This window comes from Delphinapterus leucas, chromosome 7 (genome assembly GCF_059928025.1).
Source record: "Delphinapterus leucas isolate spDelLeu-1000000601 "Yukka" chromosome 7, BTC_Dleu_Yukka2, whole genome shotgun sequence".
Taxonomy (NCBI): domain Eukaryota; kingdom Metazoa; phylum Chordata; class Mammalia; order Artiodactyla; family Monodontidae; genus Delphinapterus; species Delphinapterus leucas.
Window position 1 is genome coordinate 84,687,088 of NC_143135.1, and position 72,089 is coordinate 84,759,176.

The 72,089-nt window shown below is 40.1% G+C and overlaps 1 protein-coding gene across 3 annotated transcripts; it reads right to left on the reverse strand.

The window, feature by feature from the left end:
• Positions 1–10,418: 10,418 nt before the first annotated feature.
• Positions 10,419–58,228, reverse strand: SLC35F2 (solute carrier family 35 member F2). 3 transcript variants are annotated; one of them, XM_022566345.3, is made up of 8 exons: positions 58,042–58,228; positions 30,204–30,379; positions 27,901–28,028; positions 17,658–17,817; positions 16,635–16,791; positions 16,035–16,087; positions 14,840–14,994; positions 10,419–11,379 (listed from the first exon to the last, which is right to left on the reverse strand). In XM_022566345.3, exons 1-8 carry the CDS (start codon positions 58,149–58,151, stop codon positions 11,320–11,322), a joined length of 999 nt encoding a protein of 332 aa, XP_022422053.2. In that variant the 5' UTR covers positions 58,152–58,228; the 3' UTR covers positions 10,419–11,319. The 3 variants fall into 3 exon arrangements, with proteins under 3 accessions (XP_022422053.2, XP_022422052.1, XP_089771615.1); XM_022566344.2 differs by having other exon boundaries at positions 10,419–11,461; positions 58,042–58,227; XM_089915489.1 differs by lacking the exon at positions 58,042–58,228 and adding an exon at positions 42,811–51,441 and having other exon boundaries at positions 10,419–11,461.
• Positions 58,229–72,089: the final 13,861 nt, after the last annotated feature.

The following is a 72,089-nucleotide window of genomic DNA, read 5'->3' on the forward strand; positions in this document are numbered from 1 at the left end:
TCCCAAACTCATTCTACAAGGCCTCCATCACCATGATACGAAAACCAGACAAAGATGTCACAAAGAAAGAAAACTACGGGCCAATATCACTGATGAACATAGATGCAAAAATCCTCAACAAAATACTAGCAAGCAGAATCCAACAGCACATTAAAAGGATCATACACCATGATCAAGTGGGGTTTATCCCAGGAATGCAAGGATTCTTCAATATATAAGCAAATCAATCGATGTCATACACAATATTAACAAGTTGAAGGATAAAAACTATATGATAATCTCAATAGATGCAGAAAAAGCTTTTGACAAAATTCAACACCCATTTATGGTAAAAAACTCTCCAGAAAGTAGTCATAGAGGGAACCTACCTCAACATGATAAAGGCCATATATGACAAACCCACAGCCAACGTTGTTCTCAATGGTGAAAAACTGAAACCATTTCCTCTAAGATCAGGAACAAGACAAGGTTGCCCACTCTCACCACTATTATTCAACATAGTTTTGAAAGTTTAACCATGGCAATCAGAGAAGAAAAAGAAATAAAAGGAATCCAAATCAGAAAAGAAAAAGTAAAACTGTCACTGTTTGCATCCTAAAAATTTGGTAAAGTAGCAGGATGCAAAATTAGTGCACAGAAATCTCTCGCATACTTATACACTAATGATGAAAAATCTGAAAGAGAAATTAAGGAAACACTCCCATTTACCACTGCAACAAAAAGAATAAAATACATAGGAATAAACCTACCTAAGGAGACAAAAGACTTGTATGCAGAAAACTGTAAGGCACTGATGAAAGAAATTAAAGATGATACAAACAGGTGGAGAGATATACCATATTCTTGGATTGGAAGAATCAACATTGTGAAAATGACTCTACTACCCAAAGCAATTTACAGATTCAATGCAATCCCTATCAAACTACCCCTGGCATTTTTCACAGAACAAGAATAAAAAATCTCACAATTTGTATGGAAACACAAAAGACCCGAAATAGCCAAAGCAATCTTGAGAAAGAAAAACAGATCTGGAGGAATCAGGCTCCTGGACTTCAGACTATACTACAAAGCTACAGTAATCAAGACAGTATGGTACTGGCACAAAACCAGAAATATAGATCAATGGAACAGGATAGAAAGCCCAGAGATTAACCAACGCACATATGGTCACCTTATCTTTGATAAAGGAGGCACGAATATACAATGGAGAAAAGACAGCCTCTTCAATGAGTGTTGTTGGGAAAACTGGACAGCTACATGTAAAGGAATGAAATTAGAAAACTCCCTAACACCATACACAAAAATAAACTCAAAATGGATTAAAGACCTAAATGTAAGGCCAGACACTATAAAACTTTTAGAGGAAAACATAGGCAGAACACTCTGTGACATAAATCACAGCAAGATCCTTTTTGACCCACCTCCTAGAGAAATGAAAACAAAAAAAAAACAAATTGGACCTAATGAAATTTAAAAGCTTTTGCACAGCAAAGGAAACCATAAACAAGACGAAGAGACAGCCCTCAGAATGGGAGAAAATATATACAAATGAAGCAACTGACAAAGGATTAATCTCCAAAATTTACAAGCAGCTCATGCAGCTCAATAAAAAAAAACAAACAACCCAATCCAAAAATGGGCAGAAGACCTAAATAGACATTTCTCCAAAGAAGATATACAGATTGCCAACAAACACATGAAAGAATGCTCAACATCATTAATCATTAGAGAAATACAAATCAAAACTACAATGAGGTACCACCTCACACGAGTCAGAATGGCCATCATCAAAAAATCTACAAACAATAAATGCTGGAGAGGATGTGGAGAAAGGGGAACCCTCTTGCACTGTTGCTGGGAATGTAAATTGGTACAGCCACTATGGAGAACAGTATGGAGGTTCCTTAAAAAACTACAAATAGAACTACCATACGACACAGCAATCCCACTACTGGGCATATACCCTGAGAAAACCATTAATTCAAAAAGAGTCATGTACCACAATGTTCATTGCAGCTCTATTTACAATAGCCAGGACATGGAAGCAACCTAAGTGTCCATCACAGATTAATGGATAAAGAAGATGTGGCACATATATACAATGAAATATTACTCAGCCATAAAAGGAAACGAAATTGAGTTATTTACAGTGAGGTGGATGGACCTAGAGTCTGTCATACAGAGTGAAGTAAGTCAGAAAGAGAAAAACAAATACTGTATGCTAACACATATATATGCAATCTAAAACAAAAACAATCCTTTTGATGAACCTAGGGGCAGGACAGGAATAAAAACACAGCAGTAGACAATGGACTTGAGGACTTGGGGAGGGGGAAGGGAAAGCTGGGACGAAGTGAGAGAGTGGCATGGACTTATATATACTACTAAATGTAAAATATATAGCTAGGGGGAAGCAGCCACATAGCACAGGGAGATCAGCTCAGTGCTTTGTGACCACCTACAGGGTTGGGATAGGGATGGTGGGAGGGATACGCAAGAGGGAGGGGATATGGGGATGTATGTATATGTATAGCTGATTCACTTTGTTATAAAGCAGAAACTAACACACCATTGTAAAGCCATTATACTCCAGTAAAGATGTTAAAAAAAAAAAAAAGACTATTAGATAACCAGGTAATCAATACTCCCTGGCAAGATGTAGAATACTTCCATTATCCTAGAAAGTTCCTTCATGCCCCTTCCAATAACCCTTGTGCTGCCTTGAGGCAGCCACCATTCCAATTTCTATTCCCATAAATTAGCTTTTGAACTTCATATAAATGGAATCATATAATATGTACTCTTTTGTTACTGACTTCTTTCACTCATATAATATTTTGTATTCATGTTATTACATTTATCAGTAGTGTGTACTTTTTTATTTCTGAGTGGTAGTACATTTGCAAATATACCAATATTTATAAATCCTTTCTCCTTTTGATGGATCAATTGTTTCCAACATTTTGCTATTATGATTAAAGCTGTAGTAAGCATTCTTGTTAATGGAAGGCCACTGGACTGACAATCTCTGTTATCTCAAAGGGCCCCAGGTAGTAGTACCCCACATTTTAGTTAGCACAGTAGGGAAGTATGTAAGTAATGGGGGAGACCTGGTACATATGCCACTTGAACAGTTGTACCTGAGGTCAGATACTTACAAGAAAACTTCTTGAACTGGTCCTTAGCCTTCTTGAAGGTAGGGAAGTAACAGAAATACAGTAGGACATTCTGAATGGAGGAATGCAGTTGCTTGTGCTATACATTTGATAGGTGAATCATTTGCTGTGTTGGTAGGAGATATAGTAATGGAAGAATACTCCCTATACCTGGCGATATTTTCCATTCGCATGTCGGTCTGGAGATCATTGAATGTGGACTTGGAGGGCTTTCGACTCCTCCAAAACCAAAAAACAAACTGAGGGTCAATTGCTAAAATCATGGCATTTAGAGTAAATTATCAATGATAAGCAATTTGACAAAAGAAAAGTTGGTTGATGGAGTGCATGAAGTGCCACACTGCAAAGGATCTACCATCAGGACAATCTGGAACAGAAATGCAGGATAAGCACTCCAGCCCACCTGGTACAAAAGTTGAATGAAAGCACCCCTCGACCATTTGGAATTGCTGAAGCCCCTGTGTTTTCAGGTAATTCAGGGAATGGGGAGAGCCCCTAAAAAGAGAACTTCTTACTAATAGGATTATGAGCTCTAGAATAATTCATTAGTAAAATAAATGAGACGTAACTGTGCCCCCATTTTATGGAGCAGTTTATATTTGTGACATTAATAATGACAAGTTACTTTGCACTTCCTTTATTTTTGGATCTTCCTCCTTCACTGTCAACTGCAGAAACAGCTGGGTGTCTTAAGATAACAAAGAAGGTAGTGAGATTATGAAACTTGAAATAGCCAAAGTGTATGAAGAGAGTGACTGCAAGCCCAGGTAGGCAGAACCGGCCCCCTCAGAGGACAGTGGGCCCCAAACATTGCCAGAGGGGCAGTACCTCATGTGCTCAACACTTGATGTGCATTCTCTCACCTAATCTTCACATTTTCAGATGAGAAAACAGACACACACAAATGAAATCACTTGCCTGAGCCTCACTCAGCAATAGGAAGAGCCAGGATTGTACCCAGCTGTGCTCACAATCACTATGCCAGCTGCTTTGTGATCCCAAGGCTGATGGTTTCCTCCAGGAGAGCTCTCTGGTCCGGTTTGCCAATCTATTTGTGAACTCCAATTCACCCAGGAGTTTTTTGGTTTGGTTGCTTTTTGGTTAATGTTTTTTTTAAGCTGTAGATGAAGAACTCCATCTCTCTCAGGGTTTAATATAGCAGCACATTATTCTGGCTGGCATTTCTAATAGTTCCCTGGGTAGCAGGCCTGTGTCTGGGAAGCAGCCAAACACTGAAGCTCAGAACTTATTTTCAAATTCCTAAGGTCTAAAAACACTCTCTGGCAGGCTTGAATGCTACCAAATCAAGTACTGTCAAATGGTTGTTCTTGAGTGTCAGTGCTTAAAGCTCATAATTCTCCATGTACCTAAATAATAATTATTTAATTATATTAGGGGCAAGTCCTTCTTCCACTTCTTCTTTTTGTACTTAACACTTTGTCCAAGCTTCAGCTCAAGTCCATCTCCTCCTCCTAGTAGATGGAGTCCACAGTGTTCTCTCCCTTCTCGGAGCGCTCGTAGCCCTTCCTCTCTTGTCCCACTCAGTTGAAAACACATGAATTATTCCCAACTGCATTATCTATCACTGTTGAAACAGCAAAATTAGTAACGAGGGAAGAAAATTAAGAGGATAACTAAATGGAAAGGTATTGTTTTTAATTGTTATAAATTGGTCCCCAAATAGGCCTGTGGCCTTAGAATGTTCTTTAACCTTCTAAAAGGGACATTTCTCCACCTGCTATGTTAAAAGGTGAGGCAGATGATGAAGTGAAGGGGATAGAAACCATGATGTGCTTCAGTTCAACTTACTGAGCTTAATGGGAGGATAATCAACTGGAGAAATGTACATGTTAGAAGGTTAAAGAACATTCTAAGGCCACAGGCCTATTTGAGGGCCAAATTGAGTTGTCTGTCTTTGATGTCCCCAGTTACTTTTCTTGAACTCATCCTAGTACCAGGGACCTAGGACTCACACCTTCCCCAGTTTCTTCTCCCTGCCCCCTGCATCCCTGTTTGGGGGATCTATGTGAGTATCCTCCCATAATCTAGCCAGCCTTCCTCTAAAGGATTAGCATGTGGTCACTGAACTCCAGGCAATTTGAGAGTTCCCTGCTCTCTGCAAATAGATCTCCCAAACAGTGTCCTTTGGCCTAGCCTAGATTCCTTCTGCACTGCTCTCCACAAGGAGATGTGGACTTGAACCATGTTTCTACATAATGACCAAAGAGTTCTCAGGACTGTGCTTACCTGCCAAATTTAGCTCTCAACTAAGCCAAATCCCCCTGCTCTGGCATGTCTCACGCTTTAGTTATCAGATCAGATATTAAGGCTTGACCCTCCCCCTCCTATTGAATGCTCTAAATTGATGGGAGACCAAATAAATTTTGTATACCAACTGTATCCAAGTAGTCATATATACAGGCATATCTTGGAGATATTACGGATTTGATTCCAGTCCTCTGCAATAGAGCAAATATCACAATAAAGCAAATCACACAATTTTTTCTGGTTTCCCAGTGCGTATAAAAGTTACTTGTAGTCAGTTAAGTGTGCAATAGTATCGTGTCTAAGAAAACAATGTATATAGCTTAATTTTAAAATACTTTATTGCTAAAAAGTGCTAAGCATCATCAGAGGCTTCAGCAAGTCTTAATCTGTTTGCTGGTGGAGGGTCTTGCCTCAATGTTAATGGCTGCCAACTGATCAGGGTGGTGGTTGCTAAAGTTTGGGGCGGCCATGGCAATTTCTTGATATAAGGCAACAATGAAGTTTGCTGCATCACTTTACTCTTACTTTCATGAATGATTTCTCTGTAGCATGCAATGCTGTTTGATAGCATTTTACCCACAGTAGAACTTGTTTCAAAAAGACCCCTAATAAGAGAGTCAGCCTGTCCTTTGAAGCTTTGAAGCCAGGCAATGATTTCTCTTCTCTAGCTATTCAAAGTCCTAGATGGCATCTTCTTCCAGCAGAAGGCTCTTTCATCTACATTGAAAATCTGTTGTTTAGAGGAGCCACATTTATGAATTATCTTAGCTAATCTTTTGGATAACTTGCTGCAGCTTCTACATCAGCACTTACTGAGTCACCTTGCACTTTCATGTTATGGAGCTGGCTTCTTGTCTTAAACCTCGTGAACCAACCTCTGTCAACTGCAAACTTTTCTTCTGCAGCTTCCTAACCTGTATCAGCCTTCACAGAATTGAAGAGAGTTAGGGCCTTGCTCTGGATTGGTCTTTGGTTTAGGGGAATGTTGTGACTGGTTTGATCTTCTATCCAGGCCATCAAAATTTTCAGCATATCAGCAATAAGGCTGTTTCGCTTTTTTATCATTCATGTGTTCACTGGAGTAGAACATAATTTCCTTCAAGAACTTTTCCTCTGCAGTCACGACTTGGCTGTTTGGCTCAAGAAGCCTAGTTTTTTCAGCTTTCAACATGCCTTCCTCACTAAGCTTAATCATTTCTAGCTTTTGATTTAAAGTGAGAGACATGTGACTCTTCCTTTCACTTGAACACTTAGAGGCCACTGTAGGGTTATTAATAGACCAAATTTCAATATTATTGTGTCTCAGGTAATAGTGAGGCTGAGGGAGAGAGACAGAAGAATGGCTGGTTGGTGGAATAGTCAGAATACTCACAACATTTATCAATTAAATTCACTATCTTATATGGGCACAGTTCATGGCGCCTGAAACAATTACAACAGTAATACCAAAGATCACTGATCACAGATCACCATGACAAATATATAATAACAAAAAATTTTAAATATTGTGAGAATTACCAAAATGTGACACAGAAACATGAAGTAAGCAATTGCTGTTGGAAAAAATGGTGCTAATATACTTGCTCAATGCAGGGTTGCCACAAACCTTCAATTTGTAAAAAACCGTGATATCAGCAAAACACAATAAAGCAAAGTACAATAAAATGGGGTATGCCTGTACACTTAATCCAACAGCTGGACCAGGAAACTGAAGTTCTATAGAAATGCCTCTGGATGTGTGTCAGGGGTGAGGGCAGATTCCCTGAAACTGCTGCAATCAATCTTATCAACAACTGCAATTTCTGGAAAAATAAGATGTCGGGGGGAGTGGTCTACGTAGGAGTTGGTGATGGTGGTGATGGTGGTGTGTGTGTCTGTGTGTGTCCCATCATGTAAAGGTACCTGCACTGGACTTTTTATGAAGACCAAGGTGGATAAGGTCCCACATGGGACCACAAGACCAAAGTCAGAATATGAATCTGAAAGAATGTGAAACACTCAGGGAAAAGTGGAAAAGCACTGTCACCAACCAGAAAGAAGGCAACATCTGAGGTCAAGGAAAGTGGGACTCCAAGCTCCGGCTACTAGCACTGCAAGTCCTCTACATCTCACCTGGTACAGGTACAGTCCTCTACACCTGGTACAGGTACAGTCCTCTACATCTCAGTCTGGCCTCCCCACTGGGCAGGCTGTGAAGAATAGCTCATTGAGTGATGATTATATGGCACCATCTGAATGCTTGTTATGGTAAGTTGGAGCCAATAATTGTTCAAATGGCCCATGTTTTTTACTCATATCATTTATCTCCCCTTTCCAGTTTTCTTCTCCAGAAGTGTCTGCACTTTAAGATTGCTAAAGAGGGCAATATTTAAACCAGGAACAAAGTGTATGAAGAAAGCATTGGGGGAAGAAACTTTGGGACATTAAATCCTACAATTTTGCTATCCTAAAGAGGCTTTACTCCTCTCGATATTCCACATATACATAGACAGACTTCTCAAAACACTATAAAAATACTATTGAAGAACTGCATGTTCAGCATTACCTAATTTCCTCATAAATCTCTTGCCTTTTAATAAGCTAAGTGGCTATTCACTGAATTTCCCTGATTTATTGGTATCTTTTGAGGGCTGAGGATATATCCAGATACTAAGTGATTAAATGTGGATGAAAATGGTACATCACCATAATAACGACAGAAAAGAGAATCGTGACTAGGCATACAGAAGACCTCACAGAGATGCATGTCTACAGCTTCTTAAAAGGGCAGGCTCCAGAGCCGCAGAGAAAACTGCACCATCAAGCTAGTTTTTACAGGAAAATCTTCCCAGTTCCACTCACTGGAGGTGCATTCCACAGGGACTACAGCCCCCTCAGAACTCAATTTCATGAAGCAGTGGGAACTTCAGGCTGCCAACTAAACTGAAGGGAATCCTGGATCCTGTATTCACTTTAGCCACCAAACTATGTGACCTGCAAAGGATATTTCAACTTTTCTGACACCTGCATTCTTCAACTGTTAATCAAAGGCAATCGCTGCTGAGGACAGTCATCATAATACCCTCTTTTAAAACAAAACACTTTGATTTAACAGAACGTTATGGAGGCACTACAAAATGAAAGATTATGTCACAGGTCTTTTTTATAATTGTTAAAGCGCCACCTGCTGGAAATACTGATCTTACATACCAATTCTCTGTGAGACATTGGTATCAGAAAGGTGAGAAATGTTAACTACTCATCCACAAAAGAGAACATAGATTCAAAACGCAAATAACGAAAATGGCGCCAGCAAAGCCCTCTCTTCTTACAGTGTTACCACAGTCCAATTGCACAAGTTATTACCCCTATACAACACTAGGGAATGACCTAGCAACTCTATTATATTATTCAGCAGGATATTTTTTTTAATGGCACGAATATCTACAAAAAATATAGAAAAATCGATATTGCTCTAATAGGCTGAGAAAGAATTTATAGGAGGTTTTCAACTTAAGAACGTGTTGTGTTTCAAAAGCTTGTGTGTCGGGCTTCCCTGGTGGTCACTGTTTAAGGATCCACCTGCCAATGCAGGGGGCACGGGTTCGAGCCCTGGTCTGGGAACCCACATTCCACGGAGCAACTAAGCCTGTGCGCCACAACTACTGAGCCTGCGCTCTAGAGCCCGCGAGCCACAACTACTGAGCCCGTGCATCACAACTACTGAAGCCCACGCACCTAGAGCCCATGCTCCTCAACAAGAGAAGCCACCGCAGTGAGAAGCCTGCGCACCGCAACGAAGAGTGGCCCCCGCTCGCTGCAACTAGAGGAAAGCCCGCGCGCAGCAACAAAGACCCAATGCAGCCATAAATAAATAAATAAATAAATAAATAAGAAGCTCGTGTGTAAGCCAGATTTTTGAAGACACATCTTCCATGAAAGTGGTATTATGCAGGCTGGTTAAACTGACAGTCTTCACAACTTCCTTAAACCTTGCAAAGCCTTGCAGTACTATTATTCAGTTGCTGAATGTCATTCATAGAATTGCTTCTTTGGAACACTATTCTGAGTTTTAATTTGGGATGCCCAGATTGGAACTCCTCTGCCCTTTTCCAAAGGGAGCAAGCAAGGGGAAACACCAGGATTAAGGGTGATGGGTAGAAAGAGAGTAGGGTAGGATAACTTACTCCCTACAGACATGTATCTGCATAAAAGGCCTTACTTTAGCTCAATCTCCCCTTAAATGTTCCGAACTGAGACCAAAGACAAAGTTCATTTAATAATCACTCAAGAAGTAAGATGACCAAAGGACTAGAAAAATGATAAAAGGCTGTTGACCTGGAAGAGCTCAACCCGTGGTGAGGAGAGGCAGGTAAACAGCAACACCTCAATTCAATAAGTGCTACGAGGAAGATGTGAACAAGCAAGGGCCCTGGGAACCTAGAGGAGGTGGGGGACCCAGCCCAGATGGCCTAAAAAAGGCTTCATAGTAGAGATGACATTTGAGCTTAGCCTCGACAGACATGTGGGATATTGTCACCTGAGATTCTCTACTTCACCACTATCCCTATATATACCGGTTTATTATTAAGCAAGATATTTTAAGAAATAATCAGTGTATTAATCAAACTGGAAGTCTTCCCCAAAAGGCCAAACATTTTAACATAATCTTTTTCCACTCACTGACAGTTGTTAATGGTAAGGAGTGAAAACCAAATATCAGTTTTAATTGGCTGCAGGAAATGAAAGGTTATTTCACTCAAAAAGGTTTTTTTAAAAACCCATTAAACATTTTTAAATGTTTATTCCAGCAAATGATCTGGGAGCTTACTCTGATTTCCCCTCCATTCTGGCAGAGCCCCAAATAGATAGGTTTGCTTCGCCTTAAGAAGACATGATTCTGAAAAGTTGGATATGAGGAAAGCTTGAATATATTAAGTCATTTAAAATCCACAAGGGGAATTAGGTAATCAAAAAAACCACACAGTAAATATATTTCCATGAAATCAAAATCTTTTAATAATATGAACACTTACCCTCAATTTCTTTATTATATTTTTACCTAAAAAAGTTTACATACAGAGTTTTTGTAAAGTGGCATACTAGTAGTTGATATCATAATGATGCTACATATTAACACTCTGTATTGAAGAAGTATCATAAAAATCTCATGGCACATTATTTGCTAAGAAGTAGCATAATAACAATTGGGAGAAGGTTCCTAGGTTTACTGTACTCTACGGCTTCTATGGTACTCACAGTTGTATCTCAGGATTTCTCAAGTACTGCCCACCCATGTTCCCAACATGTGCAATCAGTCATCAGACCTCATCTAGTGGCCTAAAGGCCACGAGGCTTGTACAAGGACAATAACTGCCTCAGCAGGACAAAACTCAGATGCCTCCAAATGAGGAAACCTACTCCAAAACCAGCCTGGGCTGCCCCTCCTCCTGACTACCTAGCCCATCCTGGACAGCCTGCTTTCAGGCTGTGTCCTGAGGCTGGCTCACACCCAGGTATCTATCCAATCCTGCTTTCCTATTTGTACCTCTAAGACCCCAGTGTGGGCCCCACTCCTTGTCTCCCTGACACTAATAGGTATTGGCCCTCAAACACACAGAAACACAATTCTGACCTTGGCTTCTGCCCTATTTTGGAATTTCTACTTTTGATACATTATTTTGTATTCCTTTGTAAAATCTAACCACTGGATCCAATCCAATGCTACAGAGTATTCACTCTGAGTCTGATAATTTTCCAAGTATTCCAAGGCAGTAGGCTCTGCTTTATCCAGGTGACAGCTTCCAGCTTCCCAGGAAACCCCAGGTGTACGTGTGTGTCTTCTTCTCCAGCTACAAGACTGCAGAGTGGGCCTCCTGGAGGTTCTCCTCAAGCTTCAGGCCCAGGTTGTCGATTCCAATGCTGGTAACTGGTGGCATGCTGCTTTCAAACGGCTCTGCAGTGCGTGTTGGAGTGGAGCAGTACAGAATGAACCCCACCATGATGACGGTGAAAGAGAGGACGTAGAGTCCTGAAAACTAGGAGGAAATAATAGGCTATGGACAGTGCTCCCTCACATACACATCTTTGCTGCTGCCTTTTGTCAACAGAGCTTTGAGGGTTACCTTCTCATAATTTTTTTTTCTGAAAGTTGCCCAAGGAGATGCTAATGACCAAAACCGTTCCGTGTGTGTGTACTGGTGAATGTGTGAGCTCTGCCCATATCACCCACCACGTCAGCCAACTGGATTCTTGGATCTTTAGGAAATGGACTTTTGCCTTTCTCTGTGATAACCCAGCTGCATCCCACCTCACAACTAGTCCCACTTACTTAGTGGAGAGACTAAAAATTTAGCATGGTACCATGAGAGACCCAGATTCAGACCCTAGGCACAGCTTACAACACTGGTGTGAAACAATAAGAAAACAGAATGGTTTGGAAAAGGAGAAGAGAAAGAAGATGAGAGAGAAGAAAAAGTAAGACACACTCCCAGGCTTCCCTGGTGGTGCAGTGGTTGGGAATCTGCCTGCCAAGGCAGGGGACATGGGTTCGAGCCCTGGTCCGGGAGGATCCCACATGCCACAGAGCAACTACACCCGTGTGCCACAACTACTGAGCCTGCACTGTAGAGCCCATGAGCCACAACTACTGAGCTCGCATACTACAACTACTGAAGCCCATGCTCCTAGAGCCTGTGCTTCGCAACAAGAGAAGCCACTGCAATGAGAAGCCCACACACCACAATGAAGAGTAGCCCCCACTGGCTGCAACTAGAGAACAGCCTGCACGCAGCAACGAAGACCCAATGCAGCCAAAAATAAATGAATAAAATAAATTAATTTTTTTTAAAAAAAGACATACTCCCAAAGGTAGAAGGAAAAAATGAAATGGGTTTTGAAATGAGTATTAAGTAGATTACAGTCATCTCCAGGTGTGGGCTTCTATGGGTCACCATTGGCTTCAACATGTTAATGTTTCATAGGTGCTCAATTAGTTCTTAACCTTAAACCGTTAGAACTTTTTAAGGAATGGAATACCCACAATCCTCCCCAAAGCTGGAAGGCCTCCACTGGATTCAGTGATGATGCAAAGCCAGTGATAATGTCAACCGGAGCAGCAGCCAAACTAATTTCCTCCACAGGTTTCATTCTTGGATCCAATCTCAGCACAGCACCCAGCACATAGCTGGTATTGAATAAATTTTTTTGGGGGGGAAAAATGATTCAGAAAAGATTAAAGGGAGTTAAAGCTATTGAGAGTACCCTAAACTTTTAAAGTCAGTATCATGAAGGTCAATCATGCTCTCCAATAGAATGTTCACTGTTACCTGTGGGAAAACCTAAGTAACTTATTCAAAACATGTCCTGTTTGGTTTGGTGGTTTTAAATGTTTATGAGAAAAAAGTATCTTGTTCCTCTTAAGAAGGCACATGATTAAATGGAGGCACCTTTATTAGAAGAGAGAGACTCTGAGGGAGTGAGATAATAAGTCTCCTGAATCAGAGGCTGTTTTTAAAATTTTACCCTTTGTGTCTGGATCTATACAGGAAATTTCTTGTGGCTACTCTGTTCAGTGAGTATTTACTCAAGATCAATCCAGAGGAGGCAGAGTCTGACACCAATGAATACAGAAATTGTTTAATGTCTTTTTCAACTGTGTTTTAAAATATCAGAGCCGAAGTTATTTTAGATACTATAATTTTTTTAAATTAGTGACATACTGAACTTATGATTCTGTCTTTAAAAATTTCTTCTAAGATCCTAGATACCGTCTTTATGCTCTGAATGATTTCCCACCTCTGTAATTTACTCTGAAGATCACAGCAGACCTCCTCTTTGCTCTACAAGTCTTGAAACAGCCTTTGACCAAAAAGAATAAAATCTGATATGAGTTATGAGTGAGCTGCTAGACATGCAGGGACAAAGAAACATAAAGCAAAAGAACTGCAAGGAACTTATAGTTTGCATGTTCCACTTTTGAGAATAATAGTGTAAGTCATGTGGCCAAAAAAAATGACAACACAAGAAGGCTTTTTCTCATTAAAGTTAATACAGTTAAAAAGCAAATATGTACATTAAGGGAGCTTATAATAGGTAGCGACAAGTGTACTTTCACTTTGAAGCTTTTATTTCTTTAACCTTACTTCCTCCTTGGACATTATTTTACTAATGAGGGAAAAGTAGAAGTTAAACTACTAAAGCTACCTCAATATGTTTAGTTAAAAAAAAAAAAAGCACAGGTAAGCGGGGCCAAATGTTATACTGCAGAGCTCTCAAGCTTTCTCTGGGTATGGGTAGCCATCAACTGGCCTTGAACTGCAGAATAAAAACACCATGGTCCCCTAGTGGTGGCCATGTGAAATGCAAGAACAGCACCACAGAACAGCTAACTCACTTTTTTTTTTTTTTAACTCACTTTTAAGGCCCACTTTGTACCCCTTAATGATTGCTATCATAGAAAAAAAAAATCTAGGGCTGTCAGGATCACTTCCCTGATTCACTGTGACATTTGTTACTTTTTAATGATGCCACCAAAAAGCTATAAATACTTCTTCAGTCTTAGTTCAGGAATACCTTAACCAGCAAGTTTGTGAAGATAACAGCTGGTTCCTGTGACATGTAAAAGCAAAAATGGGTTATGCCTCTTAAGCAGAAATTTCTGAGAACACACTGAACTAGGCATTGTGAGTTCCTGGCCAATTCCTGGGAACAGTGTAAATCAGTGCCAAGCAATTTCCACCCAGATACAAAATTTTACACGGATAAAGAAATATAGTTGCTATCCCCAGCTAAAACCAAAATTATCAAGCAACAGCCGACATTCTAACTATTTGTTCAAATGACTGTAATAGCAGCCAAGTCAACAAGCTTTATACTATAGAAAGATGGATTTCTTTCTTTTTTTAAAAAATAATTTATTTTTGGCTGTTTTGGGTTTTCGTTGCTGCACGCGGGCTTTCTCTAGCTGCAGCAAGCCGGGGTTACTCTTCGTTGTGGCGTGCAGGCTTCTCATTGCAGTGGCTTCTCTTGTTGCAGAGCACAGGCTCTACGTGCACGGGCTTCAGTAGTTGTGGCTCACGGGCTCAGTAGTTGTGGCACACAGGCTTAGTTGCTCCACGGCATATGAGATCTTCCTGGACCAGGGCTCAAACCCGTGTCCCCCGCATTGGCAGGCGGATTCTTAACCACTGCGCCACCAGGGAAGTCCCAGAAAGATGGATTTCTAAGGCAGTAGTTCTCAAAGCAAGACTCTTATAATAACACTAACATGCTATTTGCCTGGAGTGAGAGTGTCCAAAGAAATTCTTGCCAAGAAGGTGAGAAGGTTTCATTTTGGGATCTAAAATCTTAAAGAAACCCATTACTTCTTTTAAACCAAAAAAGTGTTCTGATTTGAACAAGATCTATTTGCTCACCTTATAGCCAAACAGAAAGAGTCCAAAGAAAAGACTGTAGAGGTCAGCTGTCAGGATGCCCAGGTTGACAGAAGTGGCACTAGTGACTTTAATCACCAGTGGCATGAAGCTGTACAGGCAAAACATACAGAGGGCAAATGCTACAAACAGCAGGGCTGTGAAAAAAATGGAATATCTAATGTTATAGGAAGAAACCAAAAGTTAAAGGTGCTGTGCTTTTAAAGCTTGACTGATATATAAAATTCCCTGATCCTTTAACATACTATCCACAAAGCCACTTGTTAACAGCAAGTATTGCAAATGAGACATACAAAGCTCTCAGGAAAAAAATAACAACAAGATATGATGAAGAACTTAAAAAATTCAACAGAGTGTTAGATGATCGAGGCCATAGAATCTTGCTTATGGTGTAAGTCAACAGCTCTTATCACCCCATGTTATCCACCTGCCCAGAGCAGAGAGATGCCAATGATAAAAGGCATCATGGTTGGACATGATTTGTGTGGTTGAATCAAAATAAAGTATTTTTAGGGTATCAAAGATAGTCGTTAGGCCCATTATCTTTTGTTCATCTCATAAGAGCTGGTCATGTGGGTCAGCAACTACTTATAGCAGTTACCTCTGCTTCACAACCACTTCTCCAACCTCACTCAACACACACACACACACACACAGGCAATCTAAGTTATTTACTTGAATGAAATCATCCAAGCATGGTAAATGAATTTCAATGACACTTCATGTAGTAATTAATTTCTTTCCACGCATCATTAAATAAGGTTCAGATCTTTCCTATCAGATGAGAGTAGCAATGGAACATGGTGGTGATTACACACCATCAGATTATTCAGGTTAATACTTCACAAATTACATCAAGCAGACAACCTTCACAAGAAGTCTGAGGACTCGAGATACAGATCTAGTTGAAAGTTAGTGTGGCCAAAGGTCAGTCTTGTTCAGAATTCCTAGTAAAGAAAGGCTATTCCTGAAGGTAAAGATTAAGGATTAACTTTTATGGGGGGGTTTGTTTACAAGTTCTCAGAGAAAACTCAATGTAAACCACTATAGTTCTCTGTGTACTAAATTACTCTGTGATTTTATATAAAAATGTTTAATAGTATTACTAAAATGAAGTATTTATTTCTTGATGTGTGTCAGGGGAAAGACTAACAAGAATTATTATGTATGTACATACCAATTTTCCAGTCCCAGTGAATGCTGGCAATATCCTTATATTCCACAATCAATCTGTGATTAAAACAAGAGGTCACAGAGAGATCTTTATACTAATTTTTACTATTTTATAAGCAATTAAATTGCTTCAAGCTTTAAGTACTTCACCAAGGTGATTAATTATGTTGACTTTTGAATTTTTCTTAGAGTATAAAAATAACTATCTTTAGTTAAAATGACAAAGAATAAAACCCAGAGGAGTCCATAAACACATGTTTGACACCCTTAGAAGCACTCTACAGTAGTCAACTACAGGAGGAAAACATGACACTATGTGTTCCCATTTGAACAGGAAGTTAATATTTTCTAGGAATAATTGAAAAAGAGTCTTCACTGGTAATATAAAGTCTACCACATTATAAGCAGGAATCAAGCATCACACATGTAAAAGAAAATGAGGCATAATTCTTGATGTTTCAAAAATCTTCTAATAGATATTTAGCAAGTTACTGATTTCAAATTTGAATTTGGGCCAAATAAACAATGAATATTAGTAGCTGGAAAGTAATCATCTATGACATATTTGCTTATATTGTTTTTAAGGATAAATTTAGAATCTTACAGCTGTATGCCACTGATAATTGTTCCAAACAAGCCCACCATTCCTAAAAACTCCTGTCTGCTCAGCTTCTTCACGATGTATTCTTCACACACATTAGAAACAGCATAGAGGGAAGCCCCAAGGAGGACCAAGATGTCACCAATCAGTACATCACTACCTATAAGGAGATAAGCCACAAAAAGGAATACATTTGTCACTAGGGAAAACTCTCCAGCTTGCTTCCAGGAGATTATCTGGCTCATATTTATTTAAGTAAGATTTTACAGAAGAAGAAACCCTGATTTTTAGAAGTTTAAAGACTCTTGCTCGTCTCACTTTCTGGCACAATTCTGCTTTCATTTTTCTTATTTTGGATCCTCAGGAAACTAACAGATTGGAAGATGGTGGTGTATACCATAATGTAAGGCCTCAGAAAATGATTCTATGACATGAGAAATTAATGGAAATTATTGATGGGAATTCATTGAAAACTATAGGGAAGGAAGCTAGGTAAGCAAGGTAATTTTCTCAATCAAAGGAGACATTGAAGTCACTTGTATATTGAGTGAAATCACAGACCTTATTTAGATTTTACAGTATCAACTATCTGAACCTTGACATAAAGAATATCAAAATGTTCTCATCCACAGAGTAACTGAAAAAAGAGGTCATTCAGTGAACACAAAGTCTCCTTTTTGATGAAAACAAAACCCAAGAATCTACAGTAGGATTTCCAGTAACTAATCCAAATGTATGGGCCAAAAAAAGATTATTGCAAATATATAAAGAAACTTCTCTCTCATGACACAAAACAAACTATTTAGTGTGACAAAACATAGCAAGGGCTCAGGGCAGGTAGAAACATAAAGACTGCTTTGTGGAAATGGTTATAGTACCAGAAGCAAGTAAATCTAAAAGTAAAATTTTAAAGATAGTTAATCAGGACACGTTCTCTGCCTTTTACTTTATCTTTGCACAATAAAAGTGAGGACATAAGCAAAACTTTTTCTGTGACTAAACCAGAAACAAGTAACACAGTCTCACCTGAATTGTCTTCCCTCCCTGCTAATATGTCTGCACCAACCATAGTTCCTACGCCCAACAGACAGACAGCCACAGCGATGAAGTGGATCACTCTGTATCTTGCATAAAGAATAAACCACGAGAGAGCCATCAACACAGGAATCCCAAAGCAATCCAAAAGCTGCATGGAAGGAGAAACAGATGGCTTAAAACATCTCTCATTAGCTACAAGATGATTAAGTAATAACAGGAGTCAGTGTTTATTGAGCATTTATTATTGCCAGCCCTGTACTAAATACCTTACCTGGATTAACTCATTTAATCCTCACAACAATTCTATGAGATTATAACTGCAATCTCCGTTTTACACAGGAGGAAAACAAAGGCACAGAAAGGTTAAATGAGTTGCCCAAATTCACATAGTTAAAAGTGGTGGAGGACTTCCCTGGTGGCACAGTGGTTAAGAATCCACCTGCCAATGCAGGGGACACGGGTTTGAGCCCTGGTCCGGGAAGATCCCAATGCCATGGAGCAACTAAGCCTGTCCACCACAACTACTGAGCCCACGTGCCTAGAGCCCGTGCTCTGCAACAAGAGAAGCAACCGCAATGAGAAGCACATGCACTGCAACGAAGAGTAGCCCCCACTCACTGCAACTAGAGAAAGCCCGCGTGTAGCAACAAAGACCCAACACAGCCATAAATAAATAAAAGTGTTGGAGCCAGTTGATGAACCCAGGAATTCTGCCCAACAGCCTATGCAGTTTACCTCTACACTCCCACCTGTGTTTATCTTTAAGTCCAGTAGACATGTGCCCATTCACTCAGTCAACAAATATTTAAGTATGTGATATGTGGGAGACACTGTGAGAGGAGCTGGAATATAGAGGAGAACAAGAGAGACACAAAGAGGAGTATACAGAAGGCTAGACAGACACAGAAGAATCACACAACCAATATATAAATGCAATTGGGCTAAGAGCTACAAAAAAGTACAGGTTATTATGAGAGAGCAAACAGACACCATCTCCTTGACAAAGTGTCCAACCCCACCATATAAGACAGATGCTTGCTCACAGCAAATACTCTTGCTCATCTTCATCATATACTCCTCCATCACCTGTTGGTCCTGCATCCAGAAAATACTTGCTACACCCCTGATATTGCCAGTCTGAAAGGCAGGGGGATTAAGAGTGCCAAAATTATAGTAAATCCAAAATCTTTGTAAGATAAAAGAAAAAGAGATTCCATTCACTGGATTCTTAAAGTCACAAATTTGGTAAAGTGCATTCAAGGATAAAATATATTCCTTTTACTAAAAATGTTCCTGATGATGTTTTTTGATTGCTCATCCTGTTCTTTTTTTAAACGTGTCCCTGAGTTGCTCTGTATCTGTTTAGTCTTGGAGAAGGCAGGCCCCTAAATCTCCAACAGCCCGTTTGATCCTGTCCACAGTTGTTTACTGATTGCCTTTCACTGCAATGTTAAGTATAGGAATGGGCACCTTGCCTTGTGTTATTTATTCCAGCTGCAGAACTCCAATCTGTCTCTCTCTCTCTTTTTTTTTTTTTAGAACTCCAATCTCTTAAGTGCTTTATTGAGCCTGCCTGAATAACAAACCATTAAACGATGCAAATGATAATAGCTTGTCCTTGAAGACACCAACAGAATCCAGCCATAATGAAGTAACAAAGTCTAAACTACATTCTTTAAACAAGAAAAGTGGAAAAAGTCACTCTAAAAACTATTACAGGAGACTCCCTATCCTCAAATTGTGTCTTAAAGTCAAACTTAAACCTGCTCTATTTTAAACAATTTTTGGTGGGCAATGAGTAGCCATATAAGGGAGGCACCTACATTTGGTAAGAGCTCCCAAGACCTCAGGCCCCAGACCTACCATTGACCAGCTGTGTGATCTCTAGCTAGTCACCCTTTGAGTCAAAATCTGAAATCAAGAGGTCAGACCAAATGATCTCACAGGTACCTTCCCACTCTAAAATTCCATGACTTCTAATCTGATATCTATCACATTCAGTCATTTATCTACATTGGATCTTTTCAAAATGTGTTCTTGGTGACAGATGTCTTCTGTTTGATGCCTGTAGCTCTAAGAGCCTCCCTATTTAATTTAATCGTTAAAAATTATTGTACAGTCACAGTAAGCAAGGAACTAAGTAAGAACCTGGAATGAGGAGAAGGCATGGATATAAACATGAATTAGACTTTATTAGAGATACAGTGGAGTATAGAGGAGAAAGTGAAATTGAATTAGGCCTTAGAGAAGGGGCTTTAAAAAGGATTCATTCTAGAAAGAATAGAGCAACATAAGAGAGAGAAGCCGCCTGTGGGTACGGAATGTGTAGATGTGGCAGTGAAGTGAGAAGAGACATGAGTAGAAACCTAGGCCAGCAATGTCAATGGCCACATCAAGAACTACTACATTACTATTCACAATTACAGAATCTTTGAAGGAATCCTTAAGAAGGAGTTTCAAAGACCATCCAATCTAAACTTCCACCTTTTCAAGGGGAATTCCCTGGTGGTCCAGTGGTTAGGACTCCAAGCTTCCACTGCAGGGGACACAGGTTCGATCCCTGGTCAGGGAACTAAGAGCCCACATGTCACGCATGGTGATCAAGCAATCAATCAGTAAATAACTTCCACCCTTTCAGATTAACCAGGCCAGAGACTTACTCAAGGAGAGAATCCGCTTGAAGAATTCCAATGAGAGGCACTTTCTACTGCTGGAAGCACCTCTAGTTGTTAGATGTGCTTTTTATAATAGGGCTTGCTAGGACCATAAGTACATAACTTTTGACAACCAAATGCTTAGGTTTTTCTAAGAGGCTAAGATGAAAGAAATTGTTTGAGATTAGTTTAAGGCATGACCTTTAGTCACAATAACCCAGCTGTGTTTTGTTTAGCTGTGTTTAGACCTTGTACCAATTCATAACTTCTAATTGTCATTAGTCAGAGATCAAAGTTTCTACAAATTGTAATCAAGTAATTAAACGGTGTGTGAGATTATGAGGATAGATGTGACTAGAAAAATGCCATTTTCTATATACTTATACTCATTATTCATTGCTAAAAGTACACTTAATACTATTTGTGATGAACTGCATCTTCTAGGTAACTCCTGGTTTTAATTTTTGTGAAATTCTGGGTTTTTCACGTGCCTCCTATTATGTCTGTCTTAACAAATATTTCCTATCTTGGCTTTTTAACCCATGCCAGTCGAAACCCAAGAGATTTGCTGAGGAAAATGCTTAGCACAATATTAAAAGGCATTCTGGAAATTTGAGAAGATGGCGGAAGAGTTAAGACGCAGAGATCACCTTCCTCCCCACAGATACATCAGAAATACATCTACATGTGGAACTGCTCCTATAGAACACCGACTGAAGGCTGGCAGAAGACCTCAGACCTCCCAAAAGGCAAGAAACTCCCCACGTACCTGGGTAGGGCAAAAGAAAAAAGTAAAAACAGAGACAAAAGAATAGGGACGGGACCTGCACCAGAGGGAGGGAGCTGTGATGGAGGAAAGGTTTCCACGCACTAGAAGCCCCTTCGCGGGTGGAGACTGCGGGTGGCGGAGGGGGAAGCTTCAGAGCCACGGAGGAGAGCGAAGCAACAGGGCTGCAGAGGGCAAAGCGCAGAGACTACCACACAGAGGATCGGTGCCGACCAGCACTCACCAGCCCGAGAGGCTTGTCTGCTCACCCGCCGGGGCAGGCGTGGGCTGGGAGCTGAGGCTCGGGCTTCGGTTGGATCGCAGGGAGAGGACTGGGGTTGTCGGCGTGAACACAGCCTGAAGGGGACTACTGCGCCACAGCTAGCCAGGAGGGAGTCCGGGAAAAAGTCTGGAGCTGCCGAAGAGGCAAGAGACTTTTTCTTGCCTCTTTGTTTCCTGGTGCGCAAGGAGAGGGGATTAAGAGGGCTGCTTAAAGGAGCTCCAGAGATGGGCGCGAGCCGCGTCTATCAGCGCGGACCCCAGAGACGGGCATAAGAAGCTAAGGCTGCTGCTGCCGCAACCAAGAAGCCTGTGTGCGAGCACAGGTCACTATCCATACCTCCCTTCCGGGGAGCCTGTGCAGCCCGCCACTGCCAGGGTCCCGTGATCCAGGGACAACTTCCCCGGGAGAACACACGGCGCGCCTCAGACTGGTGCAACGTTATGTTGGCCTGTGCTGCCGCAGGCTCGCCCCACAGCTGTACCCCTCCCTCTGCCCGGCCTGAGTGAGCCAGAGCCCCCGAATCAGCTGCTCCTTTAACCCCGTCCTGTCTAAGTGAAAAAACAGATGCCCTGAGGCGACCTACACGTAGAGGAGGGGCCAAATCCAAAGCTGAACCCCGGGAGCTGTGCAAACAAAGAAGAGAAAGGGAAATTTCACCCAGCAGCCTCAGAAGCAGCGGATTAAAGCTCCACAATCAACTTGATGAACCCTGCATCTGTGGAATACCTGAATAGACAACGAATCATCCCAAATTGAGGCGGTGGACTTTGGGAGCAAGATATATTATTTTTTCCCCTTTTCCTCTTTTTGTGAGTGTGTATGTGTATGCTTCTGTGTGAGATTTTGTCTGTATAGCTTTGCTTTCACCATTTGTCCTAGGGTTCTGTCCGTCCGTTTTTGTTTTTTTTCTTTTCTTTTTTTTTTTTTACTTAAAAAATTTTTTTCTTAATAATTTTTTATTTTAGTAACTTTATTTTATCTTACTTTCTTTTATCCTCTTTCTTTCTTTCTTTCTATTTTTTATCCCTTTTATTCTGAGCTGTGTGGAGGACAGGCTTTTAGTGCTCCAGCCAGGCATCAGGGCTGTGCCTCTGAGGTGGGAGAGCCAACTTCAGGACACTGGTCCACAAGAAGTCTCCCAGCTCCACGTAATATCAAACAGCGAAAATCTCCCAGAGATCTCCATCTCAACACCAACACCCAGCTTCACTCAACGACCAGCAAGCTACAGTGCTGGACACCCTATGCCAAACAACTAGCAAGATAGGAACACAACCCCACCCATAAGCAGAGAGGCTGCCTAAAATCATAATAAGGCCATAGACACCCCAAAATACACCACCAGACGTGGCCCTGCCCACCAGAAAGACAAGATCCAACCTCATCCACCAGAACACAGGCACTGGTCCCCTCCACCAGGAAACCTACACAACCCACTGAACCAACCATAGCCACTGGGGACAGACACCAAAAACAACAGGAACTACGAACCTGCAGCCTGCAAAAAGGAGACCCCAAACACAGTAAGATAAGCAAAATGAAAAGACAGAAAAACACACAGCAGATGAAGGAGCAAGGTAAAAACCCACCAGACCTAACAAATGAAGAGGAAATAGGCAGTCCACCTGAAAAACAATTCAGAATAATGATAGTAAAGATGATCCTAAAATCTTGGAAATAGACTAGAGAAAATGCAAGAAACATTTAACAAGGGCCTAGAAGAACTAAAGAGGAAACAAGCAATGATGAACAACACAATAAATGAAATTAAAAATACTCTAGAAGGGATCAATAGCAGAATAACTGAGGCAGAACGGATAAGTGAACTGGAAGATAAAATAGTGGAAATAACTACTGCAGAGCAGAATAAAGAAAAAAGAATGAAAAGAACTGCGGACAGTCTCAGAGACCTCTGGGACAACATTAAATGAACCAACATTCGAATTATAGGGGTCCCAAAAGAAGAAGAGTAAAAGAAACGGACTGAGAAAATATTTGAAGAGATTATAGTTGAAATTTTCCCTAATATGGGAAAGGAAATAATCAAGTCCAGGAAGCACAGAGAGTCCCATACAGGGTAAATCCAAGGAAGAACACGCCAAGACACATATTAATCAAACTATCAAAAATTAAATACAAAGAAAACATATTAAAAGCAGCAAGAGAAAAACAACAAATAACACACAAGGGAATCCCCATAAGGTTAACAGCTGATATTTCAGCAGAAACTCTGCGAGCCAGAAGGGAGTGGCAGGACATATTTAAAGTGATAAAGGAGAAAAAGCTAAAACCAAGATTACTCTACCCAGCAAGGATCTCATTCAGATTTGATGGAGAAATTAAAACCTGTACAGACAAGCAAAAGCTGAGAGAGTTCAGCACCACCAAACCAGCTTTACAACAAATGCTAAAGGAACTTCTATAGGCAAGAAACACAAGAGAACGAAAAGACCTACAATAACCAACCCAAAAGAATTAAGAAAATGGGAATAGGAACATACATATTGGTAATTACCTTAAATGTAAATGGATTAAATGCTCCCACCAAAAGACACAGACTGGCTGAATGGATACAAAAACAAGACCCGTATATATGCTGTCTACAAGAGACCCACTTCAGACCTAGGGGCACATACAGACTGAAAGTGAGAGGATGGAAAAAGATATTCCATGAAAAAGTGGAAACCAAAAGAAAGCTGGAGTAGCAATTCTCATATCAGACAAAATAGACTTTAAAATAGGGACTATTAGAAGAGACAAAGAAGGACACTACATAATGATCAAGGGATCAATCCAAGAAGAAGATATAACAATTGTAAATATTTATGCACCCAACATAGGAGCACCGCAATACATAAGGCAAATACTAGGAGCCATAAAAAGGGAAATCGACAGTAACAGAATCATAGTAGGGGACTTTAACACCCCACTTTCACCAATGGACAGATCATCAAAAATGAAAATAAATACGGAAACACAAGCTATAGATGATACATTAAACAAGTGGACTTAGTTAATATTTATAGGACATTCCATCCAAAAACAACAGAATACACCTTTTTCTCAAGTGCTCATGGAACATTCTCCAGGATAGATCATATCTTGGGTCACAAATCTTGCCTTGGTAAATTTAGGAAAATCGAAATCGTATCAAGTATCTTTTCCAACCACAACGCTATGAGACTAGATATCAATTACAGGAAAAGATCTGTAAAAAATACAAACACATGGAGGCTAAACAATACATTACTTAATAACAAAGTGATCACTGAAGAAATCAAAGAAGAAATCGAAAAATACCTAGAAACAAATGACAATGAAAACACGACCCAAAACCCATGGGATGCAGCAAAAGCAGTTCTAAGAGGGAAGTTTATAGCAATACAATCCTACCTTAAGAAACAGGAAACATCTCAAATAAACAACCTAACCTTGCACCTAAAGCAATTAGAGAAAGAAGAACAAAAAAACCCCAAAGTTAGAAGAAGGAAAGAGATAAAGATCAGATCAGAAATAAATGAAAAAGAAATGAAGGAAACAATAGCAAAGATCAATAAAACTAAAAGCTGGTTCTTTGAGAAGATAAACAAAATAGATAAACCACTAGCCAGACTCATCAAGAAAAAAAGGGAGAAGACTCAAATCAATAGAATTAGAAATGAAAAAGGAGAAGTAACAAATGACACTGCAGAAATACAAAGGATCATGAGAGATTACTACAAGCAACTCTATGCCAATAAAATGGACAACCTGGAAGAAATGGACAAATTCATAGAAATGCACAACCTGCCGAGACTGAACCAGGAAGAAATAGAAAATATGAACAGACCAATCACAAGCACTGAAATTGAAACTGTGATTAAAAATCTTCCAACAAACAAAAGCCCAGGACCAGATGGCTTCACAGGCAAATTCTATCAAACATTTAGAGAAGAGCTAACACCTATCCTTCTCAAACTCTTCCAAAATATAGCAGAGGGAGGAACACTCCCAAACTCATTCTACGAGGCCACCATCACCCAGATACCAAAACCAGACAAAGATGTCACAAAGAAAGAAAACTACAGCCCAATATCACTGATGAACATAGATGCAAAAATCCTCAACAAAATACTAGCAAACAGAATCCAACAGCACATTAAAAGGATCCTACACCATGATCAAGTGGGGTTTATTCCAGGAATGCAAGGATTCTTCAATATACGCAAATCAATCAACATGATACACCATATTAACAAATTGAAGGAGAAAAACCATATCATCTCAATAGATGCAGAGAAAGCTTTCGACAAAATTCAACACCCATTTATGATAAAAACCCTGCAGAAAGTAGGCATAGAAGGAACTTTCCTCAACATACTAAAGGCCATATATGACAAACCCACAGCCAACATCGTCCTCAATGGTGAAAAACTGAAAGCATTTCCACTAAGATCAGGAACAAGACAAGGTTGCCCACTCTCACCACTCTTATTCAACATAGTTTTGGAAGTTTTAGCCACAGCAATCAGAGAAGAAAAAGAAATAAAAGGAATCCAAATCGGAAAAGAAGAAGTGAAGCTGTCACTGTTTGCAGATGACAGGATACTATACACAGAGAATCCTAAAGATGCTACCTGAAAACTACTAGAGCTAATCAATGAATTTGGTAAAGTAGCAGGATACAAAATTAATGCACAGAAATCTCTGGCATTCTTATACACTAATGATGAAAAATCTGAATGTGAAATTAAGAAAACACTCCCATTTACCATTGCAACAAAAAGAATAACATATCTAGGAATAAACCTACCTAAGGAGACAAAAGAGCTGTACGCAGAAAATTATAAGACACTGATGAAAGAAATTAAAGATGATACAAATAGATGGAGAGATATACCATGTTCTTGGATTGGAAGAATCAACATTGTGAAAATGACTCTACTACCCAAAGCAATCTACAGATTCAATGCAATCCCTATCAAACTACCATTGGCATTTTTCATAGAACTAGAACAAAAAATTTCACAATTTGTATGGAAATACAAAAGACCCGAAATAGCCAAAGCAATCTTGAGAACGAAAAACAGAGCTGGAGGAATCAGGCTCCTGGACTTCAGACTATACTACAAAGCTACAGTAATCAAGACAGTATGGTACTGGCACAAAACCAGAAATATAGATCAATGGAACAGGATAGAAAGCCCAGAGATTAACCAACGCACATATGGTCACCTTATCTTTGATAAAGGAGGCAAGAATATACAATGGAGAAAAGACAGCCTCTTCAGTAAGTGGTGCTGGGAAAACTGGACAGCTAAATTTTTCCATGTTCCTAAAATTTGAAGATAAGATCATATCTGTTTTATATTAAAAAGTGATGTATCAGGAATTCCTTGGTAGTCCAGTGGTTAAGACTCTGTGCTTACACTGCTGAGGGTGCAGGTTCAATCTCTCCCTGGTCGGGGAACTAAGATACCGCAAGTCATGCTGTGCAGCCAAAACAAAAAAAAAGTGATGCATCGAAAGTCTTAAATTCAGGAGCTTCCCTGGTGGCGCAGTGGTGGAGAGTTCGCCTGCCAATGCAGGGGACATGGGTTCGTGCCCCGGTCTGGGAGGATCCCACATGCCGCAGAGCGGCTGGACCCGTGAGCCATGGCCGCTGAGCCTGCGCGTCCGGAGCCTGTGCTCCGCAGGGGGAGAGGCCACAGCAATGAGAGGCCCGCGTACCGCAAAAACCTGGTATTGGAATCTATCTTACTTTCATCTCATTTATAAGATATTTTGTTGTTAGCAATGGGGAGTCAGTGTTATGATACATCACACAGTTTGCCAACATTAAGACAACTCTTTTCTTTTTTTTTGGCTGCATGACACGGCTTGTGGGATCTCGGTTCTTCAACCAGGGATGGAACCAGGCTACAGCAGCGAAAGCCCATAATCCTAACCACTAGGCCACCAGTAAACTCCCTAACATTAAGACAACTTAAACAATCTTCCTCAACTCCACCAGGTTGAAAAGTACTGCTATGTAGAAACATTTTTCTTTCAATCCAGTGAGAATAAACCTAGAAAAAGAATAGAGATATAAGTTTTACTTTTGGCTACCATCTCTAACCAAGATGTCTAATAGGTTCCTTTTAATTGTTCCTTTGTCTTGAATATCCACTTTACTTGCAAACCTCCAACTTTTCTGTAGCACAATGGTATATCCACTTTATATGCCATGTTTAAGCAACACATAAAACAGAACTCTTGCCAACATCACAGCATCCATTGCCAACTAAATATTTATGTTTATTTTCATAGAAACTGTTCTATTCTGCTATAGCATTAGCAGTTTGGGAACTGATTAACTTGTACATGTTTTCAGTAATTCCAGGAAGCCTTACTCATTAGCATATATGCTCCACTGGAAAACAGATAGCATCCACCCGTGTTTAGGTTTTCTTCAAGTGAACAGGTTCTTAATAAAATTAGGTGAGCACATATGAGCTCAGATTCTTCTCTTAAAGCTATAAAACCCAAACTGGTAAGAGGACTCCTTACCTGGACACTGGTTAGAGTTGTGTACTGGTATGCTCTGACAATCAGGTAATTAGCTTCTACATCTGCTAGTCCAAGCAGGATGTACTTCCACCATTTCTTTTTCAAGATGTTTAAAAGGTTATCACTACCTGGTTGAAAGAAATCTAGATTAGTACATGTACTTAAAATGATTCCTTGCATGTTAATTTAGAGATAAAGAGTCAAAGCAAGGGTTTACTATGTATTTTGAATGTGGACCCTCCTAATTTCCATTACTCATAACCCAAACTCCTGCAACAGCTCAGCAGTCAGATTTTTTTCTAGTATGAGGCCCAAGCTAAGGTGTCATCATAGACCAAGTGTTCAATGAAAACACCAAAGAGAAAGGAAGTAAGAAAAAAGTGGTTAAATTCCCTTTCCTACTGCAACAGAAATATAACATCCAGATCCCTAGGAAATGAAATGTTTTCTTATGAATTCATTGGTTATTTAACCTCTGTTCATGAGCTTCTTCAAAGAAAACTCTGCATGTGGTCATTCTTTTGGAAAAGATGTGCTTTCAAGAGAAAATTAAGCCAGTAGTAAGTATGGAAAAAAGATTTAGTGGCCCCACTGAAGAAACACCTTTTATCCCCTAAATTCTATTTATTCAAGTTAACTGTGATTCATTTCTTTGTAGAATCTAGCATCAAAAGGATATAGAGTTGGCATATATACAAGAAGGCTTTATGGGTAAGATAACCTGCAAGAAAATAAAGGTAGTGAGAATCGTAGCCAAATAATTATCATGAAATCCCAATCAGCAGGAACATCCTGAAAACACAGTTTGTCTTCCCCAAGATGAGAAGGCATGGAAGGTACCTAATAACCATCCCTTAGAAGGACTACACTGATATACTTATGAATCACACTGACTTCCTAAAGGCCAATGCTTACATAGAGGAGAAAAGTCTGGGGCTATTAACCATGTACCAGTTCTATTTCCAACTCCTAAAGTTCTCACCAAATTTGAAGCTTTCCCCTTAAGATATCTCTTTACCCCTTCCCACAACTGGTTTCCATTTTCTTTCAAAATAAGTTATTTATCCTGACACATAGAAATACCATTGATGTATTAAGGTTCATATTAAAAGACGATTAGCAAATAGCACATTGGTGATTTTATTATTTGCCTTAAATGTGATGAAAATGGGAGTATTGCACCCTACCTATCAGTCTGGGTTACCCATTGTCTTTACACTCTTGAATTCAATCTTATTTAATTTATTTTATAATACCATGTTCTTCTTTTGTGGGAAGGATGGCTCTTATCATGACAAGAAGCCCCTAATACAGCATGGTGGTGAGTGCATGGGCTCTGGGGCAGGCTGCCTAGGTTGAAATCTGCCTCCACCTGCATGATTTACAGCAAGTTATCTAAGTACTACATGCCTCAGATTACTCATCTATAAAGTGGAGATAATAATAATACTCACTTGATTTGTTAGGAGGCTTCAATGAGTTAAGCAATTAAAATGATACCTGGCGCAATAATGTTAGCCTAGTTTTTCCCATTTATAAATAGTTAGCTAGAGATGATAATTCTACAATGATTCTAAAACAACTTAACCAGCCAGTGATAAGATGTTAATTCCTTGCCAATTCCTTGTTTTGTTTCTCTCACAACATAGACTTGATCTATCAATACATGCAATTGGTGGTCCATTTAGCATTCTCCACTTAGCTGGAAATACATATTTTGGACAGTGAGTTTCTTGACTTTTTAAGTGTTTCTAATACTGTCTTTTAAATTTATCAACCATGGGGGGAAAGATAGAAGACCTAATTTGTAATGGCATTTACACTTTTTTTTTTTTTTTTTTTTTTTTTTGCGGTACGCAGACCTCTCGCTGTTGTGGCCTCTCCCGTTGCGGAGCACAGGCTCCGGACGCGCAGGCTCAGCGGCCATGGCTCACGGGCCCAGCCGCTCCGCGTTATGTGGGATCGTCCCAGACCGGGGCACGAACCTGTGTCCCCTGCATCGGCAGGTGGACTCTCAACCACTGCGCCACCAGGGAAGCCCTACACTTTTTTTTTTTTAGACAACTCCTACGTTACAGTTTGGTGCTACTTATTTTAATCAACAATTTCAGAGAATTATACACAAATCTCTAGTCACCAATTTCATAGAATTCAAAGGTGTCATACTTTTCTAATAACTTTAATAAAAACAGCAGTAGTTTCCTGTTCTTGATTTTGCCCCATATTTTATTTTTTGAATGTCAAGAGCCAAAAATTTTTATGAAGATAATTTGTTGAAAAGGTAATTCCAACATTTGACATACCTGATTGAAATGCCAGCATCACTGTATAAATTAGAAACAGCAAGCAATAGTTGATAAAGCTCTGAAGCATGGGGGTATTCACTTTGTATCTTTCTGCCAAATACTGGCTGGTGATGGCTGTCCCACATATACACAAGGACAACATCTGACCCAGGGCAATTGTTTTCAAAATATTCCTAGAAAATAAAGGAGGAAATCAGAGGAACTGGCAAGTAAGTTATATCTTTCACACACACACACACACACACACACACACACACACACACATACACACTTTAGGGCTAAACCAAAAGGAAAATGCTAATAATTCCAGGTGGTTCTTTATTTCATTTTATCGCTTACTTCATATGCACAAAAATTAAAGCGTTGGATTTTGAGAGACTACAGTTTTATTCTCTTTTACATTTCTAATTTTCCCCTCATTACCACAAAAATACATATTCCCCCAGTTCACTGATGATCTATTTAGAGATCATTTTGATTACTTAGCTATGTCATATTTTATTTGAATTATGTGTGTGTGTTTTTTTTTGCAGTACGCGGGCCTCTCACTGTTGTGGCCTCTCCCGTTGCGAAACACAGGCTCCGGACGCGCAGGCTCAGCGGCCATGGCTCACGGGCCTAGCCGCTCCGCGGCATGTGGGATCTTCCCGGACCGGGGCACGAACCCGTGTCCCCTGCATCGGCAGGCGAACTCTCAACCACTGCGCCACCAGGGAAGCCCTGTGTGTATGATTTTTTAAAGCTCAACTTTAACTCTAGTTTTAAAGTCTTCCTATTCATTGTTTAACATTTTCTCATCCTCTCATTCTCCCAGAGACTTGGTTCCTTCAACTAGAAGCAGAGGCTTTCAATGTTACCTACATGTTAGAATCATGGAGCTTTTAAAAATGCTAATATCCCGGGCTGCACCTGAGACCAATCATATCGTCGCCTCGGGGGGTGGGTCCAGACCTCGGTGGAGTTCAAAGGTCCCCAAGTAATTCCAAATGCAGCCAAGATTGTGAATCACTGTTCCAGAGGCTGGCACTTTGGATCCAGAGAAGAATAAGATCTAGACCCTACCCTTTGGCATTTTAAAAGAGAAGTACCTTAACAGCCAACTACGAAACTGCAGAAAGCAAACTACACAACAACAGTCTTGTAACAGTGGTGTGATTAAGGGGCTGAGAGAGCACACAGGTACTATTGGTTAATTCTGAGTGAGGGAGTTAGCAGGCAGGGAGAAAACTGAGAAAAGTTTTATGGAAGAGGTGATTTTTCAGTTAGGTTTGGAAGTATGTATATAAGAGATTTCTAGAGGAAGAAGTAGGGAGAAGGGAACCCAGGAAGAAGTAACTGCAGGACCAAATGTAGAGGCACAAACATGCAATGGTGGGTTCAGGAAATATCGAGTGGCCTATGCCTAAGGCATAAGGTCAACAGCAAAGAGTGGAGGGCAAGAAGCCTGGAAAAGTAAGTAGAGGCCAGACTGTAAAAAGGTAACTCTGGGGCTTCCCTGGTGGCGCAGTGGTTGGGAGTCTGCCTGCCGATGCAGGGGACATGGGTTCATGCCCTGGTCCGGGAGGATCCCACATAACGCGGAGCGGCTAGGCCCGTGAGCCATGGCCACTGAGCCTGCACATCCGGAGCCTGTGCTCCACAACGGGAGAGGCCACAAAAGTGAGAAGCCCGTGTACCGCAAAAAAAAAGTAACTCTGGTTACTATGAGAAGGACTACTGAAGGTTAGAAGGTTAATATAATGATCCATGACTGAACTAAAGCCACATAAATGTGAATGTTAAGTAGAGAATGATGTGAAAGACTCACAGAGCCTAGTGATCCATTAAATCTCAGGAGGAGGTATTGAAAATGATCTCTGGGTTTCTGGACTAGATGACTGGATAGATATAAGGCAGCTGCCCGCAGCTGACCAAGACACAGAATACAGGATGAGAAGCAGGTTTGGGCAAGGGGAGAGTACTGAGCTTAATTTGAGAACAGTAGAAATTGAGGTGGCTGGAAGGTCTGAGAGAAAAACATTAAGAGGTTTGTGACAGGCAGACTCTAAGATGGCCACCAGTGAATCTCTGTTTCTGGGTAGTTTTACTCTGTGTAATCTCTTCCACTTTAACATGGGTTGGATCTTTTACTTGATTCTAACCATTAGAATACAAGAAAATTAATGGGATACCATACTATACAACACAGGGAATATAGCCAATACTTTATAATAACTATAAATAGAGTATAACCTTTAAAAATTGTGAATCACTATATTGTACACCTGTAACTTATATAATATTGTACATCAACTATACTTCAATTAAAAAAAAAAAAAACAGGATACCACTTCCATGGATACACTACCTGAGGTTATAACTTCCATCTTGCTACCCAACTCTATTGATTCTCTTCCTTGCTGGCTCTGATCAAACAAGCTGCTATATATAGACAGGCCCACACGGAAAGGAACTAAGGGTGGCCTCTGGTCAACAACCAGCAAGGAACTGAGACCCTGAGTCCAACAGTCTCCAAGGAAATAAATCTTGCCAAAATCAACATGAGCTTGGAAGCAGATTCCCTCCCCAGTCATGACTTCAGATGAGACTCTAGCCCTGGCCAACACCATGACTGCAGCCTTATGAGAGACCCTGAAGCAGAGGACAGAGCTAAGCCATGCCCAGATGCCTAATCCATAAAAACTATGATAACAGATGTGTATTGTTTTAAGCCACTAAATTTGAGGTAATTTGTTACACAGTAGCAACAGATAACAAATACAAGGTTGAAACTCTGGACTTCAGAAAGACCATATCTGTTTTACTCTCCACTACATATCCAGTGCTGGCACTTGGTTGTCACTTAATAAATAAATATTTGTCAAGTGAATGTAAATGGATAAAGAAATTACCACATATGCCCAAATATATGGTTACCTCAAATATAAGACACTTCCCCACTTATCCAATGAAGTTCAATAGTCAGAGAAAGACAAGAAATTATGAGTGCCATGATACAGAAACTAAGAGTAGAAAAACATTTCAAGAAGGATGAGATCATCAATACTACAGTGTCAAAAACTGCAGAGAGAAAAGATGTCATCATGGCTAAAGAGACACAGTTGGACTGGCAAGCTGGATGCTGCTAGATGGCTTGGAAAGAAAGCATTTTGTTAGTGGTAATGACTAAAGTCAGATTCTAGTGGGCTGAGTGAGTAGAATATGAGCAAATTAATGCACCAAACATAAATAGCTCTTTTTTTCTTTTTAATGATGAAAAGGAGAATAGCGATGGGGAAAGAGTTTGAAGTATTCTGCTTATTAGCAGCAGTGTTGAGGACAGGGTTTTTGCTTGTTTGTTTGTTTGTTTGTTTAATTATTATCTTGTTAAAGAAGCAGGGAAACTTAAACAAGTTTGGGAGATGAGCAGAAGGCAATATGGGTGAAAACTTGAAAGAAACTTAAAAGAAATTAAAAGAGATGATGAAGACATATAGTTCCTGGAAGGTTCAGGGACCAGGATTGAGAATACTGCAACTTTTATTTAAATGTTCTCTACATAAATACTTCCTTCCAGAGTTGCTCTAAGCAAAATAGAAAATACCCAAATTGCAGAAGACAGAGAATATCTGTTCTAAGAGTTTACAATGTATTTTTTCTTTGGAATATTTGCTTCAGTAATTTGCAACTAATCTCAAACAACCCTAACACAGGCAACAAGAAAAAGGGGAAATTTGCTGGGTAAGTCAACCCTAAATATATACTTATAGAGCATCTACCATGTGCCAGGCCATGAAGATACAAAACTGGATAGGCACTCTCTGTGCCTCAGAGGCTCAGAGACCATTGGGGATAAGTAGGCATATAAACTAGTAATTAGGGAACAGACAGACAAGTATAAAAATGGGCTACTTACAAGAACCTCAGAAGTTCACTAGACAGGCACAGTAAGGAAAGGTATCTCAAGCACAAGGAATAGCAGGTACAAAGGCACAGAGTTCTAAAACAATATGGCACATTCAGGGATTTCAAGTGGGTTGGTGTAGCTATAACCCAGAGTGTAAGAGAAAAACAAGAGCAGCAGGTGATGGAAAAGTCAACAGAATCGAGATCAAGAAGAGATCTAAAATAGGTTCTAAAGTTGGTATCTTATTTTGCTGGTGGTAAGCTCACTGAAATCTTCTGAATAGGAGAGAGTAAAGAGATTAGCAAGGTAGGAATTGAGCATTCCTGGGTCCCTAAATATGTCATAGCACATTATGTCATAACACAGAACACCAAAACTTAACCCTTAATTCCTGCCATGGAAGCCAATTAAAGAGGAAAATTGACAGAGACAGATCTACCTAATATAATACCCAGTTTTCTGGATCAGACACCTGTGTAGATAACAATGTAATTAATCAAGATCCCAAAGACAAAAGGAAAAGGTACATTTGGAAAAGAGATTAACTCCATTTTGGACATGCTGGATTTTGTTTAATTATGAGACAGTCAAGAAGAAATGTCCAGTAGACAGTTTGGAGCTGGGAAAAAGGACTGGATTGGAGAAATAAATTTGGGAATCATGATCATAAAAGTGGTAATCGAAGTTGGGATATAAATGAGGTCACTAAAACATATACCTAAAAATTGAAAAGAAAAGAGGGTAAAAAAGAAACTTCCTGGGGGACTTCCCTGGTGGCTCAGTGGTTAAGAATCCTCCTGCCAATGCAGGGGACATTGGTTCAAGTCCTGGTCCGGGAAGATCCCACATGCTGTGGAGCAACTACTGAGCCCGTGTGCCACAACTACTGAAGCCCATGTGCCTAGAGCCCGTGCTCCACAACAAGAGAAGCCACCGCAATGAGAAGCCCCACCGCAATGATGAGTAGCCCCCGCTCACCACAACTAGAGAAAACCCACATGCAGCAACAAAGACCCAATGCAGCCAATAAATTTAAAAATAAACATATAAAATTATTTTAAAAAATCAATCTGGGAAACAGCAACATTTAAGGGGCAGAGGAGGAAGAGGAATTAGAGATGGGGATGAAGGGGCATGGCCAGAGAGACGCAGGGAGAAAACAAGGAAAACCACTCTGGAAGCAAGAGTAAGTGGCATTTCAAGGGGAAGCGCTCTACAGTTTGAACTGCAGCAAATTCCTCCTAACTGCTCTTCCTGCTCTACTCTCTCTCTCCACAAATATTGGCAAAATCAACATATCCCCCTTGTGTTCTCCCCAATCTCTTAGCCCTCCTGAGATAAGTACTTTCTAGAACTTGGTATTTAACATTCAATGCATTTCCATATATTTTCATATTTACAGAAGTATCCTTATGCAATGTATACAATTGTTTTGTCTGTTTTAAATTTTTATATAAACTGCATCATACTAAATGTATACTTTTGCAACTTGCTTTTTTGATAAACATTGTTCAAGAGAGTCCTCTATATTGATGTTAGTTCTAGTTCATTCCTTTCCACTACTGTATAGTACTCCACTATGTGATTATATCACACTTTATTTATCCATTCCCTTATTGATTATTAGGTTGTATTCCAATTTATTTTTGCACTTATAAACAATGCCTCTACAAACATTCATATGTATGTCCCCTGACATACATATCTAAGACTTTTTCTGGGTTTTAGCAAACTATGTGCTAACATATAATCTCCTCCACACTCAGGATGGCCTGATGGGTACCATCTAGACATCTGCTGGAAGCAGTGAACTCAGAGTACTCTACAAATATAATGAGTTTCTATTTGTGTCATGAGTTTCTATTTGTGTCATGAGTTTCTATTTGTGTCATGAAGTTTCTATTTGTGTCATGAAGTTTAAAGAAATCATTTGCTCTGGAGATATATTTAAGAGTAGAATCATTGGTTTTAGGGCATGTCTTCAACTTTACTTGTTTTGCTAAAATGCTCTTCAAAGGGTTATATCACTCCAGTTTACTCTGTTACTTTCAAAAGGAAGGAAATGAAGCAACTTCACCCTTCAACAGGCAGAAATTATATCAGGAAATGGCCAGACCCAAAGACATTTTATTAGGCAACTGAAGGAAATTTTCACCCAGGTGAGCAAGAGGTTAAGGACTTGCTCCCACAGAGTAGTATTCTTTTTTTAAAAATTTATTTATATATTTATTTATTTTTGGCTGCGTTGGGTCTTCATTGCAGTGCGCGAGCTTCTCATTGCAGTGGCTTCTCTTGTTGTGGAGCATGGACTCTAGGCGTGCAGGCTTCAGTAGTTGTGGCTTGCAGACTCTAGAGCACAGGCTCAGTAGTTGTGGCGCACGGGCTTAGTTGCCCCGCGGCATGTGGGATCTTCCCCAACCAGGGCTCCAGCCTGTGTTCCCTGCACTGGTAGGCGGATTCTTAACCAATGCACCACCAGAGAAGCCCCAGAGCAGTGTTCTTTCTAGGGATGTTCTACCTGTCACAGGCTGATGAGGCAAACTGGATCTGTGGGTTGCTACCTCTTTCTCTTATGCTCATTTCTTCCTGAAGGAGGCATAGTTTGCATCAATTCTGGATGTTATGGTGCCCTATCCTAGGCATAAGAAATTCACCACTGGGTCCTGTATAGTGTACTGGGAACCTACAGAAGTATAGGCCAAAGCCAAAGAGTGAAAAAGTGCATTCATTTTGTGTCATTGTCCCCAACCACATACTTCCCTCTGGAATCATGTGGGGAAGGGTACCTGGCCAAGGAAATGGTTCCAATTTTCTGGTATTTCATTGTTTAATGACCTCATTTCTTTAAACTTCTCCTCCTCTCTTCCATGGAACAAAGTCTCAGAATTGCTAGATTTTGTTGCTAATGCCCACTTTTTTAAGTTGAGGAAACTGTGGCCCAGAAGAGGGGTGTGTCTTCCCTAAGATCATCTCAGGAGCAGAGTCTGTGCACAAATTGTCTGACCACTGAACATCTGCTGTGCCTGCTACAGAACACGGTCTTAGGATAGTAAGTGAGGTCATCTCTCACGGCTGATATCTTCTTACCTCCTGTACCTCTTTGTCCTCACTCACCTTTCCCCACATTCATCTCTTTACCCTCCTTCACTTCTCCACGATTTTATAACAGAGCTTATATTAGGAAACACCTTCTTCAAAGGATCCCTGCACCTCACCTTGCAGTCAGGAAACAAAGGGTCTAGCCTAATTTCCCTGCTACCAGTATTAACACTGTTTCTCCGTATGTCAGGAGGGCATTGGATGTCCAAAGTACAGGACACTAAAAAGCTAATCAAGGGGCTGATAACTTTATCAAATTCAGAACATTCTTTGCAGACCATAATGGGCTCAAAAGCAATAATAAATGTGAAATATGTGAGAATAAGAAATGTGGAAGCACTAAGCCCTGTTCACAAATTGACAAAATTCCTCTAATAAGCTCACATTTACATTAAAAAATAGCACAATTAAGCAAGTTGTCCTCCAACTATAAAGTATAACCATCTTCTAAAAAAAAAAGTCATAAATTGAGTATGGAGATTTAAAGTTACAGGAATGCACTTCTCTTGGCTCCAAATCATAATGACCTCATCTATAATGGAAGAGGAAGAGAGCAAGAATGAGAGCAAGTGAGAAAGACAGAAAGAAAGAGAAACTGAAGGGGGAAGAGGCTGAACAAGGGCGAAAGAAGAGAAAACAACTCAGACTTGTAGAGATACCATAGGCCTCAAAACAATTTTTGTTACTTATGGCTTCCTATTTAAGCATTTGGATTTCACAAGGTCCTAATGCATATGAATTCTGAATTAAACAAAGGGACTCTCTCTACACCTTAATAAAACCTGTTACTCTCTAAGGGAAGCTGACAGAAGCAACATGCATCTAACCATGGGACATATCCTGCCACTGTTTTTCAAACGGAACCTCCACTGAAGTGAACTTCAATGGCAGGATATGATCCAACTCCAAGACATATTTTCCAAGGCAGCTTCATGCTGTGGGAGCCGGGACACCAGAAAGCAGGGCAAACAAGTCATGGATCATCAGTGGTAGGGGTGGGAAAACACGTAGAAAATAAACTAAATAACATCACTTCTGACCACATTACTATCTGGATATATTGTATGAATTTAAGGAATAAAAGAAGAAAAGACTTTATGGCATTTTATTTCCCCCCTTCTTTCTTCCAGAAAAGCTAAAGTAGGTATTTTAACATCCCTTACATTTCAAAACACATACTCATGCACATGCTTTCCAATGAAACTATAACTTCTTTTATTCATTTAATCAGTCAGTAAACTCTTCAGTCATGTACTTACTAAAGTTTCTTGGGTGCCTAATATGTGCTAATAAGCACAGGGAATTTAGAAGGCCCATGTATTTCATGGTCCCAGGCCCACTTCTCTCCAGAACAGGTGAGCAGGCTCTTGCTGTGTGCCCTGAAAAAATACCATATCCCTCTATCCTAGCACCTACCATGCTGCTTGTGGTTCTTCTTCCTCCAGGACTCTAAGCTCCAGGAGGACAGGGACATTATATTCTCCATGAGTAACACAGTGCCTGGCACAGAATAAGTGCTTCAAGGATATTTGCCATTGTTGAACATGCTAAGGAGCTTTCTGTCTAGTCGAGGAAACAGACCTCACAACACAGAACCACAATAAAATGGGAAAGTGTCAAAACAGAGTTGTATGCGTGGCCAGGGTAAGGAAGAGTCAAGACTGCCTGGAAAACGTTCACAAAGAATGAGACACTTGATCACAGACCAGAAAGGTGAACAATTTCCAGGAAGATTCAGGAATGAAGGATTTTTGCCTAATTCAAACACTAGCTTTACATAAAATATACACAAGACACAATGACAGGACTGATTCATTTATTCAGCTCTTCTTCATTTGGAACGTCAGGTTAGATTGATAGTCCTTTACCTGGGGGTACATTTAAAAATCATTGGGAGCTTTAAAACAACACCAAAACTAAGACATCAGCCCAAACGAGTTGAATCACATTCTTAGGAGGTGGCATCCAAATATCAGTCTACTTTAAAAGTCCCCTAGATGCATCTAATACACAATGAAGATGACAAACCACTGAATTATTTGAAGGAAAAAAAAAGTGTCAAATGACTGATACAATGCATCGTTTGAATGCAAATCACACATTTTTGTTCACTTTATGTCTCAAATCCGTGCTGCTAGGTTGCACATTATCATCTAAAGGCAAGATTTAGTATCAAAGCTAAAAGACATCTATGGAGCCGTCTCCTTGGGGAGATTTTTAAATCTATCATACCGCCATCTGTAAATACCCGGGATAGAATAATAACTTGAGCACTTCTATACAAATCCTATTACAGGGGCTTCCCTGGTGGCGCAGTGGTTGAGAATCTGCCTGCTAATGCAGGGGACACGGGTTCAAGCCCTGGTCTGGGAGAATCCCACATGCCGCGGAGCAACTAGGCCCGTGAGCCACAACTACTGAGCCTGCGCGTCTGGAGCCTGTGCTACTCAACAAGAGAGGCCGCGATAGTGAGAGGCCGGCGCACCGCGATGAAGAGTGGCCCCTGCTTGCCACAACTGGAGATAGCCCTCGCACAGAAACGAAGACCCAACACAGCAAAAATAAATAAATTAATAAACTCCTACCCCCAACATAAAAAAAAATAAAATCCTATTACAAATCTGGAAAGAATAAATCATCACATTTAGCACATAGATTATCCAGTGTCTATTAGTAGAGTATTTTAAATTAGACTGGAAGGAAGCTAAAATATGATAGTTTTTCTTTATATAGTGAGTAGCAGCCTAGATGACCTGTTATATTCTTTCCTTATCTACATTTCTATGATTCAAAAATTTAGCCATTAGTGTATCATCTAATGCTAATAAGCATAAGTAGCTAGCAGTTTTGAAGAACACACATTCTGATGTAATAAAGGCATATTCAAAACTCAAAGTGGCCAAGCAAGCCAAATTTCAAAGAATAGAAAGGGCAGTAGTATATATTATTACCTCAAAAGGAAGGCAAGTAAGGAAAGGTAATTTTCTTTTTCCCCCATTGGATTATGCCTTACTCATTGTAGATGCTCAGTAAATATATACAGACTATTCACTGCAGCACTATTTATAATAGTAAAAATCTAAAGAAAAAAACCTGTATGTCTAAAAATATTGTTGCAGGAAAGAAAGTGAGCACAAGAGGATGGTCATGTCCCTGGTCTCAGGCGAGTCCCTGGGATGGCTGCCAAGTGTGGGTTCTTAGCTTCACACAGGAAAGAATACAAGAGTGAGCCATAGTAAAGTGACAGAAGGTTTATTCAGGGAGATACACCCTCCATAGACAGAGTGTGGGCCACCTCAGAAGATGACAGGCACTAGGGTATGCAGTTGTCAGTTTTTATAGGGGTGGATAATTTCATAGGCTAATGAGTGGGAGGATTATTCCAACTATTTTGGGGAAGAGGTGGGGATTTCCATGAGTTGGGCCACTGCCCACTTTTTTACCTTTTATGGTCGGCCTCGGAACTGTCATGGCGCCTGTGGGTGTGTCATTTAGCTTGCTGATGTATTGCAATGAACATATACTGAGGTTCAAGGTCTAGTGGAAGTCAATCACCCACCATCTTGGACCCAGTTCGTTCTAAACGGTTTACGTCGTGTCCTCAATGGCTGTCATTCTTTTAAAGGTTGTGCCCTGCCGCCTTCCTGTCTCAGGGGACTAGCTTAATAAACACAAAGGAATACCGTGCGGCTATAAAAAGCAAAATAAATATCTCTATACACTCTATAAAATGACGGCCAGGATATACTAAAAAAAGAACCAAATGAGGAGGAAAATGGGTATGGAATGCAAACATTTACCTATATTTGTTAGTATTTTTAAATGAAAACAGGTAACTTTTTACTGTTACCTATAGGTCAGGAGAGAGAAAAAGTAAGAGGTACATTATGTCTGAATATGCCTTGTTTTATAGATTTGTCTTAGGAGCCATGTGTTTTACATAATTATAAAACAAAAATTAAATTTTTTAAGAAGCTACATATAAAATTAAAAACAAAATTTTAAATGAACTTAAGGATGTCTTAAGTTGGTGGCAAAACCAAATAGAAAGGAATTATTTCAAGCGACTTTAAAACACACTAATTTGACAGTACATTCCTAATAGAATATACCATAGAAACAATAAGAACTGTAAAATATCTTAAACTTTTTAGAGGTAGTGTTGATATTATTTTGAGACTGTGTGCGTACTGTGGAATAAAGCAAACAAGAAATGATATTAATGTATTGATTTTGGGTACAGGAAAAAGGAGATGAAGATGTAAGACTGAAGAGGTTATATTAAAAACCCTACGGTTCTGAACTTTATTAAAAGTTAGAATTAACTCAAAGGGCAATCCCTCCCTTCCTATACAAATTATACCTCAGGGTAATGAGTTAATGACAGGGAGTTTGTAGAAATACTTATATAATAAATAAAAATGGAATGACAGAAACAGAATATCATTTTACAACCCCTAATAAAATAATAATCTAGGCAATAAAACTTGATAGCTCCTAATATAATAACAACAACAACAACAATAAAGACAAGTAAACGTTATGCATCTCCTGAAGATAATACACAATATCTATGAAATAGTCTTGCCAAAAATGTAGGACCACAGGGTTTTTAACAGGGGTCCACTGATCAGGTCCATGAAAATATTCTGGGAAATATATGAACTTGGATGGGAAAAAAATACATCACAATACATTCCCTTCGATTGTGAACGTGGGTAACAAACTGTAGAAGTATTAGCAGTACCTATGACTTTGCTGCCAAAGAATTCACAGATATTTTCATATCATATGACAACTATTGCTGAAATTTCAAAATATCATCACTACTCCAAAATTATGGTAAAGACCCATTGTGAGATCTTGTTATTTAATGTGTTTTTTTTAAAGAAAAGAAGCACATATATTAACATCATAATATGTTTTTAATAGTTTAATACCTAAACAGATGTAATGTGTTTCCACTATACTCCTATATATTTTATTTTCTGCATTTAAAAACAGTATTCTGAGAAGGAAATACTGTACACTCACCAGAAAGATACAATCAGCAAAACTGAGAGTGTGGAAAACTCTCCATGACAAATGAACTGTTTCTTCAAAAATAAACTGCAAGAAAAAAAGAGCCAAGAAAAGAAAAAGACAACAACAACAAAAAAGCCAAGAGGAAGAGGAAACGTATAGAAGAAAAAGATGTAGATATAACAACCCGTTGAAATGCATGGGCCTTATGTGCATCTTGGTTTAAAAACACTATTTTTAAAATTAAGCTATAATTGGGGAAATCTGAACATGGACAAGATATATGATAGTAAGGAACTATTGTTAATTTTTAGGTGGAATAATGGTACTATGACTACGTTTCTTAAGCCCTTATCTTGCAGAGATCAATACTGAAATATTTATGAATGATATTATATGATGCTTGAGATCTACTTTAGTATAATCCAGAAGGGGTGAAGTGGAGCAGTGCAAATGAAATGAGTTGATAATTATTGGGTGATGAGTACATCACAGCAGGTAATAGTCTCTATTTTTATTTAAACGTTTCCATATTTTTTAAGCCTAACAGAACCCCCACATTTACCCATGATAAACCCAAACATCACATTTACTTACTTTCAGTTACCAACTAAGCATGGTAACACTCATTTTCTCTTGCTTATCAGAAGTTTTAGTGTCTGATTAGTTAAAAGAGAGAGAAGGAAAAATAAATTCATTATTACTTAACAAATGCAATTTACAGGAGTTTCAATATACATTAATTCCTGGCAGAGAAGTAATGAAAAGGGGTTTATAATGGAGGAAAACCCTAAAGATTGCTGATCTAATAAAATGTCTCACATTATACTCTACTTAGTATGTGTTTGGCTCCCCAGGTAGGTTGTAGGCTACTAAAAGGCAGAAACAATGTCCTATTCATCTTTGTTTATCCAGTATGTGAATCAATATGGGCAGGCTGAACTGCTATAAAGGTAAAAAATGCCAGGAGAGAGGGGCTTCCCTGGTGGTGCAGTGGTTGAGAGTCCGTCTGCCGAAGCAGGGGACACGGGTTCGTGCCCCGGTCCGCGAGCGTCCCACATGCCGCGGAGCCGCTGAGCCTGTACGCCCCAGAGCCTGTGCTCCGCAACGGGAGAGGCCCACGTACCGCAAAAAAAAAAAAAAAAAAAAATCCTTTCTTTCTATGAAAACCTGTAAAGTGAAGGGACCAGAAGAGAACATAACATTAGAAGACTTCTTTGACTCCTCATTTTGAATCCTTGTGCTAATGTGGATTCACAGCTCACCTTTGCTTCTCCCCCAACCTCCTTATTACCTGCGATTCTCAGCTGACAATTCAAGGTTTCCAAACTGCTGACTTAAAGCTCCCTGGACTCGCCAATGGGGCATCCGTCATCATCAAATATTATTTATTTATTACATTCACACAAATGGACCCCATCAGAATACCTAACTTTATGTTTTTTATAGTGCCTCACAATTTACAAAAACTTCTCTCTACCCTCTTTGATTTTTGATCCATTTGACAGTGCTGTGGAGTTACAGACGAAGAAACCAAGACTGAGAGAGGTGAAATGGGTCACCTAACCGATGTTGTTCAAAAGTGGCAGAATTAGGTACAAAATACAAAACCCCAACACTAAGTAGAGTGCTTCTGCTAGCCCACCATGTTCCCTCCTACATGATTCTGTTAAAATAACTTCAAAGTAGAGGATTAATCTCTTCTTTTTTTCCTATAACCAAATGTTTGATGACAATGGATGAGGCTGCAAAAATACAGGTTGGTGCCATCTCTCTATATAAATGCCTGACTTCTTATGTGATCATTGAATATGTCTTCAATATTATATTTCCCCATATTTTTATAATAGATAAAATATTCCATAATAACTGCAGACTGGGTTTGCATAGAATTAAATCAGTTATCATAGAATTATGATTATTTTACTTGGAATTTTGTATATAAATATATCCTAACACACACCAAGCAATTTAATAAATACTATGCACACTACTGAAGTATATAACCTTCTGCAATACCTGGCAACTTTCATCATCACAGTATCATCCCACAGCCAATAAAAGAGAAGGCTACCAATATTAGGCCCTCTAGAAAATCAGAGTTAAGCAGAAACACACACACACACTCATCCTCACACAAATAGAGAAGTGTGGAGAGAGAAAAGCATTTGAGGTATTTGAAGGTAACTGCACCTGTGGAGTAGAAAGCTGCAGCTTGTTCAAGGGAGATGATCTCAGGGATGATCAAATCAAGTTAATAACTGTGTCTTTTTTCAGAAGAGGGGTAGCCTTTGCAGTAGTACACCACTCCTACCTAGAAACTGCTTAGTGGAAATAGTCCACAAGGCAGGCAATTGCAATAACCCATGGTGACCTTTATTACCATCTTCTTAATGGTATCCTTTTCAATTCAGCAAATATTTTTTTAGTTCCTGACAGTATGTCAGGCTCTGGGAATATAGAAAAATAATAGATAGAGAGCCTGCCTTCATGAAATTCACAACACAGCAGTGAAGAAAAACAGTAAAGAAACAATTGGGATGGGACCTAACCTAATTTGAGATTTCATGCAAGGCTTTCCTCATGAAGTGATATTTCATCTGACACAAAGAATGAAGTCAAGTTGCTCAGGTTAACAGAAAGGGAATAGGAACTGCTGTTCTGTTACCGGAAAACTGGGTTCACTTCTAAGTGGGTGTTGAGCTAAAAAACACTGCCAAGCCAAAGAGTGGGAGAAGGAAGGATTTATTACTTGCACCAAGTAAGAACAACAGGTATCTTTCCCAAAGCAGTGTCTCCCCAACAGCAAAATTGGGGAAGTCTGAAGCTGAGGGTATATGCATATTCATGAAGGGGCTTGAGCAGAGAAGAATTCAGCATAGAATTGGGACAAAGGTTGACAGAGTCCAAGCTTTAGTTGACCGAAATCTCGTGGGTCAGAAAAGCTCAACATCATCATTCCTTAGGTTCCAGCTGCACTGGGCAGGGGGTGGGGTTGGGGGGCTCAATTCTGTAAAACAGCCCAAGAATGTGCTTCAGGCTATCTTTACCATTGAAACAGAACTGAGAGCCTTTATAACTGATTTATTCTTTGCTACTGTTACTTCTCTTGCCTAAGAACTCGTTTGTTTTTTTGTTCCCTTAAGATCACTAATTACTGAGACCTGTTCAAGGGCATTGTGTTCAGGCTTAGATCACAAAATGGCTTAGGTCTTTCTCTAATGTCAAGAAAGCCATGCCTGGTTCTCTTTCTCCCTACCCTATCCGCTTATAGGGTCTCAGCAGAGAGAATGGTATTGTGAATTCTCCAGCATGCCTGGAGCCTAGAGATGCAGCTCATCCAAAGAAATTAGCAGCTATCAAATCTCTTTCAAACCTGTGGTACAACCTGAAAAGAGTACCAATTTTTGGTTGGTTATTTCAAACACTGACCATGTGCAGAAGGTGTGGGTTAGATGAGCTGAGAAAAGGTTTAAAAAAGGTTTCCTTGACATTTTATGAATTATTGCTTACATTTTTACCAGCATCCAGGTGGTATTTGTGCTCTAAAGCTGTTTTTTTTTTTATTGGAACTAATTTTAGACTCTATCACCAAATGTAGTAGACAGAATGATGTCTCCCCAAAACTGTCCATGTCCTAGTACCCTGGAACCTGTGAATAGTTCACCTTACATAGTGTGATATTATGATATAAGAAATACATATTTTAGTCTTGTTTTCTGGCCAGATCTTAAAACCCTTGTAATTTTCTAAATGATAAGAGTGAAAAGAGCACCTTTTTTTGTTTGTTTGTTTGTCCCCAATTCCTGAAATAGCTGCAGAGTGATAAAGGTGAAAGAATCATCTTTTGTTATTCATAACAGGCCCTCTTCAACCACACCAGAGTTTATGTTAATAATATGACTTTAAGAAAGCCCCTAAGGATGGAGGACTGGCTGCCAAGGGAACCAGCCAGTGATTAGAGGGCTGGAACTTTCAGCTCCACCCCCAGGGAGGGGAGAGGGGCTGGAGGCTGAGTTAATCACTAATGACCAATGAGTTAATCACTCGTGCCTACATAACGAAGCATTCATAAAAACTCTAACCAAGGTTTTCAGAGATCTTCCAGGTCGGTGAACACACTGAGGTGCTGGGAGGGTGATGTACCTGGAGAGGGCATGGAAGCTCCATGCCCCCTCCTCCATAGCTTGCCCTATGCATTTCTTCTATCTTACTGTTCCTGAGTTGTATCTTTTTATAATAAACTGGTAATCTTCTTGAGTCCTGTGAACCACTCTAGCAAATTATCAAACCCGAGAAGGAGGTTATGGGAACCTCTGATTTATAGCTGGTTGATCAGAAGTACAAGGTGACAACCTGGGACTTGTGAGTGGTGTCTGAAATGGGAGGTTGGGGGACGGGGGCAATCTTTTGGGACTGAGTCCTTAACCTGCGTCATCTGCACTAGCTCCAAATAGTGTCATAACTAAATTGTAGGACACCCAATTTGTGTCTGGAGAGTTGAAGAATCGGTTGATGTGAGAAAACCACACACCCCCACCCTGACATTTGTTGTCAGAAGTTTTTTTCCTTTTACATGGCAAAAGGGACTTTGCAGATGTGATTATGGTTAAGTACATTGAGTCCTTAAAAGGAAGAATCTTTCCCATCTGTGGTTGAGGAAGGTATGACTACAGAAGAAAAGAGAAATGCAAAGTGGCTCGCTTTGAAGATGGGGAAGGGGCCAAAGGCCAAGGAATGCAGGTATCCTCTAGAAACTGAAAAAGGAAAAGAAATCCACTCTCCCTAGAGCCTCCAGAAAAGAACAAAACCCTGCTGACACCTTGCTTTTAGCCCAGTGAGACCTGTGTCAGATTTCTGCCCTAAGGAACTGTAAGATAATAAATCTGTATTGTTTTCAGTTACTAAATTTGTGGTAATTTGTTATGACAGCACTAGAAAACTAATACACCAAGTCAACTTAGTTGCATATGACACTTAAAATCATACTTGAATCATAATATTATTTAACTATTTACATTAATCTCAATGAATGGCCTTAGTAACAAGATAATCACATCAAGTAAAAAGCCTATTAAGTAACTTCAGACAAAGTTGATCAGGAGCCATCCTGGATTAAAACACTTTCATCATTTGCTGGGAAAAAAATGAAACCATGCCATCAAGACAGAAACTACCAAACTAGATTTATTCAAACCAACAAAAGTAAAAATTGGAAATCCAGTGATTTCCTTACATATTATGTCCTGCATGATTCCTAGGTAGTCAAGAATACAAGGGAAACATTAATACTCACTGTCTATACAATAAAAGGGAGACAAGTGTCAGTCACTGTATTGAGCTTTTACATATATTATCTTACTGGATTTTCATACAAACCTAAAATGTAGGCAAAATTTTGCAAAAGTTCAAAGTTTTTTAACCAAGTTGATATGACAAACAGATAGTAACACTAGATTAAAATCCAAACAAGATTCTAAAGACCGTGTTCTTTCCATTCCTCTATGCTAAGAAAATGAAATAATTGTGGGAAGAAAGATAGTAAGAAGGGTGCCCAGTTCCAGAATGATGTCCTCTCAACTCCTACGGCATTTGCATTGTAACCTTCCTTCCCATTTTCTACATCCTGTCTGTAGTGTTTTATATGCCTGTTGTATTTATTTGTTTTACTAGATTATAAATGCAGAAACTGTCATGGATATTTTTGTGCCTCCCCCTTATATACATATCCACACAATATCTAGTACTGTTATTATTGTTGTTGTTACTATTGTTACCATTACTATTATTACTGTTACCACTGTTATTGTTTACAGTAGTAATAACAATATCTGACCCTTGTTGAGTGCACATTATGTACAAAGCACTGTTCTAACAATTTCACAGTTTCATAATCCTAATGCATTTAATCCTCCCAACAATCCTAAAGGTACGTACTATTTTTTTTTTTTCTGTCCACGCCATGCAGCATGTGGGATCTTAGTTGCCCAGCCAGGGATCCAACCCGTGCCCCCTGCAGTGGAAGCATGGAGTCTTAACCACTGGACCACCAGGGAAGTCCCAGGTAGGTACTACTTTTATAGCTCTTTATAGATAAAGAAACTGAGGCACAAGACATTAAGCAACTTGCCCAATATCACACAGCTAGTAAGTGGTAGAACCTGGAGAGCAACCCAAGCAGTGTGGCTCATAATCATTGTTATATTGGAAGTACAGTAGCCCCCTCCCCTTTATCCATGACGGATACATTCCAAGGACCCCAGTGGAAGCCCCAAAACGTGGATAGTACTAAACCCTATATATGCTATGTTTTTTCCTATACCTACATACCTATGATAAAGTTTAATTTATAAATGAGGTTAACAACAGTAACTAATAGAATAGAGCAATCACAACAATATACTGTTATAAAAGTTATGTGAATGTGATCCTTCTCAGAATATCTTATGGTACAAATTTAATGCCTTTAATGCCTTTTCCATCTTAACTGAGCATTTATTACACACTGCGGCTGTAACTTTTGCAGTTTAAGGTGCTGCAGCAACACTAGCACACATTTCTTTTTCCTTCTTCACAACTTCACATCTAGAAGATTTGTTCTTACCATATATCTTAGCAACCTCAGCTGACAATTTTCTTCCTTATTAAGTAGAGAACTTTCACCTTTTCAATTAAAGAAAACACTTTATGGCTTCTCTGTAGTATATCCAAATTGCCAACATCACTGCTCTTTCATTTGGGGGTCATTTTTAAGTAAAGTAATGGTGATTTGAACACAAGAACAGTCAATCTGATAACCAAGATGCTACAAGTGACTAATGGGCAGGACACGCAGGACAAAGGGATGATTCAAGTCCCAGGTGGGATGGAGCAGACGGCACAGGATTTCATCATGCTACTCAGAGCAGCACGCAATTTAGAACTTATGAATTGTCTATTTCTGGAATTTCCATTTAATATTTTCAGACCTCAGTTGACCACGTGTTACTGAAACTGAGGACAGTGGGGATACTACTTGCATTTATTATGAACTCAAAAATCCTTTATTATTATCCTAACAAAAGTGAGGTTGCTTAATAAAAATAACTGTGTGTCAGGTGCCATACTAAGTGCTTATATATGTTGTTTCATTTAAATCTCACAAAAACTTTTGTAAGAAAGGGATTACAAGTACAATTGAATAGGTGAGAAACTGAGTTTTAGCTGTTCAGTTTGTATTTTCTCATGCTACACACTGCCTCCCTGATAAGAACAAAAATAAAATATACAATATTGAGGATTATAATACCATACAGGGAGACCAACTGATACAAATTACCTTGCATCTCTAACAATGGGCATTAACACACTCGTTTGATTATATGTTCTACAATTAATTATTTTAATAAGGGGTGTTCTAATGAAAATAAGATGACATAAAATCTATTTATGATATCCTCCCTCTGTCCTCCAATTTTTGATTGGCTGAAATGAGAAAGTCTGAAACACATATTCAACTCACCTATTCTCTTTGGACACAGGTCAGAGAAACTTGAGTCCTACAGCCTACAAGAGGGGAGGGGGCAGCACTAAACAGTGGGCAACATGTAGAGGATATGGCCTCTACCTCCAGGATTCTCCCTCTCCCCAGACTCCTGTGCGAGAATTTTAAGAGGGGCACCAATGTGAACACCCTCCAATCAAAATGAGGGCAAGGAAATGGTGAAAGGAGGATTCAGGATAGTGATTATCTTTGGTTGGGGAAGAAGGGATATGAAGGAGGAGATGACTAATAGGTAGATTAAAATTACCTTTAAGGCTGGTTGTAGGTATACAGGAACTTACTGCACACAAAAAAAATTAACTTATTCATGGGCCAACAACGAAAGGGTGTCATGAGCCAGGGATTATGATTAATCCACTTCTGTGCAACTGGAATCTAAAAAATAAATTAAATGATGCCCCAGAAAGAGCATTATATTTATCGTGTGACTTTATATACTCTCTGGCACCCCAAGGCGATACAAATAACCCAGAGCAAAAACCCTAGGGGGTAAATTTTCCAAGTCCTTTTTTTTCTGTTTATTGCCCAGCTCATAGGAGGCAGGGTCACCACACTGGTTAGTAGCACAGGCTCTGTGGCCAGACTGACTTGGTGGAGGAGATGAAACCTGGTTGCTTTCCTTACTACTGTGTGACTAATCCTGTTAGGGAATACGATTTAACCTCTCAGTGCCTCAGCTTCCAAATGTGTCCAGTAGGCTGGCAATGATAGTATAATACTTACTGCAGAGTATTATTGTAAGGATTACATGAGTTAATCCACATGAGGTGCTGGAATAGTGAAGTTGCTCTAGGTATACTAAGTAAACTTTACTCAACAAAGATTGGCTTTTATTATTTTTTTTATCTCTGGCTTGATACCACAGTGAAAAGCTTAGGAAATATTCTCCTAAACTCTTTTGCTCAGTACTCCTCTGGGAAGCTCTAAGCTTCAAGCTCTCAATAATACTAGCCTCAAGCTCTCAGTAGGATTTGTTGGACTGAAAAAACTGAGTTAAAACGTTCCTTAAATACTCTGGTTTCCAAGAAATGACTAGAAAGAAGTTTGGGACTCAAAGGTGGTTTTTCATGGAATCTTTCTCTGCATCATTAGCATAAATAACCAAGTTTTTGTGACATATTACTTATCTGATGACTTTAATTAACATAGACTCCTGTAACCATCCAAAAAAATGTCCCAAAATTTGTGGACTTAAAGTTTTTATAATTTATTAAAATAAAAACCATTTAAATCTTTATACAGGGCCTATTTATACTTTCACTACGAGCAATTCTAAGAAACTGGGTTACCTGGTTTCTACAGCATTAACAGGTTAGAAGTCATAATTTAGTAAGAATGCAGACTTTCAGAGATATGCTCAGTAATACAGAAAAAAATCATGTGTGAAAACTGTCAGAAAGAAGTCAGAAAAAAATAAGACAAAAAATTAACCTCTGATCATATTACAACCACTCAGAATAATAATTTTAATCATCATAATCATCATAATGGGGCTTCCCTGGTGGCGCAGTGGTTGAGAGTCCGCCTGCCGATGCAGGGGAGACAGGTTCATGCCCCGGTCTGGGAAGATCCCACATGCTGCAGAGCGGCTAGGCCCGTGAGCCATGGCCACTGAGCCTGCGTGTCCGGAGCCTGTGCTCCGCAACGGGAGAGGCCACAGCAGTGAGAGGCCCGCGTTCCGCAAAAAAAAAAAAAAAAAAAAAAAATCATCATAATGATGATCCTGAATCATGAAGAAAAGGTGATATGTTGAATGCACTTTGTTTATTAAAAGGCAAGTAGTCTCATATATCTGTTTTAAATATACCATGAAGACTTCTAAATAATGGTTTTTTTTCCCTTGGTAAAATCTCCAGGATTAGTTGCAAATGGACCCACTAAGTAATTCAATGGGTTGGCCTACCCTAGAAAGTTGTTTGATACAAACCAATTAAATGTTGAAGAACTGCTGCCCAAAATTATGAATAAATTAATTAACAGAAGTGAGTAATCCATTACATAAACAGTGTCATTTTAATTGGGTTTAAAAGTAAATTTTAATACTTTAAAAGAGTGGGTCATAAGTTTTCTGTAAAATTCACCTGCATGAAATGATTCATTTTCTCTGATGTTCCTCAGTAAATAATAATATAAGGAAGCTTTATAACTTTTTAACAAACTTACCAAAACTTATATACACAAGCAGTTACCTTGAGAGCCAGTTCGCTTCTTCCACAGCTATGGCGAGTGAAAATTACCTTTTTTGTCATAATATGGTAAATGTAACGAGTTAGGAAACAGGTAACTGAAGGGCATAGAGGAAGGGCATCCAACAGAGTACAGCAAGGAGCCAGGGAAGAAGACTGCCTGACTTGATGCTGTCTACAAAGAGTCTTTAAGCAGCCATGAGGTCAGATAGGAAAGCATTCAAGGAGGGAGGTACAGGTGTAAAGATGCAGACAGCAAGGGACTCAGAGGCATGCCGTTATTGCTGGGCCGCCACATGAGAGATGGATGTTCTGGGAGATAAACTTGGAGAGGGAAGTGGGCCAGTGATAGGGGGCCTTACAGTTCACGTCAAGAACCTTGAGTTCTCACAAAAGGACAAATATTGAATGATTCCACTTATATAAGAGATCTAGAATAGTCAAATTTGTAGAGACAGAAAGTAGAATGGTGGTTACCAGGGGCTAAGGGGAGAGGGGGATGCAGAGTTAGTGTTTACACAGGTTCAGAGTTTCTGTTTGGAATAATAAATTCTGGAAATGGAGAGTGGTGATGGTTGCACAACGTTGTGAATGTACTTAATGTCACTTAAAATGCTTAAAATGGTAAATTTTATGTTATATATATTTTACCATAATAAAAACCACTAAAAATATAATAATTGTGTTCAGGTAAAGAAGAAAATGAAGGAGGGAGGAGGGGAACAACAGCCAGAAGCAGTAGCAACAGCCACAGCTTGAGCTCCATCCAGTAAACCAGTGGCTCTCAGTCTTGTTTTAGCTGCAGAACCCTTTCTTCAAACATCTTGCACAGAAGCCCAACTATAAACCAGGCAAAGCAACAGACTGGTGGGGGCCAGAGGCCAGCCCAGGAGCCACCAGCTTCTGTTTCCTAACTTGCCCCCATAATGGACCCAGAGGAGCCTCCAGGGAACCCCAAGAGCTCCCTCAATTTGCAAACCACTGATGCAGGTGATGGGAGGAAGCCAAAAGGTTTCAGCCTGAACATGATGCAGTGAGATTTCTGAGATAGTACTGTAAAACAGTCTGGTTTGGAATCAAATGAAACTATTTCAACTCTGCCTCTCACTAACCATGTGCCCTCAGGCAAGTTACTTCTATGCTATAAAGGGACTAAAAAAACTTTTTATAAGGACTGATGAAATGTTAGTAGGATACCTTGATAGATGGTAAATTCTCATTTGATGGCAGCTATTGGTACCCTTTAACTTTATTTGACATTACTCTGGTTCCTGTGAAATAAGATGATTTAGGGTAGGTGGAGGCATGGATGGAAGCTATGACAAAAGTCCAAGTAATGATAAAGCCCTAAACTGAAGTAGTGATAATAAGGATTGGAGGGGAAGGTGGACTCCAGAAATATTCTGGAAATGCTGTCAAGATGGGAAATAAGCACTGGCAGCCATCTCATATTCCTCCAAATCAACCTGAAGAAAGGAGCAGAGATAAGCAGGAATAACCTAAAGGTTATTCCTATAACTGGTCTGGGGGAGGGACAGGACCATACCCGGGGCACAGAACAGCCAGAGGCCAAGTGGAAGGCTTTTAATGTCAACCCTTACCTCTCCCCTACATTGCATTACTGCCTATCCCTTTAACAACTTCCTGCAGTGTTGAGAAGTTAAAAAGGTTCAGGCTTTCTAGTCAGGAGCCATTCCTCCACCCACCTCCCTCCAAGCTCCTAGGGCTAATGGGTTACAACCTAGAGATACTGCCTCCTCCTTCTTCCAGAGCAGCTGGTGATAAAGCCATGGTCACAGAACAGCCTGATGGAGGGGTGCCAAACAAAAGCAATCAACAGTGGTTTTGTAATGCCCAAGGATTCTCCATTCTGGGATTCATCCCCTCCCTTCTACTTAAAGCCACCTGGAGGGACTTGGCCAGGCCTGGCCATTGACTCTTCCCCAGTACACAAGGGGACATGTATGAGAATGCTCATCAGTGTTGTTTGTGGCTGGGAGTTGGAAACTATCTGAGTGTCCATCACTGAAGGACCATGGAACCACAGATAGTTAGAAACAACAGGCTAGATCAGTGATTCTCAACCAGGGTCATTCTGTCCCCCAGGAAACATCTGACAATGTCTGGAAAGATTTTTGATTATCACAACTCAGAGGTAAGGAGGTGGAGAGAGTGCTATACTAGCATCTAGAGGGTAGAGGCCAGGGATACTGCTACATCCCACAGTGTACAGGCCAGCCCCCAGAGCAAAGAATTATTTGACCCAAAATGTCAATAAGGCTGAGATTGAAAAACGATGGAGTAGAGGAACAAAACATGACTGGGTCATAAACATATAGTGCTGAATAGAAAAAAAAATTTTTTTAAGAGATGTGATCTATTATAAAATTCCTATTTGGAATTAAGGATTCATATAGTCACATCTGGTATTCATTGTGTATGTATTTGCAAGGTAAGCACTACACTTGGCAGAGAATACAATAGTGACCAAAACTAGATTGGATTCCTTACCTCCTGAAGTCTAGTAGAAGAGGCAGATATTAATTAATCTTGCAAATTTAAAGGGGAAGGGAGAAGATATTTTGGAGACTGGTAGGATCTAGAGCTCCCTAATCCCTCACTTGCAAAGGCCACAGAAAGTTCTTCAATTTACAGTACCTTTCAGGAGGGCTACATACCGGCTTAGGATTGTGTTGTGCACACAGTGAGTGCTCAATAGATGTTTGTTGAGTGAATAGATGAAGGCTGTACAGTTAAACACCACTAAATGACTCCTTCCAAATTTCTGCGCCTTAACCTTTGAAATGAGGAAACCAAACAGAAAAGAAGAACCAAAGGGCCAGGCCCTTTACTAGACAGTAACAAGGAGTACACGTGTAGACTGACCAAATACTATTGTTCATTCCTCCTCAAGACTGTGCCCCCCTCAAACCAAGCTATTTGCAGTTCCTTGAGCAAAATACTCTTTGGCATCTCTAAGCCTGGACTGTCCTTCCTCACCTAGTCCACCTGCAAAACTCATTCATGCTTCAAATTCCCGATCACCTTCTCTGTCGAGCTCCCTCATGCTGGTGGACATGATCTCTGGCCTACTTTGTGCCATCTGTACTTTGTGCTCACCTCTACAGTACTTATCATAACTTCTTTTTTTTATGATGTTTTTATCATAACTTCTTACCATAATTTGATCATGAGTTCTCTGGGAACAGGAACTATATCCTATTCATCTTAATAGCACAGAGACTAGTCTAGAACCTTGAACATCATAAATGCTCAAGGTTTATCGAATGAAAGACTGAATGAATGAATACATGTCCTGCGCTGTACTATGAAAAGAATGGGATAAAACCTATGCCCTCAAAAAGCTTACCATCTATTTGATGGGAAAAGGACAAATATGTGAAATAATAATTAACAATTTTTGCTAGAGATATAAATTTGATAGTCATTATAATAAACATGCATTTTTTCATATTTGAATTAGAGTATACATTAGGATATAATCTGCTAGATAGTATCCATACGATTAAATAAATATCCTCAGGTATTCCTGGAAATCCATATCCTCCTATCGTAGTATTTGTCATTTGAGTTGGTAGCAATAAGTGACAAAAGCTGAAATTACAAGCAGAATCTACTTGGAAACATAGAGTGCTCATTATCATGAATGCCTGGCATGTAGTGGGTCCTCAATAAATTTTTATTGAACGAGTGACCTGATATTCTTAATCATAGAGAAAAAGTTATCTGTCTACTACTGAGGCAGGCATATCAGGAGTTGGTGTTACCTAGAATATATCCCTCTCATAATGAAAACAGAACCAGCTCAAGGTCCTAAACTTTTCCTCTGTTATTTAGTACCCAGTTGCCAAAAGAGGTATTATTGCCCCCTTTTGGTAAAACGAGTAGAAACCAGTTGTGTGGTCACAAACTATTCCTTTATATCCTATCCATATAGTGATAACACATCTACTTACCAACCTCTCTCCATCCCATAACGGTTAGGGATTCATGGAGCTAAACTCAAATTTAGGGGATGAGTTTTAATACTGAGAGTTTAAAATACTGAATATAAGAAGTCCTGGATATCAGGTAAACTGCATTTTTCTGATTGCTGGGTTAGACAAGGAGAAACTGCAAACAAGAATTCATGTTTGGATGGTTGCCAGAGGTAGGACTGAAAATCTTAAGAACAAAAGAGCTCAGCCAACCAAAAAAAAAAAAAAGCTCCAGCCCAAGACCCTCAGAATAAAGATCAATAAAGGGAAGACTGTAGAGAGTACGGCAGAATGGAAAGGAAGCCTCAAGAACCTTAGTCATCCCTCATTCATTCATTTATGGGGTTGTGGGAAATACAAAAATTTTAAAGACTTGATTTCTGCTGTTAAGGACTTCGTCCATCAGGAATGCAAGATACACATAAATAGCTATCAGACAGGGAAGAAAGTAAAAATCCATAAGGGAGGCACAAAGAAAGTCTGTTCAGAGACAGAAGAAATCTTCTATCTAGGAAGCTATCAGATGTTCCTGGTAAAACATACCAGATTTTGAAAATATTAGAGCATTAGGAAAAAACAATTATTGCTAATCCTTGTTATGTCTTGCTCAACTAATCCACCATATTGTCTGTCTCCTCATCAGGGTTGCTTGTCATCTCCTGAAGCAACACCACATCTTCCTATCACCCAGGAATGGAGGGCTGATGGTGGGTGTAAACTAACCCATGCATAGTACCATGAACAAGGCTGTCTGCCACTCCTGCGTAATCAGCCACTTAATCTCCACAATAACCCAACAAGGTAGGTACTCTTATTATCCCCATTCTACAAGTAAGAAAAGTGGGGCACAGAGAAGTTAAGTGACTTGCCCAAGGTCACCTAGCTGGTAAGTGGCACAAAAACAGGATTTGAGTCCAGAATCTGTACCCTTAGACATTACACTACACTGCCTCCCAGCTGAGAACTTATGGCTAAATTTATCAGACATACTGTATATAGCTGGATAATACAAGGTGATTTTTGGCCCTTTAAACACACACAGCTATTTAAAACTTATTTACATGAAAAAATACATACACCATTATTGATCTAGTTTTGAATATAGTATGACTTTTTAAGACAGTTTTCACAACCTTTAATGGAAAATTCACGTTGTTAATCTTAAAAAAAAAAAAAGGGTGCCAGCGGCCAGGAGTAGTTAAGCCCAGTTTAGACTGGGGCTGGCAGGCGCCACCCCTTACAGGTCATCGCATGGCCTTCGGGAAATTGCTTAGCCTTCTTTGTTTCTCCATCAGCAAAGCAGGAATAACAACAGTGCCATCTCATAAAATGGTATGGATTAAATGATAGTATCCATATAAATCGCTAAGCACAGTACGTGACATAGTGAATGCTCAGTGAACGTTCGCTTTCATTATTTAGATCCTGAGTTATCTGTATTTCCAGGATGCGAGTCGTCCAGTAACCACAGAAATGCTTTCCCTGTCCCAGAGTCTCTGCCGATCCCTTGAGCACATTTCTCTCTATTTTCCACGTAACACAGTGACAAGAGAAGCAGGCTTCCCTGGACCTCAGACCCGAAGGTGGCTACGTCGCCTCGCTCAGCCCGGGAAAGAGGCAGGCTCTGGATTTCCTCGGGGCGGCACCACAAAACTCAACCCAGACTTCTCACTTGGGTGAACTCAACTGTTAGTGAGGGATCACCCGCCCACTCTGCCGGGCTCCACAGCAGGGAATGTGGGCACCGGCGGCAGGAAGAGGAGCTCACCCACCTACCAAGCCCGAGACTGGGCACCCCTCCTTCACAGCATCCCTGGGGACTTCGTCCCCTCCCCGCTGGGAGGCCACTGGGGATTGACCTAACAATGCCAAGACAGTGAATTTCCCCTCAAATCCTCTGAAATACTTCCCCACGATTTCTAAGAGGGAGTCAAGGGAGGGACGCCAGGAGCTTCATAAAGCCAGTAAACAGCTACATCCCTGCAGCACATGTTCAGCCGCCTGAACCAGCACCCCAGTGCTTGCCGCCGCCACTTGCGAACCCGGAAGCTCCCAGCAGCGCCCGCCGCCCAGCCGGTCGCCGTGCGCGGCCTCCACTCACCAGGTGAAGAGTTTGCCCTTGATCCGGAGCAGCAGGCTGGCGGACTCGCCCGCTGCTCCCTGCGCGTGCGGCTGCGGGCGGGCGGATCCCGCCGGCGAGGTGGCCTCCATGGGAGCCCCGCGTTCTCCGGCGCCCGGAACCCCTAGACGTGCCGGGTCCCGGAAGACGGGAGGCGGTGCCTGTGCTGCCGGTGGGGGCTCGGCTCGGCCAGTGAGTCCGCGCTGCCGGGTTCGCTCGCGTCCTTCTCGCACCGCGGCCGGCGGGCTCCTTCTGCGGCAAATCATTAACTGTCAAGCCCCTAGGGCCAGACAATACATTTGCAGATTGCAACCTGGCACCTCGGGGGGCCAGGAGCAGGAGGAGAAAGGGCGCTTTTTTTTTTTCCACCTTGGCAGTCGAGCTTCACTGTTTGTTGACACCCAATATGCATTTCAAGTTCTTATGGTCCCTTACTTAAAATCAGCAAATGAGGTGAATCGAGGTTATGCCAGCGTGTACTAACTTAAGAAGCAGTGATTTAGCTACTGCCTGACCTTTGCTAACTGGGAAGGTCCGGCTGACCCCTCTCTTGACCTAATCTCCCTCCCTCTGACTAACTTATAAAAGATATTTCCCATCTAATAGAACTGAAGACGCCTTAGTTCTGTGTTTCTTGTTTTCGCAAAACATAGGTAAAATCCTATGTTTCCTATCCGTAAAGGGATACCGGAAACACGTCTTCTTGGTCCTTGTGGTGTGTCTCCTTCCTTACGGGTGTGTTTGGTTTGTCTTTCAATATTCAGAATTGTCTCTGAGGTGCTAGAGTGTCAACCCCTGGCGCTCAGCTAGGGTGTCCTGGGCCTGGGTCACGCCTTCTGATGCTTCTGCGGGCCAAGGAGGGACTAGGAACTGGGGTCCAAAAGTTCCTGACTCACTGACAAAAAGGACGTTGGTGGGTCTGGTAGACTGCTACTTCCGGAAAGGAGATCAGGAAGACAAAAGGAAAGGTGTTGAGACCGTTTTTTTCCTGACCACCTCCTTCCCCGGGCAAGGTCCAGGCGGCGGGAGTGGGGAGCAGGCTGTGAGAAGATTCTAAGAAAGAAAATAGATTTTGAAAAATGAAATGTAGCTTTAGGAACCCCAAGTTTAGCAACTACAGAAACCCCAAAATTTAAATGAAATGATTTTTTTTAATTGTTTAAGAAGAGAGAAGGTGATACGATAATGGAAGCAGAGCTTGGAGTGATAGCTTTGAAGATGGAGGGGTCTCCACAAGCTAAGGAATAAAGTCAGCCAGTAGAAGTTTAGAGCCTTGAGAAGGAAGTAGCCCTGCCGACTTAAGCCTTAACTGTAGCCCAGTAAAACTGATTTCGGACTTCTGGCTTCCAGAACTGTAGGAGAATAGACTTGTGTTGTTTTAAGCTACTAAATTGGTGGTGACTTGTTGCAACAACCATAAGAAACAATTGCAGATGTAGTATATACACTAACTTGTAAGTGGTCATGAGGTACTGTCAAGTGAAAAAAGTAAGTTGCAGAGTTGCAGAATAATTGTATAATATGATTCCTTTTTAGTAAAAAACACCAACTAAGTAACTTAATATCTTTATATAAACATATACATCTATATGCATATCTTTATGCTCACTTGTGTTTATATGGGCAAAAGAAGGGTGTGAAAGAATACACACCAGGCTTTTTTTTTTTTTTTGCGGTACACGAACCTCTCACTGTTGTGGCCTCTCCCGTTGCGGAGCACAGGCTCCGGACGCGCAGGCTCAGTGGCCATGGCTCATGGGCCCAGCCGCTCCGCGGCATGTAGGATCTTCCCGGACCGGGGCACAAACCCGTGTCCCCTGCATCGGCAGGCGGACTCTCAACCGCTGCGCCACCAGGGAAGCCCCACACCAGGATATTGATACAGGTTTAAGTTGTGAGGGTGGTGGGAATGGGGGGGAGTTGAGGAGGGGAATAAGGGAGAATTGTTTTATACACCTTTGTTTTGTGTTTTTACTATGGGCATATACTACTTTTGCAATTTGAAAAGTATTCAATTAAGATATTTTTCAGTAAGTCATGTTTGGCTCAACATATTACCCCCACAGGAAAATGGGGCCAGGAAACGTAGTCGACCACTAATGTGGATTCTAAAGTTATGCGCAAAGTTATATGTATTTTCTAAACAGAAAATGCTTCTCAAAAAGCATTGGCAGGCGAACTCTTAACCACTGCGCCACCAGGAGAGATCCCATGCGGGATCTTTCGTTGTGGCTCATGGGCTCTTTGTTGCAGTGTGCGGGCTTCTCTCTACTTGGGGCGCGGGGGCTCTAGAGTGCGTGGGATTGGTTGCCCTGTGGCATGTGGGATCTTAGTTCCCCAACCAGTGATCGAATCGGCATCCCCTGCGTTGGAAGGCAGATCCTTAGCCACTGGACCACCAGGGAAGTCCCTGAGAGGCATATTTGAATACTAAAAATACCATAATAGTAATGAACTTCAACTTTTTTATTGAAAAGGATCAAAAAGAAGAAAAATTCTAAAGCAGATATCAATATTTAAGACTCCCTTAAACTGGAACCAACGTTTAAGATAAACTGAAGTCATTTATAAAAATTTGAAATATAGTGGATTTACAATATTGTGTTAGTTTCAGGTGTACAGCAAAGCAACTCGGTTATATATTTTTTCAGATTATATTCCAATACAGGTTATAACAAGATATCAAACATCGTTCCCTGTGCTCTACAATAAATCCTTGATGCTTATCTATTTTATGTATAGTAGTTTGTATCTGTTAATCCTGTACTCCTCATTTGTCCTTCTCTCCCTCCCTCTCCCCTTTGGTAACCATAAGTTTGTTTTCTATGTCTATGAGTCTGTTTCTGTTTTGTATATAGATTCTTTTTTTTTTTCTTTTTTGGCTGCACCACGAGGCTTGCAGGATCTTAGTTCCCCAACTAGGGATCAAACCTGTGCCCCCTGCAGTGGGAGCATGGAGTCCTAACCACTGGACCGCCAGGGAATTCCCTAGATTCATTTGTATTATTTTTTAGATTCCACATATAACTGTTATCTCATAGTATTTGTATTTCTCTGTTTGGCTTACTTCACTGAGTATATCAGTCCATCCATCCATGTTGCTGCACATGGCAATATTTCATTCTTTTTTACAGCTGAGTAATATTCCATTTTGTGTGTGTGTGTGTGTGTGTGTGTGTGTGTGTGTGTACCACATCTTCTTAAAGTAATCAACTGTTGATGGGCACTTGGGTTGTTTCCATGTCTTGGCTATTGTAAATAGTGCTGCTATGAACATTGGGGTGCATGTATCTTTTTGAGTTAGACTTTTCATTTTTTCCAGATATATACCCAGGAGTGGAATTGCTGGATCATATGGTAGCTCTATTTTTAGTTTTTTAAGAACACTCCATATTGTTTTCCATAGTGGCTGCACCAATTTACACTCCCACCAACAGTGTAGGAGGATTCCCTTTTCTCCAAATCTTCTCCAGCATTTATTATTTGTAGACTTAGTGATGATAGACATTCTAACCAGTGTGAGGTGATACCTCATTGTGGTTTTGATTTGCATTTCTCTAATAATTAGTGACATTGAGCATCTTTTCATGTGCCTGTTGGCCATCTGTATGTCTTTGGAAATTTTTCTATTTAGGTCTCCTGCTCATTTTTTAATTGGGTTGTTTGGGGGTTTTTGATATTGAGTTATGTATGAGCTGTTTGCATATTTTTGGATATTAACCCCTTATCGTTAGCATCATTTGCAAATATTTTCTCCCATTCTGTAGGTTGTTTTGTCTTGTTGATTTCCTTTGCTATGAAAAGCTTTTAAGTTTGATTAGGTCCCATTTATTTTTGCTTTTATTTGTTTTGCCTTAGGAGACTGATCTAAGAAAATATTGCTACAATTATGTCAGAGAAAGTTTTGCCTATGTTCTCTTCCAGAAGTTTTATGGTGTCATGTCTTATATTTAAGTCTTTAAACCATTTTGAGTTTATTTTTGTATATGGTGTGAGGGAGAGTTCTAATTTCATTGATTTACATGTAGCTGTCCAGCTTTCCCAACACCACTTGTTGGAGAGGCTATCTTTTCTCCATTGTATATTCTTGCCTCCTTTGGCATAGATTAATTGACCACAGATGCATGGGTTTATTTCTGGGCTCTATATTCTGTTCTATTGATCTATATGCCTATTTTTGTGCCAATACCATGCTGTTTTTTAAAAAAAATTATTTATTTATTTATGTATTTATTTTTTTGGCTGTGTTGGGTCTTCATTGCTGCGCGTGGGCTTTCTCTAGTTGATGTGAGCGGGGGCTACTCTTCATTAAGGTGTGCAGACTTCTCATTGTAGTGGCTTCTCTTGTTGCAGAGCACAGCTCTAGGCACACTGGCTCCAGTAGTTGTGGCATACGGGCTCAGTTGCTCTATGGCATGTGGAACCTTCCTGGACCAGGGCTTGAACCCATGTCCCCTGCATTAGCAGGTGGATTCTTAACCACTGTGCCACCAGAGAAGTCCCAATATCATGCTGTTTTGATTACTGGAGCTTTGTAATATAGTCTGAAGTCTGGACCTGTTATGCCTCCAACTTTGTTGTTTTTCCTCAGGATTGCTTTGGCAATTCTGGCCCTTTTGTGATTCCATATAAATTTTAGGATTATTTGTTCCAGTTCTGTGAAAATTGTCCTGGGTATTTTGATAGGGATTGCATTAAATATGCAGATTGCTTTGAGTAGTATAGCCATTTTAACAATGTAAATTCTTCCAATCCAAGAGCATGGGATATCTTTCCATTCCTCTGAATCATCTTCAATTTCCATGATCAATGTTTTATAGTTTTCAGTGTATAGGTCTTTCATCTCCTTGGTTAAGTTTATTCCTTGGTTTTGTTTTGTTTTGTTTTTGTTTTTGGACACAATTCTAAAAAGGATTTTTTTTTTTTTACTTTCTCTTTCTGATATTTTGTTATTAGTTGTAAAGAATTGCAGCAGAGTTCTGTATATTAATCTAGTATCCCACAATCTTGCTGAATTTATTTATTAGTTCTAACAGTTTTTGTGTGGAGACTTTAGGGTTTTCTATATGAAGTATCATGTCATCTTCAAATAGTGACATTTATACCTCTTCCCTTCCAATCTGTATACTATTTATTTGTTTTTCTTGTCTGGCTGCTGTGGCTAGGACTTCTAATACTATGTTGAATAGAGGTAGTTAGTTGGGCATCCTTGTCTTGTTCCTGAATTTAGCAGGAAGGCTTTCAGCTTTTCACCATTGAGGATTATGTTGGCTGTGCATTTGCCATAAATGGCTTTTATTATGTTGAGATACGTTCCCTCTATGCCCATTTTGGTGAGAGTTTTTATCATGAATGGATGTTGAATTTTGTCCAATGCTTTTTTTTTTTTTCATCTATTGAGATGATCTTGTGGTTTATGTCTTTCCTTTTGCTAATGTGGTGTATCACATTGATTGATTTGCTTATGCAATGGTTATTCTTGCATCCCTGGAGTGAATCCAAATTGATCATGGTGTATGATCTTTTTAAGTATTGTTGGATTTGATTTGCTACTATTTTGTTAAGGATTCTGTATTCATCAAGGATATTGACCTGTAACATATTTTTTTGTAGTGTCTTTGTGTGGTTTTGGTATCAAGGTGATAGTGGTTTCACAGAATGAATTTGGGAGCGTTCCCTCCTCTTCAATTTTTTGGAATTGTTGAAGAAGGATAGGTATAAGTTTTTCATTTTACGTTTGGTACAATTCCCCAGTGAAGCTGTCCCATCCTGGGCTTTTGTTTGCAGGGAGTTTTTTATTACAGACTCTATTTCACTGCTAGTGATCAGTCTGTTCAAACTATCTGTTTCTTCTTGACTCAATTTTGGCAGGCCGTAAGTTTCTAGAAATTTGTCTATTTCTTGTAGGTAGTCCTATTTGTTGGCATATAACTGTTCATAGTATTCTCTCATTATTTTTTGTATTTCTGTGGCATCAGTTATTATTTCTCCTCTTTCATTTATTATTTTGTTTTTGTTTTTTGGGGGGGTCACCTCTCTTTTCTTCTTGGTGAGCTTAGCTAGAGGTTTGTTGATTTCATTTACCTTTTCAAATAACCAGTTCTTGTTTTTACTGATATTTTCTATTGTTTTTCAATTTCTATTTTATTTATTTTCTCTCTGATCTTTATTATTTCCTTCTTTCTGATGACTATGGGCTTTTGGGTTTTGTTTGTTCTTTTTCTAATTCTTTTAGGTGGTACGTTAGGTTGTTTATTTGAGATTTTTTTTGTTTCTTCAGGAAGGCCTGTATCACTATGAACTTCCCTCTTAGAATTGCTTTTGCTGCCTCCCATAAATTTTATAAGGTTGTGTTTCCATTTTCATTTGTCTCAAGGTATTTTCTGATTTCTTCTTTGATTTCATCATTGACCCATTTGTAGTAGCATGTTGTTCACTATCCATGTGTTTATTCTATTCCCAGTTTTCTTTCTGTGGTTAATTTCTAGTTTCATACAGTTATGTTCAGAGAAAATGCTTGAAATAATTTCTATCCTTTTAAATTTGTTGAGATTTGTTTTGTGACCTAGTAAGTGCTCTATCCTAGAGAAGGTTCCATGCATACTTGAAAAGAATCTGTATTTTGGTTTTGTTTTTGTTTTTGTTTTTTTTTTGGATGTAGGATCTTGTAGATATAAATTAAGTCCAACTGGTCAATTGTGCCATTTAGGATCTCTGTTGCCTTATGATCTCTCCATTGATGTCAGTAAGGTGTTAATGTCTCCTACTATTATTGTATTATGGTCAATTTCTTCCTGTATGTCTGTTAGTATTTGCTTTGTATAGTTAGGTGCTCCTATATTGGGTGCATATATGTTAATGAGTGTAATATCCTCTTCTTGTATTGATCCCTTTATCGTTAGATAATGCTCTTCTTTGTCTTTTTTATGGCCTTGGTTTTAAAGTCTATTTTGTCTGATATGTTTATTGCTACCCTCACTCTCTTGCCATTTCCATTTGCATGAAATATCTTTTTCCATCCCCTTACTTTTAGTTTGTGTCTTTCACCCTGAAGTGAGTCTCTTGTAGTCAGCATATCATAGTTTCTTGTTTTATTATCTAATCTGCCACTCTGTGTCTTTTGATTGGAGCATTTAGTCCATTGACATTTAAAGTAATTATTGATAGGTATGTACTTATTGCCATTTTAATCCTTGTTTTCCAGTTGTCTTTGTAGTTCTCTTTTGTTGTTCTCCTTGTTGTTTTTCCTTTTGTGGTTTGATGATTTTCTTTTGTAGTATGCTTGAGTTCTTTCCTTTTTGTTTTTTGTGAATGTATTGTATGTTTTCTATTTGTGCTTACCATGGAGTTCAAGTATGTTGACCCATAACTATATCTATTTTCTTTAAACTGATAGTCATTCAAGTTAAAACACAGTCTAAATGATCTACATTTTTATCCTCCTTTCTCCCACATTTTGTGACTTTGATGTCCTATTTTAAACCTTCATGCTTATGTTTTTACTATTAATTGTAGTTAAAAGTCATTTTACAATTTTTAAAGTTGTTTTTTAATCTATGTTCTGGCTTATTTAAGTGATTTTCAACCTTTTATATGTTTGCCTTTCCTATTGTGATTTCCCCTTTCCTGTAGACTCTTGCTTCTTTTCTATTTAGAGAAGACCCTTCAATATTTCTTTTGGGGTAGGTTAAGTATTGCTGAATTCTTTTAGTTTTTGCTTCTCTGAGAAATTATTTCTTTCTCCTTCTATTCTAAATGATAATCTTGCTGGGTAGAGTGCCGTAGGTTGCAGGTTTTTCTCTTTCAGGACTTTAAATATATAATGCCACTCCCTCCTGGCCTATAAAGTTCCTGCAGAGGAATCAGCTGATAGCCTTATGGGGGTTCCCTTTTAACTGACTCTTTGTTTTTCTCTTGCTGCCTTTATAATCCTCTCTATCTTTAACTTTTGACATTTTAATCATGATATGTCTTAGTGTGAGTCTGTTTAGGTACATCTGTTTTGGGGCCCTCTGTGCTTCCTATACCTAGATATCTGTTTCCTTCTTCTTTAAGTTTGGGAAGTTTTCAGCTATAATTTCTTCAAATACATTTTCAATCCCCTTCTCTCTCTCTTTTCCTTCTGAAACCCCTATTATGCATAGGTTGGAATGCTTTATATTATCCCATAGATCTTGTGTGTTACTTTCTTCTTTTTTTTTTTTTTTTAATTTGTCTTTCTGTGTACTGTTTGGATTGGGTGATTTCCATTATTCTGTCTTCCAGATCACTTGTTAGTTCTCCAGTGTCATTTAGTCTGCTACTTATTGCTTCTCTATTGGTTTTTATCATGACAATTGAATTGTCTGTTTTTGATTGGTTCATTTTTTTGGTTTCTAATTCCTTGTTAAAGTGATCTGCATTTCCATTGAAAATCTTTTAAATTCATTTAGAATTTTTATTACCTCATTTTTGAACTCAGGGTCTAGTAGACTGGTGAGGTCTGTTTCATTCATTGTTTTTTCAGGAGATTTCTCTTATTCTTTTAATTGGGAGTAGTTCCTCTGCCTTTTCATTTTACTTAACTTTTTCTGTCTCTGAATTTAAGAGAACCAGTTATCTACTCTGGTCTTGAAGGGGTGTTTTTATGTGGGGCCATCCCTATGTAGACTGTGTGTGTCCAGTATTTTTTGTGTGAGGGCTGGTTTTGTTATGGATGCCGTGCAGAATGGGTGTGGTTGGTGTTAAGGGATTTAAACCTTGTGCAGGAATGAGGCAGGGCTTCCTCTGTGCTCTGTTGCTATCACAGCCCTGTCAGGGGCAAGTTCTGCTCCCCAGTTTTTGGAGTAGAAGCCCTGAGGCTCAGGTTCTATCAGGCTCCATTGCCCTTGAGTGCAAGATCTGCCACAAAGGATGTGATTGCTGAAGGAAGTGAAGCCCATATGATCACAGAGGACCTATGTGCCACCTGTGTAGCATCTGTGGTTCCACTCAGAAGCAGCCCAATGTTGCATCTCTTTTTCTCTTGTGTTTATCCCAGATCTAGTGCAAGGCTGTGGTTTGGAGTAGCATTGTGACTACACAGGGCACAGGGGGTCAGGGCGTTGTGACTGCAGGAATTAAGGTGGCTGTGCTGCCCCGAGATCTGGGCTGCCTCTGTGGCAGACTTCTCCCAGGACTTGTCTGCTCCAGATCTAGTGTAAGCTGTGGTATGGAGTGGGCAGGGCCTAAGTGCCCTCACTGGAAAACAAACCATTGAGTACTCCTGCCCATGGCTTGTCTGCCCAAGATGCAGAGCTTAGCCACTGTGCCCTCTTGTGGTACTGCCCTGTGCATACACTGAAGATGTTCACTGCAGCCCCTCCCCACCTTGTGCACATGCTGACAATGGGCTCCAAGTTTCACCTGGATCACACCTCAGGTGCCCTAGTATGTCTCCACATAGCTAGACAAAATCTTTGCCCAGATCTTGTGCCAGGCTGTGGTGTGGAGTGAGCAGGGCCAGAGTGTTGTGCCTTGGAATTGATAAGTGCAGCGAAGCAGCAGCTGCCAGTGCAATGCTCTTTCTGCCCTGATTGTTAACAAGCCAGCATGTGTCCACTCCTCACAAATAAAAACCAGGCTTCTCCAGCCCTTCTGTCTGTCTCAGCAGATTTCCCAGCAGGCAAGAGGCCTTGCAGGCAAGACCCTAGGACTGGGATGCTCAGGTTGTGGGTTGACCTGCTCACTTCCCAGAACGAGGGTCCCCCTGTGTGGACCTTCTCTTCCTTACAGATCCCTCCCAGGGGCTCAGGTCCAACCTGATGCCTTTTTTTCATCCTATCCAATTATGTGGAGATCTTTCCTGCAGCTTTTGTTATATAGGAGTTCTGTCAGTTTTTCCAGTTAGTTTTCCATGAGAATTGTTACATATGTAGATGTATTTTTGCTGTGTTTGTGGGGGGCAGGTGAGCTCCATGACCTCCTACTATGCCATCTTGATCCCCCTAATTCCTGAAGTCATTTTTATGAAAAGTAAATGGGAACTTTCCAAGTGTAATCTGTATTTAAGTTCATCTCAAAGCCCATATTTTAAAAGCCTTATTTTAATACAATGGAATATTATTCAGCCATAAAAAGAAATACTGCCATTTGCAGCAACATGAATGAAATTCAAGGGCATTATGATAACTGAAGTAAGTCAGACAGAGAAAGACAAACTTTGCATGGTCTTAAAATAATTCCACTATGTGGAATCTAAAAAAGTGGAACTAACTCATAGAAACAGAGTAGAATGGTTGTTGCCAGGTGCTGGGGGAAATGGGGAGACGTTGGTCAAAGAGTACAAACTTTCAGTTATAAGATGAATAAGTTCTGGGGATATAATGTACAGCAAGGTGACAACAGTTACCAATACTTTATTGTAAACTTAAAATCTGCTAAGAGAGTAGATCTTAAATGTTCTCACCACACACAAAAAATGGTAACTATGTGAGGTGATGGATGTGTTAACTAACCTTAATGTGGCAGTCGTTTCAGAATATATACATATATCAAATCATCGCATTGTACGCTTTACTCATACAAACTTCTTTGTCAATTATATCTCTGTAAAGCTGGGAGAAAACCCTTATTTTAAAAGATCTTGGGACTTCCCTGGTGGTCCAGTGGTTAAGATTCCATGCTTCCAATGCAGGGGGCCCAGGTTCGATCCCCGGTCAGGGAACTAAGATCCCACAGGCCACACAGCAAGGCCAAAATATTAAAAAAAATTTTTAAAGTAAAAGATCTTGTTTGTAGGGTCTACTAAATATATACTATTGCCACTACTATTGTCTGAATCTTTTTTCCTGAGATAGTCCAACCTCTGAAATAATTAGTTAAGCATCGGTGATCATCATGACCTTTTACAAGATTAAGAAGGAATATTATCTCCTAAGGAGGTCTAGTTAATGCAGATGCACAATACACACTAAAGGGGAGGGCAGAGGCCCAAATGGCCAGAGAAAATATTATGTTTAAATTTTTCTTGTCTTGCCATAAAGTATGGATTTTATTTCATCAATTTCCCCCTTTTGATCATTAATCTTTTGAAAGAAAGCAGTAAGAGACCAAATATTTGCTCCCTTGATGCCACGATGGTTGCTTACCTGCCCTGCGTCCATCATGTTCCTCACTGTCAGGTCTTAATAGCCCAGTGCTTTCTTTCCTTTCAGGGGATTGTACCAATAAGATGTTTGGCAAGGACTAGCAGTCAATTCCAAGTTGTCCAATAGGACTTATGCTAATTTTACCTTGCATGTGCATTGTGCATGTTCACTGATGTATAGAGTACTACAGATGTGATCAATAGTTTCAAGTTGTTTAGATATTGTCTTGGTAGGAGTAGGTGATATACAGTGTGTAAGGCAAGAATCTATAACTTTATAAGTTACACAAACAATAATCAAAATTGCCAATAAGAGTAACAATGTCACTAATAAAGGTTTAAGCCAAGATCCTCCTAAACCAAACCAAATTTCTAGTATTTCACCTAAACTGGGAAGAGGATCATTTAGAGTGGAAATTGATTCTTCATATGTGGCATAAGATGAGTTACATCAGAAGATATATCAGGTATAAAACCCAACATTCAGCATGGATTATAGCACAAGTTTCCCCTTGGGAAATAGAATATCAAGGGCCATGTGATTCTGTAGGATCACTTTTTCATCATGGAAACTTCCAAACTGAGCAAGCTGATAACTTGATTACTATCATTCAAAGCTGGCTGAGTACATTTTGTTAAAGCTTCTATGTGAGTAATAATATCTTCTCTTCCAAATGAAGGAAAAATATATCATGGCCAAATGATCATAGCATTGGAAAACTGATCAAACCCAGTGCACTTGCATTAAAGTCAGATTGGCAGGCCTACCCCTAGGTGACCTTGAGACCAAGGGGAACCAATTGTTCATCTTCCTAACCAACCTGGGGAGAGCCAAGGCCAAAATTTGTTCCATAAGTCCTGGGTCCTGTTAAGAGCCATCCAATATTTAACATCTAGTGAAAAGGAGTATTTATGGCCAGGTTCAGAACATGTGCCATTAACTGGCCAGGTAAGAGGGTCTCACTTAGTGATACTGGTGGCAGCAGTATCTTACAGAGTACTAGAGTTTCTTTCTTCTAAAATAAAATCTGTAAGGGCAATCCAATTAGAGCCTTGAAGAAGAGAAATCCACCAGTAACCAGTAACCCAGGAGTACTGTATGTGGCCCATCTCATCTGATCTTGGAGGCCAAACAGAATCGTGCCTGATTAGTACCTGTATGGGAGACTACCTGGGAACACAGGGTGCTGGATGTAGGCAATTGGCCACAAACCCAGCAACTGGATTGATTTTTGAAACTCACCTATGATTTCTTCCAAGGAAGAAATACATTTGGTTCATAAGCAAAAGCGTGAGCAATTATCAAAGTAATTAGTGTACAGGCCTGATCTGGGATCTTGTGTCAGCTGTCTATTTCAGACGTCCTGGTCTGGTAGTGTTGGTCTTAGTTAGTGGAAGTTGGGTGTCAGAAAAAGGAGCTGCAGTTCAGGAAAGGAGACCTGATATGGCTTCTTCCAATGTCTGTACAGAGTTCTTTATCTGATATGTTTTCCAGTATGCATAATCTCCTATCTGCACGTCATGAGGCATCTGATATTCATCCAAAGATAGATTGCTGTGATAAGCTTTAGAAACAAACTTAGACTATCCTTTTAATAATTCAATTAAACTTTACAACAATGTAACGTAGTAACGAGGAGCCAACTGGGAAGTGAGTTTTAGGCAGTAAATACAAGAAACCTCAAAGACAGCAACAGTAGAACTTAATGTCCACTGAAACGTTCACTTTTTTATCTCTAAAATACCCTAATTTCTACCAAATATGGCCAAATTAAGACTAATTTGTGGACTTCCCTGATGGCACAGTGGTTAAGAATCCACCTGCCAATGCAGAGGACGTAGGTTCAAGCCCTGGTCTGGGGAGATCCCACGTACCGCAGAGCAACTAAGCCCGTGCACCACAACTACTGAGCCTATGCTCTCTAGAGCCCACGAGCCACAACTACTGAGCCCATGTGCCACAACTACTGAAGCCCCCATGCCTAGAGCCCATGCTCTGCAACAACAGAAGCCACCATTATGAGAAGCCCGTGCACTACAAAGAGTAGCCCTCGCTCGCTGCAACTAGGGAGAGCACGCGTGCAGCAACGAAGACTCAACACAGCCATAAATAAATAAATAAGTAAACGAAAGTACATTTGTTAAAATCTTTAGGGGTTTCCCTTGTGGCGCAGTGGTTGGGAGTCCACCTGCCGATGCGGGGGACGCGTGTTCGTGCCCCGGTCCGGGAAGATCCCGCGTGCCGCGGAGCGGCTGGGCCCGTGGGCCATGGCCGCTGGGCCTGTGCGTCCGGAGCCTGTGCTCCGCAATGGGAGAGGCCGCGGCGGTGGGAGGCCCGCGTATCGCAAAAAAAAAAAAAAAAAAAAAAAAGACTAATTTGTTTGAAAAATATTCCTGACTTCAGTAAACTTGGTCTGATTATTTACATAAGTTGATCCTACAGGCTCTTTTATATTGGCTGCACTGCATGAAAAGACACTCACCACCACTAATTATTAGAGAAATGTAAATCAAAGCAACAATGAGGTACCACCTCACACCAGTCAGAATGGCCATCATTAAAAAGTCTACAAATAAGAAATGCTGGAGAGAGTGTGGAGAAAAGGGAACCTTCTTACACTGTTGGTGGCAATGTAAATTGGTGCAGCCACTATGGAAATTAGTATAGAGGTTCCTCAAGAAACTAAAAATAAAGTTGCCATACGATCCAGCAGTTCCACTCCTGGCCATATACCCAGACAAAACTATAATTCAAAAAGATACATGCGCGGGTGGGGCGGGGCAGAGGGCGGGGCAACTGAGGCGCTGCGTCACTCGGTGCAGTCGATGGTGCATGTGGGGGGCGGGGCGGGGGATTGGCTGGGCGCGTCCCCAGGTTCACGTGGTGTGCAGCACGCAGAGTCCTTCAGTCGGTTGGACCCGG

What these genes read in the sequence shown, in the direction of transcription:
- SLC35F2 (XM_022566344.2), bottom strand. Translation starts at nt 58,151, where the DNA reads ATGGAGGCCACCTCGCCGGCGGGATCCGCCCGCCCGCAGCCGCACGCG. An exon ending in AGGGAGGGAAGACAATTCAG is followed by an intron (nt 16,792 to 17,657) that starts GTGAGACTGTGT and finishes ATCTCCTTATAG; the next exon opens with GTAGTGATGTACTGATTGGT. An exon ending in TCTTTCTGTTTGGCTATAAG is followed by an intron (nt 11,462 to 14,839) that starts GTGAGCAAATAG and finishes ATTTCCTCCTAG; the next exon opens with TTTTCAGGACTCTACGTCCT.